Consider the following 72089-nt stretch of genomic DNA (forward strand, 5'->3'; position numbering starts at 1 on the left):
TTTTGTTCTACATTTTTCAGGGACACAATCTCAGCATCTGATCCCCTGCAATAATAAAGTTGATTTCACAAACCTACTTTCTTGAATTAGGTCACCTCTCCACAGATCTGACTTAGTGACACCTGCTTGTTTCCATGGATGTTAAGACACGGCAGCTGTATCACTTTCAAGGACATTCTATAACTATTATGTGTAAACTAGACTTGAGGCTTAAGAGTCAACCATGTTCTTTTAAGTCTGCTGTTATTACCATACTGTTAGGGAAAATACATCAAGCCTACATCATAATCAATTATACCAATTTATCTAAAATGAGCCAAAAACGTATTCCTTTTGGTGCCATCTGGTACACTTAAAATGTATTGGATTCAAGGTAGGTGAATTGTCTTGCCCATGGACATAGCTAAAGCATGTACGACGTCACTAAATAAAGCATTTTATTTAGTCTTATAGTTGCACCTGCTCGACCTCCTTTAGCGTGACATAACATGAAAGTAATCAAAACCCTCTTTAACTGTGATTGGCTTGTGTGGCTGAAAGTCTGTGCCCTGGAAAGATGCACAGAACTAACAATGGATTTCTTTTGTGGTACTACATAATACTGCATAATACACACTCCACCCATGTACCATTTATTTAGAGTAAAAACAGGATACAGGAACATTCAGGACTTATTTCGTTCATGCTGTTTATGCCTTGCTTTGAAATGCACTATATTTATTTGTACTGCCCTCGCCATACGTGCGATATATAACTAGACAGCCAGCTAAACTCCTTCTTGACATCAAGACTCTGAAGACAGTAGCTCTATGTCCACAGGTTTAATGGTTCAAGATATGGTGAAACTGGAACATATACAAATATCAATCAGACACATTCATTTCAAACACATGAAATAAAATAATCATATACACATAAAGATCTTTAACTAACACATCCATACGTACCCACGATGCTAACAAAGGCATAAGATGCATGCAGATGTTGGTGGATAACTTAGATGAACAACAATGTGCTTCAGAGCCTCACTTCCTGACGAAACTTCCTGATAGTGTCACATGACCTAACTACCGCTCACTTTCTTAAAGGGACAGAACACAGTAAGCGCCCAAGACATTAACTTACACAACAACAGCACCCTCTAGTGTACTGAAACAAAACAAAAACAGAACACTCCCCGCCTGGCATGATTAAATGCCACCATAAACCAATAAGCATTAACAGTCCGGCGGGAGCAGGAGAACAACCTCTGTTATTGGTCTGAGGAAGAGTGTAGTCCCTCCTGGTTTGGCAATCTTCACCTCAACTTGACGCACTTTATCATCGTTACTGAGAAAGGTTTGAGTGATTAGTCCGAGAGGCCATTGATTTCTCTTTACTTGACAGTCCTTCATGCGAACAATAGATCCAACTTTGATGTTTGGACGAGTGGACTGCCACTTTCTTCTTGCCTGTAGTGTTGGAAGAAACTGTTTGCGCCATCTATCCCAAAAAATATTGGAAAGATGCTGGACTTGCCTCCATTGACATTTGAATAAGTCTGAAGCATCAAAGTTACCTTGGGGAGCAGGTACACAGTTCACTTTTTGTGTGAGAAGAGCAGCTGGGGTGAGAGTATGAACGAATCCATCGGGTCCGTTGTGACAGGAACAAGCGGTCTGGCATTAATTATAGCTTCAACTTCTGCCATAAAGGTTACTAGAACTTCATGCGTGAGTTTGTCTTTCAGCTGAAGAAACATTGAGTCAAGAATCCTTCTTGCAATACCAATCATACGCTCCCATGATCCTCCAAAATGAGAGGCGTGTGGAGGGTTGAAGGTCCAACAGCATTCTTGGTTTGTCAGGAAAGTCTTTAATGTTGTGCCATCAATGTTTGAGGGAATCCTCAACTCCTTACTTGCACCAACAAAATTAGTGCCGCGGTCTGAACGAATGTGTTTGACAGGGCCACGAACAGCGATAAACCGACGTAGTGCATTGATAAAGGATGACGTATCCAGAGACTCAATAACTTCAATATGAACCGCTCGTACGCTCATGCACGTAAAGATTACAGCCCATCTTTTGCTCTGTGAAAAGCCTCCTCTAGTTCGCCGTGAGGACACGCTCCAGGGGCCGAAGACATCAAGTCCAACATTGGTAAAAGGTGGGTCCATGGAAAGACGATCTGCAGGAAGATTGGCCATTTTCTGGACACCGACAGGAGCTCTGAGATGCCTGCAGGTTGTGCATTGGTGAATGATGCTGCTCACCTTTTTCTTTCCACCTACTATCCAAAATCCAGCAGCGCGTATTGCTCCTTCGGTGATAAGACGGCCTTGATGGTGGACCTGTTCGTGGTACTCTCTGATAAGTAGAACGGCTATGTGATGTTTTCCAGGAATAATAAGTGGATGCTTTTCATTCTGCTCTAAGTGTGAATGGTGTAGACGACCTCCCACTCTTAGCATGCCTTGAGGGTCAATGAAAGGATCCAAACGTTTGAGAGGACTGTTTGCAGGAATTTCCTTGTTTTTGTGAAAGCATTCTATTTCCAAAGCATAGACTTCTTTCTGCACTGTTTGTATGATGACTCTTGAAGCTGCTGCTTTTTCTTCAACAGTGATCATTGCTTTACAGTAATGCCAGCCTCGACAGATGCTTGTCCTTGGCACGGTTGAACTAAAGCAGTTGCAGATGTGAATAAGGCGACTGATTGCACGAATCACAGTCTTCCAAGCTGAAAACTTGGCAAATCTTTGGGAACCAAACAGATTGATAGACGTTGTAGTGCTTAATGTAGACACTTGAGGTCTGATGTCAGGGTCTGAATTGGGCTCAACCAGAGTGTAGGAGTCGTTTCTGTGTTGAGTTTCGGAAAACAACAAAAACCTTGGTCCCGCGAGCCAGTTTGTGTGTTCCAGATGGCTTGCAGAGACAGATCGTGTACCATGGTCTGCAGGATTCTGATCTGTGGGCACATAAAACCATTGGTTCGGATGGGACGACTTGCGAATACGCTGAACACGGTTGCTGACATATACGTAAAAACGTCTAGATTCGTTACAAATGTAACCCAGGACTACTTTGCTGTCTAAGTAGAAGCTCACTGCGTCAAATGTAAGGTTCAGTTCAGCTGAAACTAAGTCTGCCAACTCAACAGCAAGAACTGCTGCACACAGCTCCAGTCGTGGCACAGTATGCTCTGGACGAGGAGATAACTTGGCTTTACCCATTACAAATCCCACATGGTTGTTACCAGCAATATCTGTGACCTTTAGGTATGAAACAGCAGCAATGGCTTTCGTGGAAGCGTCACAGAAGACACAAAGTTCTCGTCTGGCTGCTGCGGATGGTGAAATTTCAGTGTAAGGTCTGGAGATCCTCAGATTGGACAACTCTGTTAAAGACGCTCTCCACGATGCCCAGGCGTCCTTCATCTCTTCAGGCAAAGGAGCGTCCCAGTCCCCGCTATTGATGGTAAGTTCTCTTAGGATGTGTTTGCCTTGGATGGAGACTGGAGATACAAACCCAAGAGGGTCGTAAAGGCTGTTGATGGTGGACAAGACACCTCGTCGAGTGTAAGGTTTTACTTCGTCCAAAACGCTGAAGGAGAATGAGTCTGTTTGGAGGTTCCAGTTAAGTCCAAGACTACGCTGCATTGGAACTATGTCCGCCTCTAGATCAAGATCTTTGAGACCACTTGCGTGGTCTTTCGATGGAAAGGCATCCAGAACTTGTTTGTTGTTCGATGCAATCTTGTGCAACCTCAAGTTTGACTTGGATAGAGTGCCTTGCGTCCTTTTTAGGAGGTCAACTGCAGCCTCAACTGTTGGCATGGACTTCAGTCCGTCATCGACATAGAAATCATGCATCACAAAGTCTTTGACATCGGGGTCGGCCTGGATCTCAATGCTCAGAACAGACTGGTGTAAGCCATAAATAGCTACAGCTGGTGATGGGCTGTTACCAAATACGTGGACACGCATCCGACATTCCACAACATCTTCTGAGGGGTTGTTGTCTTTAAACCACAAGAACCGTAGAAAGTTCCTATCTTCTTCTCTGACAAAGAAACAGTAGAACATTTGTTCTATATCTGCAGTGAAGGCGACTGCTTCTTTGCGAAAACGTATGAGCACACCGAGCAAGGTGTTGTTCATGTCCGGTCCAGACAACAGAACGTCATGGAGTGCAACACCTTCATATTGGGCGCTAGAATCAAACACCACCCTGATCTTTTTAGGTTTTTTTGGGTGGTACACACCAAATGTTGGTAAATACCATGCTTCTTCTTGCTCAGCCAGAGGTGGGGCTAACTCTGCATGACCATTTTTAAACATCTTATCCATGAACTTGAGAAAATGGTCTTTCATATCTGGGTTTCTTTCAAAGTTGCGTTTGAGAGACATCAGGCGCTTTAACGCTTGAGGGCGGTTATTGGGGAGGCGTCGGCGTGGATATTTAAATGGCAGAGGTGCAACCCAACTGTTGTTGGAGTCCTTTTTTAACTCTTGTTCCATTACTTTCATGAATTGTGTATCCTGAATCGATTGAGCCACTTGATTATCATCTTTAGTACGATTGAATACTGTGCATGCGAGATGGTCTGGCTCACAGGCGTTTTCAATCTGAGACTGAGGAGATCCACTTATAATCTGGGCATCACTGTATCTTTCTTTTACTTGAAACACGTTAGGACAGGGTTGAAAGAGAGTGGGTCGACCTTGCACTGTAGTGTTTGTGTAAAAGGTGTTGACTGTGAGTGGTTTGTGAACGTCTCCAAGGCACACTTTGCCAACGATGACCCATCCAAGGTCTAACTTCTGTGCATATGGTGCGTTATTTGGACCATTTACTCGTTTGCGGACTTTATGCACTCTGATTACATCTCGCCCTAGTAAGAGCATGATCTCAGCTTCAGGGTCGATGTCTGGTATTTGAGGAGCCAATGACTTTAAGTGTGGATGGTTAAGAGCTGCGTCTGGAGTTGGAATCTCGTCTCTGTTGTTAGGAATCTCATTACACTCAATAAGACTTGGTAATGAAATGTTGAAAGTTCCGTCAAGAGATTCCACCTCGTATCCATTAGCTCTCCTTCCTTTTGATTCCTTAATTCCAGCACATGTTTTCAACGTATAAGGAGCACTTGAGCTTTGGTCGCCGAAGAGATCAAAGAATCGTGAACGAACCAATGACCGGTTGCTCTGTTCATCTAGGATGACATACATTTTTACCGCTTTTTGCTTTTGGCCAGTTGGATTCACTTTAACAAGACATATTTTGGAGCAAGAGCGGTCTGATTGACCTCTACCACACACATCTGTGCAGTTGTTGGTGACATGTGGCTGAGATTCATTTGTGTATTGCAGATGAGCTTCGGTTTCCTTCTCCTCCCCGCCATGCTCAGGAGGGGGCTCAGTCTTTCCAATGCTAGGTGCAGGTCCAGGATGCATTGCAGTAGTGTGTCTTTCACTGTTGCATTCACTGCATTGAACTTTGGCCTTACAACTTTTTGCTACGTGAAATGATGAACAACATTTAAAGCACACATAATTTTCCTTTAGAAACTGTCTGTGATCTTCAATAGACTTTTCTCTGAATGCACGACACTTGCGCAATGGGTGTGGTTTTCTGTGAATAGGGCATATTTTGTCACAGTCATCAGCTTTTGTTGGAGGTTGGCCAGTGTTTGTGGCTCCCCCTAGAGACACCTCTGTTTTGTGCACGGCAACTTCCCGCCGTCTGTTTGTCCAGATTGTTTTCTCCAATCTGGGGACTGTGTCAGCGTGAGAGATGAAGTTAAAACTTGGATCACTGATAATACTGGCTTCTTGTCTGACAAAGTCCACAAAACAGGAAAACGGAGGATAAGACACTTGATTTTTTCGCTTGTAGGCAGCGCCAACTACTGTCCACTTTTCCTGCAGACGAAAAGGGAGTTTTTGTACAATTGGATTAACTCCTCTTGACGTGTCGAGGAAAGAAAGGCCGGGCAAGTCCCCTTCATCCTTAGCAGACTGCAGCTCCATCAACATATCACTCAGTTTTGTCAGTTTTGAATAATCTTTGTTTGTCATCTTTGGGAAGGTGTCAAGTCTTTTGAACAGAGCTTCTTCTATAACTTCAACTGAACCATAGATCTTCTCAAGTCTTTGCCAAGTCATTTCCAAGCCTGCTTCAGGGCGATTGATATGTAATGCTCTTATCCGTTCAACGTGTTCTGAAGACTCCTTGCCAAGCCACTTCAGCAAAAGATCCATCTCTTCACTTGCCGAGAGGTTCAAACCATTAGTTGCAGTTAGGAATGAACGTTTCCAAGCTCTGTAGTTCTCAGGCTTATCATTGAATTGGAGCAAGCCTGTAGCCACAAGCTCACGACGGGCCAGGAATCTAACAAAGTCATTCACATTTTGGCTATCACCGCTTAGCTTTGGTGAATTAGCATGCACATGTGTAGCAGTGTCGTTTTGAAACCTGACTTCACGTGGCCTGGAGAAATACTCATTATTGTATGAGCGGGATGTATGTGGGGTAATATGGAGTGATGGCAAATCAGTGCTTGTTTGTAGTGGAATAAAAGGTTTGGCCTCAGGTTTTAAAGTTACATCCAATTTGCTGTGGGTGGGGTCTTGTTCCACTTTTACAGGTGTTTCATCATCCCACATTTGTGTTCTAGCCTCCACAGCTTTGGCTTGCTCAACAACATATTTTTCGGTGCGTTCTGCCGCTTCAAGAGAAGGCATTGAGTCCAACTTTAGCTCAAGACTGTGCTTTTCACTTTCCAAATCACATGCGGCTTCAAGCACTTCAGCTTCTGCTATAGCTGCAGCAGTCTCTTTTTCACAGTTGAGCATTTCCATGGATGCTTCCACTTTAGCTTTTTCTAACTTCAGTTTCATTTCTTTTTCAGCATATGCAAAGCGTGCTTTTGCTGCTTCTGCCTTTGCTCTGGCCTTTGCCGCAGCCGATCCATTTGACATACTTGATCTTATTGAAGCACATGATCGTGTTTTGTATGAGGCTGATTTCTCATCCATTGTGTGATGATAATGTTCCTCTTTACTCTGTTGATGTTCCACTTACTGCATGGGACAGTGTTGTCTTCGTTTTCCAGCCTGGACTGCGTTATCCTGCCCGCTTGAGAGCCGTGGTTTCACTGTACTGCCCTCGCCATACGTGCGATATATAACTAGACAGCCAGCTAAACTCCTTCTTGACATCAAGACTCTGAAGACAGTAGCTCTTTGTCCACAGGTTTAATGGTTCAAGATATGGTGAAACTGGAACATATACAAATATCAATCAGACACATTCATTTCAAACACATGAAATAAAATAATCATATACACATAAAGATCTTTAACTAACACATCCATACGTACCCACGATGCTAACAAAGGCATAAGATGCATGCAGATGTTGGTGGATAACTTGGATGAACAACAATGTGCTTCAGAGCCTCACTTCCTGACGAAACTTCCTGATAGTGTCACATGACCTAACTACCGCTCACTTTCTTAAAGGGACAGAACACAGTAAGCGCCCAAGACATTAACTTACACAACAACAGCACCCTCTAGTGTACTGAAACAAAACAAAAACAGAACATTATTAGTAGAATAAATATCTGAGCTCTCAGATTTGATTGGAAATTACTCTTGGATGAGAGTCCAAGAGTAATTTGTCTTTCTACAAATAAATAAAGTGTCCAGATGACTGCAACTGACCCTTTTCCTACAATAGATCACTCCTAGCCTAGATGAATGAGGATTACACCGACTTGAATATTTATTATAGACCTTGGAAAAGCATGCACATTGTCCTGTCATGGCAAGAAAGTCCCTACATGTTCTAGACAGTAAATTGAAGGTGCACTACGGGTCTGTTCACACTTCATGGTCTGGATAACTTGGTACGCTTCAGAAGAAAATCCACATCAGAGCTCATGATGTAATCAGTCTAGTTCATATTTGACTTTTGACCAATGAACGGAACTTACTGAGGCTCAAAACCACCTGTTAACCGCAGTACCACCCGTGCCCTGTAGTGATACGTGGGTTGTCGCAGTTACCTGGGTTAGAGCGGGTCAAGAATGTATCATATTATGTATTTATATCAAATTCTGACCGAGGTATCGTATCGTGAATCTTTGCATCTAGTAGTGTCTAAATTCAGTTCCTCATTAGACTCCATGAATTTGAGTGGGATTGTAATAAAACACGCAGCATTTCCCAGCTTAACATGTAGAGAACCTGTCTGTGCTGGAATTTCTGCCTATTTACCTGTGTCTGTCGTCCTCCACATCTGGCTCTGCTTCAGCGGCACTAAGCGACCGAGCAGGAGGGAGGGAAAGAGAGTGATGGGAAGAGAGGGGAGGGAAAGAGAGGGGAGGGAAAGAGAGTGATGGGAAGAGAGGGAGGGAAAGAGAGTGATGGGAAGAGAGGGGAGGGAAAGAGAGGGAGGGGAAGAGAGGGGAGGGAAAGAGAGTGATGGGAAGAGAGGGAGGGAAAGAGAGTGATGGGAAGAGAGGGGAGGGAAAGAGAGGGAGGGAAAGACGCAAACTCCCAGTTAATTTTAAATGATTATTAGTTGTAGTAGGTTGGTTAATTTGTTCAAATGCCTCATTGCTCAGTTGCAGATTCTACATCTCACCAGTTAAAAGCGTTCAGGTGCTTCTTCAGACTGACTCAAAACTGTAGTCCAAATTAACATTGCATTTCAATGCGCAACCTTTTTAATTGGCTTAGATGCGGAGCGGGTTGAAAGATAGATTCCGGGTTGGGAAAAAAAAACCTGACCTCACTAGCGCGCTGTACATGCTCGGCAGTTTTGTATCAGATAGACAGAAATGATGGCAGATTTTGAAGTTAAAGGTGCCATAACATGCTTTTTTTCACGTTTCGTAGTCTATCCTAAGTGTATAATTGATAATAATAAGGGTTGTGCAACACCCTTAACATAATAGTTAAGAAATATCACCCAGACCTTGGACCCCCTCACCAACCCGGAAATGCAAACGGCTTGGTTTGATATTCGCCCCCCCATTGCGAAGAGCGATCTGGCTCCCCCGCCCAACCCGTGACGTAGTCTCAGAGCGCGTGTGTGCCCCGCCCACCCGTGAGGTAGTCTCAGAGCGCGTGTGTGCCCCGCCCACCCGTGACGTAGTCTCAGAGCGCGTGTGTGCCCCGCCCAACCCGTGACGTAGTGTGTCCCCCACAGCTGTTAGCTCCGCGATGCGCCGCTCCGCGCCAGTGAGTGAGAAACGATAGAACTTCAGATCAACACTACTTTGAGACTAAGTAAATCTGGTGTTTAATCTACAGCGTGCACGGAACAGATATATCTATAAATCTATAATGAAGTTTTGGGCCTCTTTGAGCCGTGTTTCCTTGTAAATCGAAGCAGAAAAACTCCGGGCTTGTAGGGAGACACTCGCAGCGCAGAGCCGGGGGGAAGGGGGCGGGGGGCGGCAGGCGGGAGGGGGAGGCGGGTGGAGAGGGAGGAGGGGGAGGGTGAGGGGGGATGATGACGCGTGCCTGTGGTTATGACGCGGTCCTGTGAACACCCCCGTCAGTTTGGAGATTCGGGGAAAGGAGATAGTCTGTAATATAACTAAACACTGCGGGAATCAATCAAAAAAACTCTCTGGGTACAAATATGAAGCACAAATAGCAATGTAAGAAGGTTAAAAGCTCTGAAAAGTCGATTTTGCATTTTATGGGACCTTTAAATCAGCAACATTGACTGAATACAAAAAGGACACAGGAGATAAAAGTAGTTTGAATTAGCAGATAGCTTTGTTTTACATGTAAATATACTTTTGTAAACCGTCTGCTCTTCTGTTGTCTAATTTCCCCTCACATGCTTGTTGTCTTTAATTTGGTCTGCGGTCGCTTCAGAAGAGCTGTGGGGCTGCACTGAGACCTCGGATTTCAAACGGACCAGAATTTGCCTGTTCACATCTCCACAAACAAACTGTACTGACTCCTCTATCTGATTCAGTTACAGGTGTTTGAATTAGAGAAAATCCTACAGAACAACATACATTTTGAGTGAGTGTGTTCAACTCTCCACAGATTTGACTTGTAAACTGAGCTGGTGGCGTTACCTGCTTATCTCCATGGAGAGTTTAAGTTTAATGCCATAAAGTGGAATATGCTTTAGTTGTCTGTTGATACAATCACTTATTATTCCTACCATCCGCCATACAATATGTAAAATTCCTTGTTAATATTTTGTTTATTGCATCTGTGTTGTGCAATAACAAGGCTGCTGCTGTCAGACTTTATAACAAACACTGCTAGCCCTGAACACGTGCAATACTGACTTAACCATGTGCAATACCGTCATATTCATGTGCAATTACTGCCGTACTCACGTGCAATAATGTCACATTCATGTACATATAACTGATGAAAATAGAGTGTTTATTTTACCATTATTATTAGTATTATCTTGTCTTAAGCTAGCTGTTTTTATTTTATTTTATCTTTATTTTCCCCCTCCATTCCTTATTAAGAAATGAGAGGTTCTGTCTATAGGAGTTTTTGTTTATAAGAGTTTGGTTTATAAGAGTTCTTCTATTATTCCTATAAGTTATCTGTCCTTTTCCTCTGTATCTACCTTTTTCCCCTAATTTCCCCATGTGTGCACAATAAAGGAGTATCTTATCTTATCTTAAACACCTTGCACATGAGCAGTTGTTTGTAATTTGCTTTTAGTGCTGACGCTAAAACGACATGCCATGAGCTCACAGACCGTCATGTGCTGCTGCGATGACGGCCTTTCTGTTCGTATCACACTTAAATGCCACACGTGGCTTTAACCATAAAGGACAGGGACACAGTTCAATCAGATTAGGATCTCTGGAGAATGGAAATGCTGTGTTGAAACTTCAGAAGGACATAACCCTTTTCATTGCCTTTGTTTTTGGTATGTTCAACCTTCAGGGCCATTCTGTATTATAACGTATGTGTTATAACTTACGTAGTTTACAAAATCTAGTGGATTCCATTGGTTACTGTTCAACCTGATGCAGTATTCATTCAGCACGGACATGCACGGTTCAAACCAAATATTGTAAGGATCTACAACTAACATAGAGTCCAGTGATCATAAATGCACACTACCAAGACAATGTTGTGACTACACAGGCTCTTTGCATTTCTCATGAATTTAAATGACTTGTCCTTCTCTTTATGTGAGCTATTGTAAATACATGTGGACAAAATGTAGCCAGAGGGTTGGACTTGGAAAGATGTTACATTGGACTGACAGTTACATGACTAAAAAGTTTAAATACTACTCACAACACTAGCTACATTTAATGCCATTTCAGTAGCATTACTCTAGTATACATAACGTCATTGATTTAACTGGAATAGGAATTATTTTAGACCACAATCCACATGATGATTCCCTGAGCTCTGGACCTTCAGAGGTGATGCAGTGTTGTGGTGTGTCTTGTGTAGAAAGCCGCCAAAATGTAGCACGTTACAGTTGAAAGGCTAGTGATATACTCTATTGCAACAATCAAAAGTCTACTAAGAAATACACTGACCCAAAAAATCGACTAAATTATGAGAGTTTGTATTTAGTTACTTTCCACCCTGACTGACAGTTTGATAATTGTTTTGATACCAGAGAATGAAGGAGTCATTCCTGTCTGTTCCATACTGTATGTAGACTATAATACTTGAACTTGTACTTAACTGAAGATTTGTGCAGATTGTGCATTGGACTGAGCAAATATATGGACTTTTATCATATATTTAAAAAGTTCATATATTTAAAAGTGGTTCTTATCAAGAAGTCTGAAAGATAAGAGCAGATGAAATTCAGATTCCAGACAAATGTGATGTGTGTCATCTGTGGTGCAGTGGGATAAGCAGGTGCTCTCCATCCAGAGGGTCTGCAGTTTGAATCTCACCTGATCATAGACTGTTGGTTTGAGTCAGTCTGCCGTTGGGCTACAATAACTACATCTCTAAAACACAGCTCTTATAGTGAGTGCATGTGCAGCACTGGATATAAGTCCTCCCTTTCTCCAGTTGCTAGTTTGACAGTTTCCAAACACATTTGCCTGAGTTTAGGTTCATGGACAGGGTCTATATCTGCAAAAATATTTTGTCCGAAACAGGTGGAGCGTTTCACAAGTCTGGAACCTGCTTTCAGAAAGTTAAGTTTTCAGAGTGCAAAGATTTCAAAATGCAGTTCAGGCATCTCCAATGTTACGGCAAATCTGCAACTTTTGTTTTGTTTGATGACACATCACAGCACCAGTGGTGTCTGTTCTGCATAAATGGATATGATGTTTACAACAGACTCCTGCTCCTCCACTGCACCACCAGCCACATGTGACGGAGAAAAAAAGAATAGATAACTCCACCACAGAGTTTGCCTTCATTAAGTCCATTTTGACATTATATTCCAGCCACACCTGAAGCCCACGTCTGCTCCTCGTCTCTTCTGTAGAGTTCACACACAAGCTGTACATTTAGAATCTCTGCTAAGTTTTTGTTTGCATCTCGCAACTTTTCCGTCCATGCTCAATGCCATCTCTTCTTCTGTTTTCGGGTGATTCTGTTGCAGTGTCACAGCGCCACCCTCAGGCCTGGTGTATAACGGTGGTTTGAGGCGTTATGAGTGTTGTGTAGATGCACACATTTATTGAACCCTAACCCTGTTTGAATATATAATATAATATATTAGATATTCAAACAGGGTTAGGGTTCAATAAACGTGTTGAACCCTAACCCTGTTTGAATATATAATATAATATATTATATATTCAAACAGGGTTAGGGTTCAATAAATGTGTGCATAAGACAATTATATATTATATAATTGTCTCTGTGTGGATGTAGCCTTAGAATTAGTCACTAAACTTATAAATAGACAATAACCAGCGACTACATTAAACATTTTAGAACAACATTCACAGTTTCAAGATTTTAAATAAAACGCCAATTGCTTTTAATACTCATATCCTATTCTTTTAAACATATTTGGCTGTAAAGGATAGTGTTGTGGATTATGTTTAATAGATAATAGATTGCCAAGACACAAAAGCAAAATGCAATGCGTTTTCCCATTATTGGACCTGTGTGACATACATGCATATTTCTGACACTAATGTATTACAAATAAAGCAACAAGATACTGTCTACTGCATATGTGATGACAGCTATTTATTCTACTGGTTTTGAATGACATATTAAATATTACATTATTCTCTCCGCTGCGATCTAGAATGTTTTCATTGATCAAAATACTCAGAGCCACAAGATCTCACGGAAAAGATGAATTGCAGCACTAGTATTCTTGAATCTTTGTTAAATTGATTTATACCACAAATAGTACAATTTTTGTCCCAAGCAAGCATTATTTTATAGCTTTGCATATAACTTTATGTCCCTTCACGTAGCAGAATAATGACAAGCAGGGCAATTTTCCAGTAAAGTATTGGAAGAATGGACATAATTTTCAACGTAAATAAACCTTCAACAACTTCTTACATATTTTGTTGCAATTCTAATCCAATCCCAACAAGAAAAGGTCCATCTCGGTAACGTCCATCATCGTTCAATGTTCCTGTCGTTGAAACTGGCTCTCACCTGTCGTCTTTTCCTTTAAAGCAGGTCCATGTCTCACACCTGTCGTCTTTACAGCGCTGTCAGTCTTTTCTCTAATATCAATGAAGAAACTTTTCCCATCTTCATTTTCCCTCGCTGTCCTTCTCTCATCATCTTTATTTTCTAACTTTCATCAGTGCATTGTAAACTGTATTTGTAGTTACAGTGAGGAAAATAAGTACTTACCCTACGATTTTGCAAGTTCTCCAACTTTGAACTTTTGGCGGGGTCTGAAATGTTCATCATAGGTGCATTTCCACCGTGAGAGAGAGAATCTAAAACACATTGTATGATTTTTTAAATCATTGATTTGTAAGCTATTGTTACAAATACGTATTTGACCACCTGAGACAGAAGCCTTTGTTTACAATTACAGAGGTTCCTGTATTTCTTGACCAGGTTTGCACACACTGCAGAAGGGATTTTGGCTCACTCCTCCACAGATCTTTTCTAGATCTGTCAGCTTTTGGGGCCATCTCTGAGCAACATGGAGTTTCAGCTCCTGCCAAAGCTTTTCTATTGGATTTATGTCTGGAGACTAGCCAGGCCCCTCCAGAACCTTGATATGCTTCTTATTTATTGGGGAAGACCCAGCCACAACCCATCTTCAGTGCTCTGGCTGAGGGCGGGATACGCAATACATGGCTCTATTCACTCTCTCCATAATAAGATAAGATATTCCTTTATTGTCCAGACATGGGGAAATTTCATAGTGCAGTTGTCCTGTCCCGTGTGCAGAAAAGCACCCCCAAAGCATGTTGTTTCCACCTCTGTGCCGTGGGCACGGACTGACCTGTAGAGAACACTGTGTACACGGACTGACCCATACACGGATCATGGTGGACAAAGAAGAGCACGGTGCTGTAGACATGGCAACTCTGTTAACATGGACTGACCCACACACTGCCCACGACACAGAGAGGACAGATGTGACCATCAGAGCACTTGTCAGTGAGCAGGGTTCTGACTTTTGCTTTTAGGGTTCGAGAGGTGACCAAATAGATCAAGTGGGTCGCCTGGACTTAATGGAGCGTGAGTTCAACTCATTTTTTTAACAAAGAATTACAGCAGTAACTTGCACTATTGAATCTTCAGACCTTACCTATTATATCATCAACTGTTGTTTACTCTTAACCTAATGAATAAGAGGCAGAGTGTTTAAAAAAATAAAACTGGCTAAAAGCGTGGGTAGGTTGGTAGGTTTGGAATCTGTGTGGAGACCAAACTGTACCTTAAGTCCTTGATTTTGTGCTATTCGCTGTTAAAGCACATCCCTCCTGTCATTGTGTGCCCTTGGCACTACGGCCTACTGCTGCTGCCTATAGCATCGACTAGGTCAGGGGTCAGAGGTCAGGGGACAGAGCTCTGATGACCAGGGCAGCACCAGTATTTGGCTGCTCTGAGAGGAGGGACAGGTGGACTCGGGATGAGACAAAGAGCAGAGAGAGAAAACACCGGCAACACATCCTATTGCTGTTGAGTTTACAAAACATGTATTTTATGGGACAGAAAAAATGTGTTGATCAGTAGGATTTTAAAGGGGGCAGATCATACGTTTTGTGATTTTTTTTCCCTGTTGTGTGAAGCACTTTGAATTGCCTTGTGTATGAATTGTGCTAGAAGGTGCTTGAGCACCTGAGCTCTATCTATGCACATCTCTGAGCATGTCCGCTTGATTTGAGGTCAATCCATTCATGTTTCTGCACCATTTAACATTGGCTTGCATTAACAGTAACAGACACATTTATTCGTGAGAGAATTGCACATGAACTGGACTGGAATATTAAGTAATATAACTTGAGGTGGACCATTTGGCTTCACAACAGGAGATCTTCAGAGCGGAGGGATGGACCCTGGGGCTGTCTGACAGACCAAGAACAGTCCACCTGCAACACTTCATTTCTGTTATACATTTACAGACAATTTTTTTGAATTAACTCAGTGGATCAATAGTATATTTTATGCACAAAACTGTTCTAAAACAGAGAAAGTGTGTGAATGTGTTTTACTAAAGATTGCATGCTGTAAATACAGATTAAATTATTATATATTATGATTCATTGCAATAACATTCCTCTATTACAGCAAGCGATTTCAACATTTACATTAACACATACCTTGACTTAACACACACATTTTAGTATGTGATGGGCTCTCAAAGTTAACTCTAAAATGCATTCAATTTAATCCAAACTGAATTCCATAACCATGAATTATTTGCACATTGTTCATTTTTACCAAAAAAGTTACATTTGAAATGTTAGGGCTGTTTTACTTAGTGCTCACATGTGTGTTCAAACCTAAATTATCTGCTGATTCTCTGGTACCTCCTTCACTTCAGGCACATAAACATCAGCCACCGACTGATCTGCACTCGACTGATGGAGTTTATGTGTGAATGTGAATGTGTGAGAGCAGCGCAGCTCATGAGTCGATCCTGAGCTTCTTTCAGGGAAATCACCTGCAAGCGGCAATGAAAGACCTTTATCCCACTAAACATCAGTGAAAAAAAAAAAAATAGTAATTTCAATACCATCTTGTCAAAGCGGATCTATTAGTACTTGGATGGGGGACCATAGTCACAAAGGCGCCGGTCCAGCTGGCAGCCCGGTGTAACGCTCCGCTTTTTTCTCACACTTTTTTCACACTTATTGTGCTTAATCTTTTGTATTTTGTAAATATTTTTTCTACTTTACTTGTACGATAGGGACACGTGCTGGAATCACTTTAATTCAACTTGTTTTTGACTTTGTTCGGCTGGATTATTGAGTGTTTTCGTCGTGTCGTCGTGATGTGCGCTGGCTCAGAGCCCCCCCGGCCCCCCCGCGCCCTCCGGCCACCGCCGACGTACAGTATGCCGCCGGTACACGTTTATATAAAAGAGGAACTTCATGAACGATCGGGACACGCACTGGAATCGCTTTAATTGAACTTGTTTTTGACTTTGTTCGGCTGGATTATTGAGTGTTTTCGTCGTGTCGTCATGATGTGCGCTAGCACCGAGCTAGCCCCCGGCCCCCCCGCGCCCTCCGGCCGCCGCTGACGTACAGTATGCCGCCGGTACACGTTTATACAAAAGAGGAACTTCATGAACGATCGGGACACGCACTGGAACTGCTTTAATTCAACTTGTTTTGACTTTGTTTGGCTGGAATATTGAGTGTTTTCGTCGTGTCATCGCGATGTGCCCTGGCTCCGAGCCCCCCCCCCGGCCCCCCCGCGCCCCCCGGCCGGCGCCGTACTGCGTTTACACAAAGGAGGAACTCATGAAACTGCAGAGAACCGTCGTCTTACCCTGAGATCGTCACGTTATCCCGGCGGACATCCTAAGATTTTTGTAAGAGATCTTCTACTGAAAGTGTTTTTCAAACTTCCTATAAGTGATCTGTTCTTTTCCTCTGTATCTACCTCTGTATCTACCTGCGTTGCATCAATGAAATTAAATTTCCCCATGTGGGATTATTATGCATGTAAATATTCTGACATCTTTTTAATATGAATGTTGGAAATGGCCGCATCAGATGATTATATTTTGGAGCAAGTAAAACCAGCCGACTTGTCCACAGGCATCACTTTCAATACCTGGAGAAGAGGGTGCGACGTTGTCCTGGAGCAGTGTCTCTGACAAACTGTCAAAGTCTATAGCAGTCATCTGTAGCACTGAGGTGTTTTCACGTGAAATAATAACCAGCCAACGCCAATTATCCCAAAATAGCTTCATTTTCATGCCACTATGCACTGCAGGTAGCATGTATAATTCAAGAGGGATGGACCCCATATGGAAAAATAACAGTGCTCTCTGAAAGATCCTGCATTTTGGAGTGAAATCATAGGTACAATCATTATTTAGAGCAGGGGTGTCAAATTAATTTGGGCCGCGGGCCGAATTTCGACGCTCAGGCTGGGTTGCAGGCCGAACATAACGTAAAACATAAAACAATTAAAGATATAATAAATAAAGAGCTTTATATAGCCTACGCTGTTTTGAAGCAATTACTGGATCGATTAAAAAAACATTACAAAACGGTTGTTCTCATAAACTGAAATGTATTTAGAAAAACAAGTGTAATTTCACCAACACTGTGCTTCAGTTTATGTGCATTACAACGTCAGAGTTTATCTACAGAGATAAACATTTAGTCAGAGGCAGAGGCGGAGCCAGACATTCTAATCATCCAGGGCTTAGCCCAAAAAGAAAGGGAGGGGGTTCATTCTGGCCAATATGATGTGGTTTTAGTGCAGTTACATACAGTAACACTCCAAAGGCAAAGACAGACTTTTTTCCTTCTGAGAGAGCTCCTCCCTCCAAAAAACGTTGAACAGAACAGCAGAGGTGACATTTAGTTATTCAAGAAATGGTACATTTTGATGTTCTTTAAAACAATCAGTGACAAAACAAATATGAAAAACATGCCCCTGACAGGGCTCGAACTCACACACCTTCCTCAGTGAGCTGTTTGTCCTGTAGTTTCTCTGCTTTAGCTTTGGAGATGAATAAAACCTGAGCCACTGCTACACCGACAACCACAATGAATTCATGGTTTGAACGATCATGTGCTGTTGTCTATTCTACGTTGGATAAACTTTGTTTTTCAGCACATGTTCTGAATGTCTCTTTTTTCCAGTCGATCTGCTTATTTATGCCCTTCACTTTTTGCAAAACCTCAGTTAAATGATAGAAAAGGCCAAATTGGTCAGATTGCGTGACGTGCTGTAAACACCGCACACTTTCTACGCTCCCGCCCACTTTCTACATGCAGCCAATCATACATCAGTTCAACAAAAATAACCAATGAAACGGGTAAAGAGAATTGAAGCCACTGTTGGATTCGAATCCTGGTCACCTGCGTTCCAACCCAACGCTCTACCTAAGATAAGATAAGATATTCCTTTATTGTCCCACATGGGGAAATTTCATTGGTGCAACGCAGGTAGATACAGAGGTAGATACAGAAGAACAGATCACTTATAGGAAGTCTGAAAAACACTTTCAGTAGAAGATCTCCTATGAATAAATAAAAACTCCCATAGGCAAATAAATAAATAAATAAATACATAAATACCATTGCATGTGATCACGACAGTAATTGCACATGAATATGTGTCACGACAGCACATAGATTGCACATGCATTTCACAGTAATTGCACATGAATTCCAACAGCAATTGCACATATGACAGAATTGCACATCAGTATTAGGTTAGGTCAGTTTTGCGAGTGTTCAGTACTAACAGTTTTTGTTATAAAGTCTGACAGCAGCAGGAAGGAAAGACCTACGGAACCTTTCCTTCACACAGCGAGGGTGGATCAGTCTCTCACTGAAGCTGCTCTCCAGAGCGGAGAGAGTGTCCTGCAGGGGGCGACACTCATGGTCCAGCATAGATGTGAATCTAGCCAGGACCCTCCTGTCCCCCACCTCCTGCACCGAGTCCAGAGCACAGCCCAGGACGGAGCTGGACTTCTTGATGACTCTGTCCAGCCTCTTCCTCTCCCTCTCTGTGATGCTGCTGCTCCAGCAGGCCACACCGTACAGGAGGGCTGATGCCACCACAGAGTCGTAGAAGGTTTCAGGAGTGGCCCTGTCACTCCAAAAGACCTGAGTCTACTCAGGAGGTAGAGCCGACTCTGGCTCTTCCTGTACAGTGCGTCTGTGTTATGAGTCCAGTCCAGTTTGTGGTTCAGATGAACACCCAGGTACTTGTATGAGTCCACTCTCTCAATGTCCCGTCCCTGGATGTTCACTGGCGAGGGGGCAGTGGGGTGGCGTCTGCGGAAATCCACCACCATCTCCTTGGTCTTCCCCGCGTTGATGAGGAGGTGGTTCCGCTGACACCAGTCCACAAAGTCCTGCGCCAGTCCTCTGTACTCCTCGTCATCGTCGTCCCTGATGAGTCCGATGATGGCAGAGTCGTCAGAGAACTTCTGCAGGACACAGCTGTCCGTGTCATGTCTGAAGTCTGCAGTGTAAAGGGTGAAGAGAAAGGGCGCGAGGACAGTGCCCTGGGGCGCCCCCACACTGCAGGTCCGAGTGTCAGACACACAGTTCCGGGCTCTCACAAACTGGGGTCGGTCTGTGAAGTAGTCCAGGATCCACTCTGCCAGGTCATACTCCACACCAGCCGTCTCCAGCTTGTCCCTCAGGAGCAGCGGCTGGATGGTGTTGAAGGCGCTGGAAAGATCGAAGAACAGAATCCTCAAAGAGCTGCCAGGCTTTTCCAGGTGAGAGAGAGAGCGGTGCAGCAGGGAGATGACAGCGTCCTCCACTCCGATGCCAGACCGATATGCAAACTGCAGCGGGTCCATGGCTGAGCTCACGGTGGAGCGGAGGTGGTCCAGGACTTGCCGCTCCAGTGTCTTCATCAGGTGGGACGTGAGAGCCACTGGCCAGAAGCTGTTGAGGTCTTTGGGGCGCGGTGTCTTAGGCACAGGTACCAGACAGGAGGTCTTCCAGACCTGTGGTACCACCCTCAGCTTCAGGCTCATGTTGAAGACATGCTCCATAACTCCACACAGTTCATCTGCGCAGGACTTAAGGAGCCTGGGGCTGATGCCATCAGGTCCTGCTTCCTTCCTCACTTTAATCCTCTTCAGCTCACTCCTCACCTGTGCTGCTGTGACAGTCAGTGGTTGGCAGGGGGACCGTGTGCTGGGGGGATGGGTGAGTCCAGGCGAAGTGGGGAGCTCATTGTCCGGGGCAGATAAGCGAAGAGGAACAGATGCACAGATGCAGGGCATTGTCCAGCTGTGGAAGAGGGAGCATGCAGCTGTGCAGGGGGAGGGGCGGGTGACCGATCAAACCTCAAGAAGTGAGCATTTAAATCACTCACCCACTGTAGATCCCCCTCTGTCTGGGCAGGGGGGATTTTGAAGCCCGAGATGGTTTTCAGGCTCCTCCACACTCCCTGAATGTTCTTTTGCTGCAGCTGCTCCTCCATCCTCCTCTTGTAGCCGGCCTCAGCCTGCCTGATCTTCCTCCTCAGCTCCTTCTGCACAGTCCTCAGCTCCTCCTTGTTCCCTGACCTGAAGGCTCTCTTCTTCTCCTTCAGCAGAGCCTTCAGTTCACGGTTAATCCATGGCTTGTTGTTTGGAAAACACCGCACCATCCGGGAGGGAACAATGTTCTCAAAACAGAAGTTGATGTAGTCCCTGATGCACTCTGTGATGGTGTTGATGTCCTTCCCATGTGGGCCATAGAGCTCAGTCCAGACAGTGGTGCTGAAGCAGTCCCTCAGAGCCTCCTCGCTCTCAGCAGACCACATCCTCACCTCACGGGACACCACAGGCTGCCTGCGCACGATGGGTTCATACACAGGCCTCAGATGTACAAGGTTGTGGTCCGAGCTGCCCAGGGGAGGGAGGGGGGAAGAGGAATAAGCCTCCTTGGTGTTGGCAAAAAACAAGTCCAATGTTCTATTCTCTCTGGTGGGGCAGGTAACATACTGGGTGTATGTTGGTAGAACAGAAGAGGGAGAAGCGTGGTTAAAGTCACCAGAGATGAGGAAGAGAGCCTGTGGATGCTGTGTTTGCAGCCTACAAGTGCAGGAGAGCAGTGCTTCACAAGCATTTTCAGCATTGGCAGACGGGGCCACATAGACTGCGATCAAAATCACATGTGAGAACTCCCGGAGCAGATAATATGGCCTCATGCCAATAGCCAATAGTTCAATATCCTTGTTACATAGCTGCTCCCTCACTGTGCAGTGTTCGGGTTTGGACCAGCTCGTGTTCACATACACCGCCAGACCTCCACCTCTTTTCTTCCCGCATTCTCTCGTTCTGTCCGCCCGCAGCAGATGAAAATTGTCCAAACCTACGAGTCTGGCATTTCTGCTGTTAACCAGGTCTCTGTAAAAATCAAGACGCTGCTGTCCCTATAAATCCTCTGGGACCGCATGAGGCTCGCTATTTCCGTCATTTTATTTTGAAGGGACCTCACGTTACCCATGACTACGGCGGGAACCGACTTCCTGTTTCCTCCTCTCTTCTCTCGGAGTTTACGTCCAGCCCGTCTGCTTCGTTGCGTTTTCCTTAGGATGTCCGCCGGGATAACGTGACGATCTCCGGGTAAGACGACTGTTCTCCGCAGTTTCATGAGTTCCTCCCGGCCGGGGGGCGGGGCCGGAGCCGGGGGACTCAGAGCCAAGACACATCACAACGAAACAACGAAAACACTCAATCCAGCCGAATAAAGTCAAAACAAGTTAATTTAAAGCGATTCCAGTGCGTTTCCCGATCGTTCGTGAAGTTCCTCTTTCATATAAACGTGTATATAAACATGTACCGACGACACACCGTACTTTAGCGGCGGCCGGAGGGCGCGGGGGGGGGGGCTGGTGGGCTCGCTCCGAGCTAGCTCACGTCACAACAACACAACGAAAAACGCTCAAATCCAGCCAAAAAAAGTCAAAAACAGTTGAATAAAAAAACTATTCCAGCACGTGTCCCTATCGTGCAGTAAAATAGAAAAAAATATACTAACTATATTTACAAAATATAGGAGATAAAGCACAATAAGTATGAGAAAGAAGAGAGAGCGTTTACACTGGGCTGCCAGCTGTAGCAGCGCCAAAAAGATCCAGGGCTTTTGGACAGAGATCAGGGGCTCAAGCCCCAAAGCCAGGGCCTGGCTCCGCCCATGGTCAGAGTTATTTGGAACTGAAAAATATTGTATTTGACTTTATAACAAAATAAACTTCTCAAGACCTAAAAAACCTGTAGTTATCTGTAGTCATCTGTAGTCATCTGTAGTTATCTGTAGTCACCTGTAGTCATCTGTATTCATCTGTAGTTATCTGTAGTCACCTGTAGTCATCTGTAGTCACCTGTAGTTATCCGTTGTTATCTGTAGTTATATGTAGTCACCTGTAGTCATCTGTAGTCATCTGTAGTTATCTGTAGTTATCTGTAGTTATCTGTAGTCATCTGTAGTCATCTGTAGTCATCTGTAGTTATCTGTAGTCACCTGTAGTTACCTGTAGTTATCTGTAGTCACCTGTAGTCGTCTGTAGTCACCTGTAGTCACCTGTAGTCATCTGTAGTCATCTGTAGTCATCTGTAGTCACCTGTAGTCACCTGTAGTCATCTGTAGTCATCTGTAGTCACCTGCAGTCATCTGTAGTCACCTGTAGTCATCTGTAGTCATCTGTAGTCATCTGTAGTCACCTGTAGTCATCTGTAGTCACCTGTAGTCATCTGTAGTTATCTGTAGTCATCTGTAGTCATCTGTAGTCATGTGTAGTCATCTGTAGTCATCTGTAGTCATATGTAGTCATATGTAGTCATATGTAGTCATCTGTAGTCACCAGTAGTCACCTGTAGTCATATGTAGTCATCTGTAGTCATCTGTAGTCATCTGTAGTTACCTGTAGTCATCTGTAGTCATCTGTAGTCATCTTTAGTCATCTGTAGTCACCAGTAGTCACCTGTAGTCATATGTAGTTATCTGTAGTCATCTGTAGTCATCTGTAGTCATCTGTAGTCACCAGTAATCACCTGTAGTCATCTGTAGTGTAGAGCTAGACCTGAGCTACACCTGAGCTAAACCTGAGCTACACCAGAACCAAACCAGAGCTACACCAGAGCTAAACCTGAGCTACACCAGAGCTAAACCTGAGCTACACCTGAGCTAAACCTGAGCTACACCAGAGCTAAACCTGAGCTACACCAGAGCTAGACCTGAGCTACACCTGAGCTAAACCTGAGCTACACCAGAGCTAAACCTGAGCTACACCAGAGCTAGACCTGAGCTACACCTGAGCTAAACCTGAGCTACACCTGAGCTACACCAGAGCTAGACCTGAGCTAAACCTGAGCTACACCTGAGCTAGACCTGAGCTACACCTGAGCTAAACCTGAGCTACACCTGAGCTACACCTGAGCTACACCAGAGCTACACCTGAGCTACACCTGAGCTAAACCTGAGCTACACCAGAGCTAGACCTGAGCTAAACCAGAGCTAGACCTGAGCTAGACCTGAGCTACACCTGAGCTACACCAGAGCTAAACCTGAGCTACACCTGAGCTACACCTGAGCTACACCTGAGCTAAACCTGAGCTACACCAGAGCTACACATGAGCTAGACCTGAGCTACACCTGAGCTAAACCTGATCTACACCTGAGCTACACCTGAGCTAAACCTGAGCTACACCAGAGCTACACATGAGCTAGACCTGAGCTACACCTGAGCTAAACCTGAGCTACACCTGAGCTACACCTGAGCTAAACCTGAGCTACACCAGAGCTACACCTGAGCTAAACCTGAGCTACACCTGAGCTACACCTGAGCTAAACCTGAGCTACACCTGAGCTAAACCTGAGCTACATCTGAGCTACACCTGAGCTACACCTGAGCTAAACCTGAGCTAAACCTGAGCTACACCAGAGCTAGATCTGAGCTACACCTGAGCTAAACCTGAGCTACACCTGAGCTAAACCTGAGCTACACCAGAGCTACACCTGAGCTACACCTGAGCTAAACCTGAGCTAAATCTGAGCTACACCTGAGCTAAACCTGAGCTACACCAGAGCTACACCTGAGCTAAACCTGAGCTACACCTGAGCTAAACCTGAGCTACACCTGAGCTAAACCTGAGCTACGCTAGAGCTACACCTGATCTAGACCTGAGCTAAACCTGAGCTAAACCTGAGCTAAACCTGAGCTACACCTGAGCCAAACTTGAGCTACACCTGAGCTTAACCTGAGCTACGCTAGAGCTACACCTGATCTAGACCTGAGCTAAACCTGAGCTAAACCTGAGCTACATCTGAGCTAGACCTGAGCTAAACCTGAGCTACACCTGAGCTAAATCAGGATTAGAAAAGGAGAGCTTAAAAATGTGACTGAAAAATATTCATCGTCAAAATAAATGCTGCGTTTTAAAACAGAATAATGCTTAATAATGCAATAATGTTTTAAAACAGAATAATGATGTTCATATTTTAGGTTTTCTACCAGTACGAGGTCATTGAGGCCACATCCACGTGGAGACAAAACTGTCATATTTTTCACAACAAAACAAACATGGAGGCTTTCCGGGCGGCAGTGAAGCAGAAAGAGATTTTGCTGCAAAAGCCATGTAGAGGAAATCATATTCTGCAGGACGTACAAACGCTGTACGCCGTCGCTGTTACGGTTACTGTCAGAGTTTACCGCATGCGTCGTCAAGGCGGGGCAATGACGCAACCTTCACCAAAAGTTGTGGCTAACGGCGTAACATGGCGTAATATAAACACTGAACTTTTTGAAAAGGTTTTTAAAACCTTTTCAAAAAGTTCAGTGTTTATACTACAAAAAAACGTCTGCTCCATGTGGATAAAACACAAAATATCTTTGCGGATTTGCCAGAGAAAACAAATATCTTTGTTTGATTGCACAATCAAAGGTATATGTTTTTAGGCCTGATCTAAATGAGACTTAAAGACTTAATGCCTACTTAATGAGCCCAGATCCATGAAAACAAATTAGAGAATATGAAGAGGAGGAAGCGACTTGTGAAAGGCCGCTCTGGAGAAGCTTTAGGAGAACATTAGGCCCACCAATGCGCACATTTATAACAGCGCTTCATTAAACATACGTGTTAACTGTCTTTTGTACAGAAAAAGGGGTTGAATGTTGAGATAGTGAATCATTGTAGGTTGTGCAGGTGTCACTTGCAGCTCTCCTGTTCTGTTCACAGAGGGAGAGAGCGCATTACATTATGACATACTTTTGGGAATTCAAACGTTTCAAAAAAATCAAAAGGCAGAAGCATTAATACCCTTCCACTCAGACACACGTGTTTGAGCTCAGTTCAAGCGGGAACAGGACCAAATCAAGTCTAAAAGGATCATGTTTTAGGATCCCGATTATACTGGGACAAAAACACACCCTAAAAACGTGTTGGGTTAGAATGCTACAATGATACACTTACATGAATAGATCATAAAATGAACCACAAAATGGCAGAAATATCACTCCTTATTTGGGAGATTTCAAGTTGCTTCTGTCTCTTTTAAATGTCATTTTTAATCGTTTTAATTATAGACGCTTCACTCAATATTCTATTTTTGCATTTCTCTAAAACAATAACATTATCTCCCACCCCTGGCGTGGGAGTGTCCCTTGAGATTTTCCATTTCATTTTCATGGGGGTCTGAAAACACAGAGTCTCACTGAGAAACAGAGGGACATTATGCATATAATACAATAGATCAACTGTAGCAAAAGCATGTTGCACAAGGACGACAGCACAATGGCTTAAAGCTGTGATTAACACAACATGCCAGTGTGTGTTTTCTTCATGCTCATTAGCACGCATTTAGAACCAGAGAAGGTTTATTGTCAATGAACAAAATTCACAAACATAGGAAGTTGCTTTGGTGATTTGGTGCAACATAGAACAATGAACGATGATAGAACAACCTATATAAAATCAAAAAGGGCATGCATTGAAGAGAAACAATACAACTTTACTATAAGATGAAAATAAAACTAGGCTTTACAGTTAATTTTACACAATGAGGCAGATCTTTTTTTCCTGGTGTCATTATCAATATCATTTTTTTTTTAACATGCTTTCCAATTTGCACACTTGAACAGAACATGCTAAAGTCTGTGTACTTGTAAAACTTCCGTCTGGCTCATCGCATTCTGAATAATACAGTGATTGTTATCATTATCGTGCCCACTGCGCCCAGCATGTCCAACCGCCGTGTGATCCAAACCTTCTCCCAGACAAGACAAGAAAAGCCAACTACAAGAAGCCAAAGCGTTTGACGAGTTCATTTGCAAAAGTGGCGTGGTCGCAGATGATTATCTCTGTAATTGTTTGTAAAAAAAAGTATACTGACAGTGATAGTCAGACGATATTATGTTAATCCAACAGAAATGTGTTTAACTTGTCTCTAAACGAAGAGGTTGAGGTTTAATTATCAGATAAAAACGGAGAAATATCACATTTTGCCCTTATTTGAAAGTTTGCTTCAAACTTTTAACCATTTGTATTTTTAATCAGCTATTTTTGTTGCACGTTTTATTCTAAATGTCACACTCTATATTCACATTTTGCCTTTTTTTTGTGCCTATTTTCATCTCTTTTTTTTTAAAACAATTTCCACAGATAATTTGGCATTTTTCTCAAAAACGGGTGGAATCATATTTGTTTTGAACCAAAGTAGATTTGCCCTTTGAAAACGCAGCTAGACAACAGTAAATTGTCAGCCTTCAACTTTTTTTTTTAACAAATGGCATTTATCTGTTTTTGCAAATTTGACCACAGCATCATTACATGTACTGCAAAATGCAAAATGTGATCATCAGGGCCGTGTCGAGACATTTAGACTTTTTGACCCTTAAAGCTGTTTGTTCTTTTACATATGAATAAATGACATTATGTTGTTTTTCATTTTCTGTTTCACAGTTTTATTTTTGTAAGGGCATTTTTTCTTCATAGTTTTGGCCGGGGTGCGACTTATACTATACTTACTTACTTATATACTTATACTCCGGAGCAACTTATATGTGATATTATTTGTTATTTTCACACTTGCAACTACATTTCATACTCCAGTGTGACTTATATATGTTTTTTTCTTCTCTATTATGCATTTTTTGGCTGGTACGACTTATACTCCAGTGCGACTTATAGGTCGGAAAATACAGTATATTTGGTCATCAGAGAAGTAAAAGTGAAATAATGATAAATAATAATGGGCAGTGTTGTTTTATGTATGTTTTATTACAGCTTTAAAACACAAAAGCAGAATATGACACATACAATAGAACAATATACAGTTAAACCTGCCATTCTTCTCGTTTTTTAATACTGTACAAAGGACAATTTAAGCCCTATTATGTGAGCGTTCAAATCAATATTCTGCCTTATTACATCTGGTTTGTCACAGTCTGTGGACGTTGCACATGCTGAGACAACATGAGCGTTGTTCATGTCCTGAGCACTCCAGGGAGCGCGGAGTACAGCCGTAACAGATTTCATATTGACTTTCACAAATTGGAGTGTGTCTGCTTGGTATGAGCTTGTGCGGCTCTACACCTGCAGCTTGATACTATTAGCCCTTTGAGCAGTGATCCGACGCTCGACATGTGAGGGGCCGGTCCCACCAGGGAATGGGAACATACAATGAAATAACTGGGCCATTACACATGAACGACTCCATGTGCTGATACAACGCTCGGATATACTGTGTCTATTGGCCCGTGGTACATTTAGAGGTGGAAAGTAACCTTATTTACCTTTTACTGTAACGAATATTTGTAACACTAGAGGACGTTTGTGTAGAACTTAATCATGGGCAATACAAGATATTTTTATTTCAATCAAGTGATTCCATGGTGAATGTCACAATCGAATACCAATTCCTTTTGTATTCTAATGTATTGAAACTAAAATGCACTATCTTTTAATATCAGTGTGTATAGACTAGACTAGACTATATAGAAAATAACATGTACGCAGATCTGACATGTTTACGCTGATGAAAGAGGAAGTCGGAAAACCCAAACCTGCCAAGCAAATAAGCATTTTGCTTTTTTGCATCGTCTTATTAAAAGATGCATTGAAACTCCTCCAAACATAATCTTATTTTGGCACCTTGAGGCTCTCATTTACTTATGTTCCACCTGAGCTAAACTGTTCTAAAAATGAAATAAGAGCAGATAAACTAAAATACAATTAGACATTTAAAGTATTGATATTTTGGCCTGAATTTGCCCATCATTAATACTAGTAGCAGCAGTAGTGTTAAGTTCACTGTTTTTCTCTTGGGCAAGACACTTTTTACCCAGATTATTAACCACATTATGGACTTGGATGGAGCAAACATAATTCGGAACATCGTCGCTGGATTAAGAACTCAAATTGAAAAATTAAAACGTGTCCATGGGACGATAAACCGGGACGAGGGAGCCTTTCTACTCCCACACACCTGGAGTATTGATCTGAAAAATACATTTACAGAAGAGCAAATGAACCTCATTGGATGAAGACACTTTACTTATGGATGAATGTGACTTTGTAGTTTCAGCACTAACAGTATTTAAACATACTTGATTTTGATATTCGACTTTAAGTGCACCATTTCCAAACCAGACTCCTGTGTTTGGGCCCAATGCGGCTCGTGTCAAAACCATTAGGACTTTATTTGACAAACACATCTTTGAATCAGACTTTCACATTCAAAGTGTCCCATGATGCCAGCGTTCATCTTAATTCATGTGGTTTGCAATAAAACAAGCTGTTTAACGCCCCAAGGTGTCTGAAAGGTAATTAACTAAAGTGGTTTCATTCATTTGAGCTCTCGTTTGGAATGATGCGCTCCCATCTGCTATGTCTACAAACGATCTGCAGTGTTGCAAAATGTTCCAAATGTATTTTCATATTATATTTGGAGTGTCACAAACCAGTAGAGGCAGATATTGTTTAATGAGCACACATGTTGTAATTGCAGCACTACTGGCGGTGGAGGGTGTTTTTGTGTTGATTGAGTTCACTGAAAATAAAGTGGGTAAAGGATGAGATATAAGATATTTATCACTCCATTCAGTTTGTTCACAGTTAGAATTAGTGATAGTATAAACTAGATGCAAATTATTCTGTGTACTGCATTTTTAGGCCAATTGGAAAAATCAAATAGAAGCTTAACTGAAGGCAAATTGTGAGGAATGCAATTAACTTTGGGAGAGTGTAATAGAAACTGTACTTTAAGGCCGTGTTCGGGCTGTGTGTTTGTTTGTATGCGGTTTTGAAGTATGTGTACATCCTTTTTTCTTCTTCTTTGGATTGTGTAGCGCTCGGTCTGGGGTGTGGATTTATAAAATTGTGTTTGGATGTTGTCTATTTTCATTGCGCCACATTTCAATAAAGGCTCATCTTTTCTCACGTAAATCTTGTCATTTTGAAAAATATCATGTTTTTGACTACTGCAGCTATAAACTCATTATTTTAAACACAGTAGGTCCTCTCCTCCTGCTGGAGAACTGCTGCAGGGTGATGATCTTTCAGCTGCATCACGGTATTTAAAACCAGCTAATGTGGTGAGTGGCTTTTCATTTCTGAAACAACCGAGTGGAAAGACAAATCCCGTGGTCATGGATGTCATTGTGTTTGAGAAGGGTCAAATCTTTAGCATCGAGCAGAGAAAACATCTGAGGAGAAGCAGAAACTAATGTACTACAGATCTGAACCCCAGTGAGCGTGTTTGAGCTGGAGAAGGCTTTGGGCAGTGGTCACTCTCTCACATCATCAATACAAGATCAACTGGTGGAAAATAATGCCCATACTTCCCAACTCTCCCGATTTGGTCGGGAGTCTCCCGATTTGGGGCCTGTCTCCAGATCGGAAGATATTTCAATCGAAAAATAAAAAATCGACCTTTTGTACGCCGTTATCCTTTATTTTGGTAGCAAAGGCGAGCAGGGGGAACATACGGGGGACACGGGCGCCGCCATGTTTGTTGTGATTACGCTGCTGGGCGTTTCCCTCCCAGAATGCAAAGCAGGTCGAATTTATTATTAAATCTACACCATGATGTTGAACGACATGAGCGTTGGCAAAGATACTGGGGCCGACAAGGACGAAGAGACTGTTAAAAATAAATGATTCTACATGGTATGTCTACTACAGAAACATACCCTGAGCTGCGCAAAGTGGGACGGATATGCGTCCTGTAAGCCATGTGGTTCGCATTTCAGTGTTATCGTTCGTTTATTTTCGTTCATTTCTTTTAATGCTGTTAAAATATGAAATCTCCCGCTCAGGGGGGCAATCACCCGCTCTTTTATGCGTTATCTCCCCCCTGGAATGGTAAATAAGTTGGGAAGTATGAATGCCACAGTGGATGGAAATAAATCTTTTAATATTGCAGAAGCTCATTGAAACCATGCCACAGCGAACGTGTGCTATAATCAAAGCTAAAGGCGGTCCTACCAAATACTTATGGCCATTTTGCTCTTTTTTTTGGACAGGCAGTGTACATGAGTCCTCCTCCTTTATCCTCTTTTTCCTTTGGGCTGCTGCTAAATATAATGTGTACTAGTGTTTAAGATAAAAGACAAATATAACATGTATGGGGGATAGGGGGAAATGGGAATTTTTGGAGCAATAGCATCTGGAATGTAGGAGAAAAACTATTAAGCATATATATGTACGAATCACTCTATTTACAGAGCAATTTAGAAAGGGGAAATGATAAGGAGAAACCATTATGACATGTATAAAAGCTTTTAAAAGTCAATTTTGCTCAATGTGTCTCCTTCAAATGTTTGTTTTTGCTTCTCAAGACGAAAGACCAGCGACTGCACTCGTCGTAAAAATCATGTTACGATCATTTTATTAATGGATGGCAGACAACAGATCCCAGTTTGCCTTTTGTCAGTGTTTACTTCTGAAAGAAAGAAACATTTTGGCTGAACATATATTAAGGAAACTTACTTAAGTCTCGAGCAACTGGAACGTATTGGTCATTGTTGCATTTTGAGCTGTGATTATTGGAGTATTTCTTTACGTTTCTGCTTCTTTTTTCGACGTTCTCCCTGGACATATTTCCGTGTCTCCTACAGCAGCAAAAGGTGAAACCAACTCCCGCACTCTTCACCACAACGCCCTGGCAACCCTCGGATGTAAAGATAGCATCGTACGGGAACACGGATTAGTTCAGCCGCTCCTTCAAAGCAAAACGGCCTCGCTCCATCATTACCGTGAGTCCACACGTCTCCGTCCACACGTCTCCTGCTGGCCTGCTACAGCACACGTGTTTAGCACTTCAGATGGACTTGACAAGTGCACTTCTCATTACCCGGAAGAGCAGCAAAGATCAAACGCTTTCCTCCAGCCACAGTTACACACCGACGGAGCTAAACTTACAGTGGGGACTCAATTTAGAGAACTTACAGTGCACAACAATTCACTGAAAGGTGGAACATGTTGTTTTTTCGGTCATTTACAACTAATCATTCTATTTATTTTGATATAACTTTGATTGTATCTGTTTGTATTTACGGTGCATTATTTTCACTCTTTGGAATTTGCTATGATTAATCAAAGGTATGTAATAAAAGAAAATAGTGGAATTGAAAAGTCATTATTCTCAAGGCTATATATTCTAAATAAACGTTTTGATGTCATTGTATCCTACGTTCATGAAAGATTTGTCAAAACATTAGTACTTATACAAACATTACATCACTATTAGATTCCAAAAATGTATTACATTTACTTTACTTATAAAGAGGGACAAAACTCCTCAAGCAGAGAATACAAAACACACATGAAAATACAAAACACAGAATATCTAGCTAAAATATCAATAAAACAAACAATGGGGCATTCAATAAGTTAACATGAACACACACTTAGACATACAATATGGATAAGATAATCTTCATTTGTCCCACAATAGGGAAATTCCAATGTTGCAACACAGAAACAGATTAGGCACAGAAGTATGATCATAAAGAAACAGATAACTTATATTTTAATTAACTGTTATAAAAAACTCTTACTAAAAAAAACCTCTTAAACTCAAAAATAGAAGAGAATCATGCAAAGCAGGAGCACTGGCATTGTGGGTAATCATTAGCAAATGCTTTGAATTCATTAAAAGGCATGAGCTTATATAATAGTCTCTGTGTTGTATTCCACAAACACACACTTTTCCTGACTCAGTGTTGACACATGTTGACGAGTGTGAGATAAAAGTGTTAAAGTAAGTTACACTTCATCGTCATAGTCGACAAATGTAAGTTTTATGTAAGCTTTTGCGTAAACAATGCATGGTAATGTCGGTGTAATCCCTCATTCGTCCAGGCGTGTTCCATAGTAGAAAAAGCTTCAGTTGTAGTCATCTGGACTCAGTTTGAAAAAAAGACGTTTCGACTCTCATCCAAGAGTCATTGTCAATAAAAGAATTTAGATCGAGAACTCCGATATTAATACTGTTCTGTGGTAAGACCCGCCCATTGGGCGGAGCCTTCCTGAAGTAGAAAGAGTTGTTTGTTTCAACAGAAACTCCCCCCTTGTATCTACCGAGCTAGCCTATTCAGAATCTTAATGGCCTATTATAATCCTCTTTGTCTTTGTGAGACCCTGGCTCAACCACCCTGAGTACCTGATTAGCATCTAAATGTCCTGGTCCTGGTCCTCTACCTTTCCAGGGGTTCAGTATACCATTATAGATACCAGGAAGATAGAATCTGAGCCCTCCATTTCTGTTTAAAGAAGGTCTTTCTTTTTTAACAAAAATAGCTTCCTTGACTCCTCTTTCAAACCATCTTTTCTCCCTGCTTAAAACATTCACCTCACCGTCTTCAAACGAGTGATTAGAGGCTTCAAGATGGAGATGCACGGCACTCTGAGGTCCTGAACTTGTATTTCTTCTGTGCTGATAAAGCCTCTTGTGTAGAGGCTGTTTTGTCTCACCTATGTACCGTTCTTTACAGCTTTCTTCACTGCATTGGATCGAATAAACTACATTGCTCTGTTTTTGAGTCAGCAACTTGTCCTTAGGGTGAACCAGTTTTTGTCTTAAAGTGTTTCCTGGTTTAAAATAAACAGGGACTTCGTTTTGTCTAAAAATTCTCTGCAGTTTTTCCGATAGGCCAGACACATAAGGGATAGAAACACCCTTCCTTCTCTGTTCAGTTTCCTTTTGTCCTGCTTCTTGGTTCTCTTCACTCTGTTGAGAGCCCAAGCGGGGTAACCACAGGCTGAGAGGGCATTTCGGACATGTTTTTCCTCTTTCTTCTTGCCCTCTGAGCTGGTGGGCACACCTTGAGCTCTGTGTTGTAAGGTTCTGATCACTCCCAGCTTGTGCTGTAGTGGGTGGTTGGAGCCAAAGAGCAGATACTGGTCCGTGTGTGTAGGTTTCCTATATACTTCTATTTGGAGTTTCCCGTCCTCTCCTCTGATCGTGGAACAATCAAGAAAGGCCAAGCGATTCTCCTTAGCGTCTTCTCTTGTAAACCTGATATGTGGGTCCACAGCATTGATGTGATCAGAGAAGGTTTCCAGCTCTTGTTTCTTGATTGTTACAAACGTGTCATCGACCAGCTCAGAGGGCAAGAAGAAAGAGGAAAAACATGTCCGAAATGCCCTCTCAGCCTGTGGTTACCCCGCTTGGGATCTCAACAGAGTGAAGAGAACCAAGAAGCAGGACAAAAGGGAAACTGAACAGAGAAGGAAGGGTGTTTCTATCCCTTATGTGTCTGGACTGTCGGAAAAACTGCAGAGATTTTTTAGACAACACGAAGTCCCTGTTTATTTTAAACCAGGAAACACTTTAAGACAAAAACTGGTTCACCCTAAGGACAAGTTGCCGACTCAAAAACAGAGCAATGTAGTTTATTCGATCCAATGCAGTGAAGAAAGCTGTAAAGAACGTTACATAGGTGAGACTAAACAGCCTCTACACAAGAGGCTTTATCAGCACAGAAGAAATACAAGTTCAGGACCACAGAGCGCCGTGCATCTCCATCTTGAAGCCTCTAATCACTCGTTTGAAGACGGTGAGGTGAAGGTTTTAAGCAGGGAGAAAAGATGGTTTGAAAGAGGAGTCAAGGAAGCTTTTTTGTTAAAAAAGAAAGACCTTCTTTAAACAGAAATGGAGGGCTCAGATTCAATCTTCCTGGTATCTATAATGGGTTACTGAACCCCTGGAAAGGTAGAGGACCAGGACCAGGACATTTAGATGCTAATCAGGTACTCAGGGTGGTTGAGCCAGGGTCTCACAAAGACAAAGAGGTTTCTAATAGGCCATTAAGATTCTGAATAGGCTAGCTCGGTAGATACAAGGGGGGAGTTTCTGTTGAAACAAACAACTCTTTCTACTTCAGGAAGGCTCCTCCCAATGGGCGGGTCTTACCACAGAACAGTATTAATATCCGAGTTCTCGATCTAAATTCTGTTATTGACAATGACTCTTGGATGAGAGTCGAAACGTCTTTTTTTTCAAACTGAGTCCAGATGACTACAACTGAAGCTTTTTCTACAATGCATGGTAATACTGGTCCAAGTTTTATTTCTAAGTTTTCTAGTTCGACAGTATGACATTACATGACCAAATTACAAGTCAGATCTGTGGAGTGGTGACAGTAAGAATCCAAGCTTTTGAAGGTATGACCAATAAAAACACTTTTAATTGAAATAAATGGTTAATTAAGTTCAACTAGGTAATTGATAACCCCCTCCAGAAAAGTTGCACAGTGTACCAATCAGTTCAGTCCAGTTCTGTACTTCAGTAAATACACAGTTCCCATCACATACAACATAAAACAAATGTGTTCGATCAATATACTAACCTTCTTCGTGTTTTTCCAAATATTGCGTTGTACTTGCACTTCGGATCCAGCTGGAACTCTGTTGTTTTAGATGGAGAACAAATCAAAAAACATGCTATAAAGTAGATGGATCTGTGTGAAATATCCAATGTTTAAGTGAAAACTGCTTTTTAGTCTGTGTAGAACTTATTTTCCCACGAGGTTGTTAATTAATACAACTGGAAGAAGGATTAAATGAAATGGCAGCGCCCAGACGGGCTTCTGGGATAAGCAGCAATTTTTATTGCTAGAACTACAAGTCTTTTAAGCCTTTGTAGCAGCCGCCCTGCCCCTGCTGCTGCTTAGGGTCAGCGCTCCTCTGCCTAACCCCATGCAGACTCACACAACAAACTGTACAGCTGCAGGACTTCAGCAGAGAGGTATGAGCGGGTGCCTTTGCAAACACACGGAAGAGAGAAGACGTTTTAAGAGCTGCGCTAATGTGGTTAACAAGAAGCTCTGTGAGGCACACATTACATCCAAACAACAGCAAAAACTGGACCGATCTCACTGCAGTGTTATAAAGCTTTGACTTTAAGCTCTTATTCTGTCAAACCAATGTCCATGTGTTCTGGTGTATGAAGGAAGGGAATCAGCCCATGGCTTCAATATGGCATGTTCAGAGCCTGTATATCATGTATATTCATTAACATGCACAGTCCAGACCAAATAAACAGATCATCATAATAATATTGTGGTTGTTAGCAGCAACATATTCATGTGTCATCCTGAAAATACATGAATATGAACTAAAGGTCTGTATGTGCACCGATGTGGCCGGAACTGTGACCATAACTTTGACTTTGTGTGAACTCCAGCAATGAGTCTGCGGCTGCACAAACGACATGAACTACTCACAGTGTAAGAGAATGCTTTCGCTTTTACACAAAGTCACAATTAAGTGCCCTGGCTCGGACTTGCACTTCATATTCTCCTCACGCTGTTAAAAAGCTGCATTAGCTTTAAGTGACACATTAGCTGTTCACCGTACGAGGCTGGAGGTCACCCGCTCACCTTCACGGAAATGCCATGCTGATGTGCTGATTCATCTTGGGCTCCTGTGCGTGTGTCAGCGCAAACGTCAACAAATCAGCCAAATGACTGCATTTATATCACCAACAGGAATCAAAGTGAATGAAGTGCCAAATAGCAAGTGTTTCTTATTATATGATGTTAGCTTATGGCTCAAATAGTTCAGATCATATCTCGCAGTTCCTGGTTAGAGCCCCTAACTCCTTTGGGGCTACGTCGTGGGGCCAATCATGTCAAAAAGGAGCTTTAACTGCATTTGAAGAATCTTAACCAGTGGTGGGAACAAAGGACAAGTCCCATCGCTTTTTATTTAAAACCCACTACATGGACTAAAATAAGCTCCTTTACTCCATTACTTCTTGTGAATTTCAACTTTTTTCGACTTTATTTATGAAATCATGACATGATTTAATAAATGCCACAATTGAAACCGCAGCTGTTGAATGGAAAGCTCTGCACTAAACCCCACAGACTGTGTCATCTCTGACTATGAAAAATGTAGACGTGAACCACTTCCAACAACAAGCACACGCACAGTACAAGCGGAGGTGGAGGAGCCAGATTGTGGACGATTTTGCAATGATTAGGATTTGGGAGGAAGCGATCAAGTTTTCAAAGCTCAACAGTTTATATTTATACAGTTTGCATAAATGATTATGCAGTTGCCTTTCTGAGAGAGCTATTCGAGCCGATGATGCACTTCCAGTAGTAAAAGGTTTTCTGATGGAGCCCATGATTGTAACGCAGAGTTCAGTGCCTCCTTCTTGTTCCTGTTTGTTCCCAGGAGCCTGCAGCTTGTTCAGCACCTGCAGATCATCAGCTCGATCAAAACACTCACCTGCTCGACGTGATCTGTTCTGATTCTGCTGCAGCCCTCCAAAGTTGAAGATTATTGAGTCCTCAAAAGTTTGATATGGTTGAACTCTGTGACATTTATGTGTGACTGGTGGGTTTGAGAGGGAATGAGGCCGGCAGATACCATCGCGACGCAAGCTCTATCCAGGGACAATATTGATATTAATGTTCTGCTCGATCAGAGTGGAATGAAATCTCTTATTTTGTCCAAGACCATGGAAAAGTGGCAGAACAGGTAGAGGCAAGATTCCTATTCAGCAGGTTTGACTGTGTCCGTACAGGGATCCTCACAGTCCTAACGGTACAGAAAGGAACGCAATAGAACTTAAAACAAAGCACATGATCTGTGTAATCTTTCCGTCGAATATTTGGGCCCACAACAAACTAAAATTGCATTCTGTCAACTGGACAATGGTTTTTAGAGTGAATACATTTCACGACTCATCCAAGGAGTTTCTTAACTATAAAATGCTGCACTACATTATCAGTTCTGGTGTAACTTAAACTGATGGATTCACAGTTTTATCATAGACTCACCACCTTTAATGGCCAATCTGTGAAGACACTGGACACCCCCCCCCCCCCCCCCCCCAGTCATGGATTAATACAATACATAAACTGGCATTGAAGCCTTCGCCGAGGTGCTGTGGTTTTTAAGTTCCAATGCTAAAACTGCCTTGGAAGACCAGGCTGTAACCATAGGACTCCTGATCGTCTTCAGGAAGCACACTCTCAGATCTAGACCTGTTATTTCATTCAAATTGTCATCTGCAACACAAACATGGAATGATTAGAATGTTACAGCGCATAACTTGTAGAAGAGGTTAGTACAAACACAATGGGGGAAATGAGAGAGGAACAACACAGATCTACAAAACCCTGCATATGTTTTATCCAAAATGGGCTTTCAATAAATCTAAGACCACTGGGCAATGGAGAACAAGAAAGAATGTGCGTCAGGACTTAAATCCCTGACCTGAGCCTTGAAAGGCGTGTGATGTACTACTGCATTAACACAAAACGTTCTGGACAGCACCAAAACAGCAGCACATATGCCAGAATGTGTAATGTTCTACCCCTAAAAATAAAACAAAACACACACAGAAAACAATTGAATAGTTTTTTTGCGCAGCAGAGTGAGCTTCAGTTTCACCCAACACATTTCACTCAAATATTGGGAGACGGTGGAACCTAATTTCCAAAGCCGAGAAGCAATCTGGGTTTTGTTTTCAGATGCTGCGGTCGCCAAGTCTCCAAAGTCTCCAAATCCAGATTACTTGTTCTTCTTATTTATGCACTGGGTAAAGACGTCTGAAATCTTTATGGATTTACTCAAGAGCCCATGTAATTTGATCAGATTATGACTTTGTTTTGTTACGCGTGCTCTGAGCCCAATTTGAGTTTCGACTTTGTACCAACACCAGTGCTTTAAATAGTCATAATTTCATTTCTGCATTGCCTGTAAAGAAAAACACAGAGGAATTAAAATAGTTCCTCTCATTATAGAAGCAAAAAACAATTGTGTCAACTAAAGAACATCATAGATAAGGAATTACTGTAACTTCATAACAAGCGACGTGAAAAAAGAAAGGTTTAAGATTGTTTTTCTTGTTGGTGAAATATCCAGATGCACAGAGTTTATTGCTGGATGGAAAGTAGAGTCAGTGGCCGAACGTTTTCATACATCTCTGGTAAACTATGTGATTAAAGATAGAGTTTACATTAGAAAAGACCAGCGCAAAGGGTGGTGTTGCAAAGTGTGGTGTTCCATGTGGTGTTCAACATAGTACATTGTTATTATTATTAAAATGATTTGCCAAAACCGATCAAATTGTTGAAACATGAATGATGCACTATGTAACTTTCCTGGAGTACGGTCCATCACCTGCTTGTCTCCATGGAGATTTGTTATTTTCTTTCTTGAATGTTCCACAGTAGTTGATCTTACGTGTATATCTCCATGGAAACAGATCGCGGGTAAGATTTGTGGATGGAGTCACTGACAGCAGGAATGCATGTTCATCAAGTTTTTAGGGTTTTTTTGCAATAAAAATACCAGTAATGAAATACGTGCTAGCTAAAATATATACGTTTAGTGCAGTATTGTGTAACATTCCAGGAATATGGAAACAAGGATGTGGCGGATCTGTTGTCAAAGGTACATAGTGCACCTTTAGGATGTGTGTATGCTCATTAAAGGTGCCAAAACAAGTGAAGGCCCTGAACATAGTAAAGTTCAATAATAAAGTTCAGCTCAAGTACATAAAGATTCCACTATACTATCTTCTCTCCCCTGAAAACCTGCTGCTGACACTATCTACTTACCCCCCATAAAAACAGTCCTCCTTTCAACAATGGGCTGTGGACTCGCCTCAGGAGCTGAAAGGCAGATTTGTACGGGACGGGCTCCGAAGGGCTTCAGCGGCTTGCATAATGCGTATGAGTGATGGGACAGCGGCGGAGCATTGATCTGAGGAGCGGGCGCGAACCTATTATACTGCCCCACATCTGTCAAGCGCTACCACTGCCCCACTGCACGCGTTTCCACATTGATTGGAGTGAAAGATGAATGATTTTGACGTAGATTCCCGTTGCTATGGGACTCTAAAACGGGAGGTGAGAAAGGATTTGAATACAATGTAGTAGTAGAGGCAAGACGGGGCAGTGTGAGAGACACCGGCGCTGAATCCTTTATAATAACTTATTTGAAAGCCTATGCCGCGTTGATTATCTTCTATAGAACCATAAAAAGGTGAGAACAATTCGATTTCTACGTAAAAGCATTGTACGTTTTCGTAATTGTCCTTATCCAGAATTTTCAAACGTGAATGAAAACCGACAGCACAAGCATTTTTATTTAACCTTAATTGACGAAAAGAAGCCTCAACCACCATAAATGCTTCATTACTGGAAGACAATTATCCATTTTGACGTGTTCTACAAGACGCTCTGCTATTCCATATATCTAATCATCTTGGAGTAAAATAACACGCTCTTAGCCTTGACACGCGGCATTCACAGCCCTGTCAAACGTATTATTTCTACATTCATGACCTTTTTTCTCATTAGCAGTTCCCGAGCTGCTTGGAACGTGCAGCTTGTAGACGCTTTGTTTCCCGTTGAATAGTGGTAAGTGTAAGGGTCAACGCGGTGCATGGAGTCTGCCCCGCGCGTCCAGACAGATGCTCTGACACACTCCAGCTGACAGATGGGTCACCATTATACGCACATTATCAAACATCTGATATTTACGCGGCTCCGGGACGCCGCGGGACTCCTCTGGCTGTGGGCGCCTCCTGTCCTCACTTGACCTCCAGAACTTGTGTCTTTTGAAGTTTGATTGTACATTTCTTACGTCAAAGGGGGAAAGTTGACGCAAATAGGACTCGAGGGATAGAAAGTTACGAGCAATTTCTTGGTTGTGGCAAATTGTGGCGATAGATCCAGTGACGACTACAATGTAATAGATTATATATACATTATGCACAGGACGCGTCAAAGCTAAAAATAAAATACAAAATATACTATTAGAACATTTGCACTCACCTTCAAGTTATTTGATCAAACCAAAATTGCAGCATCATTTGTCCTCTAGAGTTTGATTATTTAATTGTCTTTTAGGTGTTTTTTTGTGAGAAAATAAACCCATGCTTTATACCAAAATGTAAGCTTAACCTAGTTTCCATCTGTACTACAGTCCCTGGGCAGGTAAAGAAACACAATTAAAATATACATTTGCAATCAAACAATGCGCTTTGGCCCCATCTCCCTATATCACACGCCTACACAACAGTTTACCACATGCAAGTATACTTTTTAACATCCCACATCATTAAATCCCCTGTGTATAAGTCTCTCTATTTCTCTTCATTTTATTCATCTACATCGATCACAAATCCCTTGCTTTTCAACCTCGTTCGCCTCGCAGTCCGTCCTGTCTGCGAGCTGTCAGTCATAACGCTCTGACCTTATATGGACTTCCTTCAGACTCCTCAGAGCTGGGCCTCCTCCTGGCGTCAGATTGAGTCACACGCTGCGATTTGGGATAGAGTCGGAGCGAGGAGGGCGTACGTCTCCTTTGTACATGACTCTTAATGACAGCCACGTTTGACTTACACCCCTCAGTGACCGTAGTGGGCTGGTTGTTTTTGTCTGTATTCTGTGACTTCAGATGGGAAGGGTACGTAACTGGCTCGTTCAATCACATTTGTCCTGTGGAGCCTGGATTCTCCTTCTCACCATCACCTGCCCTTTGCCTTGAGTGGATCTTGAAGACTTGTGCATCAGTTTAAATAAAGCTCATCGGTCCTGGATGTGTAGCTTGACCGTTCACGGGAGTGGAAAACGAAAACCAGAGCTGCAACAATAAATAAAACAATGCAACCCGAATACAAAGTGGCCAGTGGTTCAAATGTGTCGACCGGTCGTCTGGCAGCCACGTGGGCCGCCAGACGTGGGGAATTCAGGAAGGGCGTGCGGCCAAAGGGGCAGATGTGGCAGCACAAACTGACAAACATTTGACTTTATATGAGTCGTTTAACATTACAGTGAGTAGATTCCAGAGCTCCAAACCTCGTCTCAAAGGTGCAACTTTTCAAGAGAGAAATAATGCCGTAAACTCACTTGATCATATTTTAAATCAATTTCGTTGCATCAGAATACGCAGTTTGTGAAAAGTTTGTGACTTCTGTTTGAAGTTATGTCCCTCCAGAGTTGCATTTTACTTTTGCACTTTTCCACTTTCAGTTCTTTGAAACATACAGTGGAGTCGCCGGACACGACACAGTCTTCGAGGGAATGACAACAACAATGTGAGACCAGAACCCTGGATGACATTCTGAGGTAGTTTCTTGTTACAGATTTAGCTTTATCTCATTACATAAACCTGTGTAACATGAGGTGTCTTGACTTTCAGAGGTAAACAATGAAATACCTGTCGTAGTGAAGAGCTGCATCCTCTTTCATTGGATCACTACAGGCCCATGTCAATATAATTTACTGTCAAATGTATTTCAAACGATGGAAGCTTTCAATATGTTGGTGTATGGATTTAAATCCAAACATACTATAAACAACAATAGAAGGTACAATAGACAAGGACCCTTCTGGTAAACAGCTTCAAAATATATTAACAGTGGGATCATAAAAGGATAAGAAACATTTAAATAATTAAAGGAATAAAGGATTTATTTCATTGGATTAAGTTGCATTTGGCAGCTCTGTATTTTCTCTGGAATCAACACAAAGAAGTGTTCACGTTTTTTTTTAAAGTGAAAGGCCTTCCTGATATTTATTGTAGTAAAAAATGTAGGTAAAAATACAAAAACACTGACTATGTTTACATGTGAGTCAGGAAAACCAAACCACGACCTGGCCCGAGTTAGCCAGACTTCCTAAACTCCTTTTAAATGCAGAACCTTTGATTGAGGGAGTCGTGAATCGTGATTAAAACATCTGGAAAGTATTGGACCATGTGTTTGGAAGTGTACCCACTCATTTACATTAGCGATGATGCAAATGGTGGTCCCTCTGAGTGGACTCGACCAGAAATCTGCCGGAGCTTCACTGTGTATTAATGCACAGAGAGTAATTATAGCTACAAAGTGTGAGCGCTAATGCTCATTTCTAAACGCTCTAAGCCCTCCGTTTTCTGCCATTCATCTGTTTGACTTCCATGTAGACGCCGTGAGAGTGATCAGACCCGTTCTCTGGAGAAAAAAGACATTAGCTCATTCATTTTCGACCTATTGTTCCTGTTCGGTGTCGCGTATGAGCCTATTCTAGCGAATTTGAGCCTCCGACAGGGGCCAGCTCGTCGCAGGCTTAACACAGAGACACAGGAAGCTCTCATTCACACTCACGTTCACTAGATTGGGGCAATTAAGAGTTGACTAGTCTTGGGACGATGGAAGGAAGCCGGAGAACCCATAAAGAACCCATAGAGAACCCATAGAGAACCCTCGGCATGCAGACTCCGCTCCGAGAGATCCTGTGATATTAGTCCTGCCCGAGAATCGAACCCACGATCTCCTTTTGTTGCTGTTGTTCCTCCACGTTGCCCACAGTTAGCCGTCATATGCAAACCAGGTATTGAGGTCAGGAAATCTATCAATGCAACCCTCAGTGGAGCAAACACATGCTATAATGGACGATATATATATAAATAAACGACTGCCCCATTTTTTACTACTTACTTTTTAATACTAATGCACATGAGGCGCCTATGGACATGTTTAATGGTCTGGCTGGTGTGGTTAGCCTACTTTACAACTCGTCTTACATGGTGTAAATTGCCTTGCAATAAGACTGATGGGAAGTGGACTCTTTGGCAAAGGGGATTTTCTTCTTCTTTTTCTCTTGGGTTTTGACACATGTGGCAAACTAATACAGTGTACAAGAGAGAGGGAGAATTATTGACGTTCTCATGAAAACGTCTTCCACAATATTTGGCTGCGTAACCCTGAGTGATTGGGGTCTTTGCGCCTGGACCCAATCTGCCATTTTCTTGATGTATTTCTCTGTTTGGATGCATCATTAATCCACAGGTGCCACGGAGCCTTTGTCACTTCATCCAAAGAACATCACAAAATAAACCTGAACTACAAGAAGTGTACAAAATTAACAAACATCAACGTGCACATTCATGTCAGTGATATCGAAACGCCAACCGACTTTTTTTTTTAGTTTGAAATGAGTGTCTTCATTTCAAACTTCAACGAACATTGAAAATACTATTAAAAATACTGCATACTACAGTGTATGTTTTTTATCATGTCCATTTGTCCATAGTCTCCATAATATCTTCTTATTTTATTAATTATTATTCATCCCCTTGTTATATTATTATTATTATTTTTTATATTTTAATAACTTATTTATGATTATGTTCCTATAATGTTGCAGTTATAAAGAAACTAAACTTCCTTAACTTGCATTGGGAACCGTAGCTGTTTTACGAACTAATTCAGGTTGTCTCATCAAATTTTTAATGACAAATGCATTTTTAATTATTTGGGGTTATCTTTATGAGTTGAGTTATAGTGCGGTGTACGTGTTTCCCTCCAGGGCTGAATAAAAATGTCAGAAAGTATGTTTTTACTGTTTACTGACAAGACTTTTGCTTGTAAAATCAATTAAATTAACATATTTTTTCATATCAACCTGAACTATTTCCAATCCATTTCCACGTTTGCATCTGTGAGCTCTATAGGTGCCGGAGAAAAGATGCTGTCAAAGCTCTTTCTCCCTGGGGTAAACGTATATGCAAACATCACTGTAGAAAGTTGCCGTTTGTGAGCGTCTAATAGCATGTTAGCACGTCACCTCCAGCATGACTCACATGATGCACTATGGGACCAAAGGGAAGCTTGTTACGATGCATCACAATAAGCCGACACAGGGAACTCACATGTATTGTTCATCCCATATTTAAAGAAACACGTGTGGGCTCTTGTTCTTGATGTGGACTTTTCCTTTAATCTAAGAGTGACAGTTCAGAGAAGAACAAATAAATAAACAGCACCAACCGCGACACTTTATGACACCTTTTGTTGTTCTACTGCTGCTCTCCTTGTACTTTGCTGTTGCCACAATGCCACAAAGCAATTTCCCCATTCTGGACCAAATAACGGTTCAATCATCTTATCTTAATCAAAGCATACTCAAAATGGTTCAATGGGAATGAGGAATTGGAATGGAATTGGGTATACGGACGTGAACAATCTCTTAAAAAGAAGAGACAACTGCACAGGGCGAGGTCAGAGGGCGAACGACATGAGTGACGCGCTGCAATCAACTGACAGTTGACACTAATGGCCAATTAAAATCAACATTTGAAGTGGCAGGGCCTGCAGGCTCCGCTCCCACATGTACATGGCCTAATGCTTTGTCCACATGATGGTGGGTGTTTATTCTAATACAGATGGATGAAAAGAGAAAAGATCTGAGTGAAACTACAAAACAACATTTTGTCAAAACCTTTTGCAACAAAGTGACTAGGATTTCGCTTCTACCTGAGGCTGTTTTGTGAGATTTCACATTTAACTCTTTTAGAAATGTAACTTCTGTTGTGTTGAACGTTTGCCGTTTCTTTAACATTTGAAACTTGCATCTGGTTCATCCAATGTCATTTCTATGTCAAAACATCAAATAAATATGCCTTGAACAATTGTTTGAGGTAAATCAAGGCAAGACAAGTTTATTTGTAAAGCACAATTCGTACACACGGCAATTCAGAGAGCTTCACACTGCAGGAAAAAAAATGATTCAAATCACAAAGACGTGACAGAAATGACAAAACAGTTTAAAAAATAAAAGAGAAAAGTGCAAAGAGAATCCTTTCAGTCACATGCACAGCTAAAGAAAACGTTTTTTTTTATCTTAGATTTGGACATTGTTAGAGTAGAACCTGTCTCACGTCTTCAGGAAGACTGTTCCAGCATAAAACTGAAACGCAAATTCCCCATGTTTAGTCCTGACTCTGGCACCAGCAGGAGGCCGGTCCATGTTTAGTCCTGACTCTGGCACCAGCAGGAGGCAGGTCCAGGTTTAGTCCTGACTCTGGCACCAGCAGGAGGCCGGTCCATGTTTAGTCCTGACTCTGGCACCAGCAGGAGGCCGGCCCATGTTTAGTCCTGACTCTGGCACCAGCAGGAGGCCGGTCCATGTTTAGTCCTGACTCTGGCACCAGTAGGAGGCCGGTCCATGTTTAGTCATGACACTGGCACCAGCAGGAGGCCGGTCCATGTATAGTCCTGACTCTGGCACCAGCAGGAGGCCGGTCCATGTTCAGTCCTGACTCTAGCACCAGCAGGAGGCCGGTCCATGTTTACTCCTGACTCTGGCACCAGCAGGAGGCCGGTCCATGTTTAGTCCTGACTCTGGCACCAGCAGGAGGCAGGTCCAGGTTTAGTCCTGACTCTGGCACCAGCAGGAGGCCGGTCCATGTTTAGTCCTGACTCTGGCACCAGCAGGAGGCCGGCCCATGTTTAGTCCTGACTCTGGCACCAGCAGGAGGCCGGTCCATGTTTAGTCCTGACACTGGCACCAGCAGGAGGCCGGTCCATGTTTAGTCCTGACTCTGGCACCAGCAGGAGGCCGGTCCATGTTCAGTCCTGACTCTGGCACCAGCAGGAGGCCGGTCCATGTTTACTCCTGACTCTGGCACCAGCAGGAGGCCGGTCCATGTTTAGTCCTGACTCTGGCACCAGCAGGAGGCCGGTCCATGTTTAGTCCTGACTCTGGCACCAGCAGGAGGCCGGTCCATGTTTAGTCCTGACTCTGGCACCAGCAGGAGGCCGGTCCATGTTTAGTCCTGACTCTGGCACCAGCAGGAGGCCGGTCCATGTTTAGTCCTGACTCTGGCACCAGCAGGAGGCAGGTCCAGGTTTAGTCCTGACTCTGGCACCAGCAGGAGGCCGGTCCATGTTTAGTCCTGACTCTGGCACCAGCAGGAGGCCGGCCCATGTTTAGTCCTGACTCTGGCACCAGCAGGAGGCCGGTCCATGTTTAGTCCTGACTCTGGCACCAGTAGGAGGCCGGTCCATGTTTAGTCATGACACTGGCACCAGCAGGAGGCCGGTCCATGTATAGTCCTGACTCTGGCACCAGCAGGAGGCCGGTCCATGTTCAGTCCTGACTCTAGCACCAGCAGGAGGCCGGTCCATGTTTACTCCTGACTCTGGCACCAGCAGGAGGCCGGTCCATGTTTAGTCCTGACTCAGGCACCAGCAGGAGGCAGGTCCAGGTTTAGTCCTGACTCTGGCACCAGCAGGAGGCCGGTCCATGTTTAGTCCTGACTCTGGCACCAGCAGGAGGCCGGCCCATGTTTAGTCCTGACTCTGGCACCAGCAGGAGGCCGGTCCATGTTTAGTCCTGACTCTGGCACCAGCAGGAGGCCGGTCCATGTTCAGTCCTGACTCTGGCACCAGCAGGAGGCCGGTCCATGTTTACTCCTGACTCTGGCACCAGCAGGAGGCCGGTCCATGTTTAGTCCTGACTCTGGCACCAGCAGGAGGCCGGTCAATGTTTAGTCCTGACTCTGGCACCAGCAGGAGGCCGGTCCATGTTTAGTCCTGACTCTAGCACCAGCAGGAGGCCGGTCCATGTTTAGTCCTGACTCTAGCACCAGCAGGAGGCCGGTCCATGTTTAGTCCTGACTCTGGCACCAGCAGGAGGCCGGTCCATGTTTAGTCCTGACTCTAGCACCAGCAGGAGGCCGGTCCATGTTTAGTCCTGACTCTGGCACCAGCAGGAGGCCGGTCCATGTTTAGTCCTGACTCTGGCACCAGCAGGAGGCCGGTCCATGTTTAGTCCTGACTCTGGCACCAGCAGGAGGCTGGTCCATGTTTAGTCCTGACTCTGGCACCAGCAGGAGGCTGGTCCATGTTTAGTCCTGACTCTAGCACCAGCAGGAGGCCGGTCCATGTTTAGTCCTGACTCTAGCACCAGCAGGAGGCCGGTCCATGTTTAGTCCTGACTCTGGCACCAGCAGGAGGCCGGTCCATGTTTAGTCCTGACTCTGGCACCAGCAGGAGGCCGGTCCATGTTTAGTCCTGACTCTGGCACCAGCAGGAGGCCGGTCCATGTTTAGTCCTGACTCTGGCACCAGCAGGAGGCCGGTCCATGTTTAGTCCTGACTCTGGCACCAGCAGGAGGCCGGTCCATGTTTAGTCCTGACTCTAGCACCAGCAGGAGGCCGGTCCATGTTTAGTCCTGACTCTAGCACCAGCAGGAGGCCGGTCCATGTTTAGTCCTGACTCTAGCACCAGCAGGAGGCCGGTCCATGTTTAGTCCTGACTCTGGCACCAGCAGGAGGCCGGTCCATGTTTAGTCCTGACTCTAGCACCAGCAGGAGGCCGGTCCATGTTTAGTCCTGACTCTGGCACCAGCAGGAGGCCGGTCCATGTTTAGTCCTGACTCTGGCACCAGCAGGAGGCCGGTCCATGTTTAGTCCTGACTCTGGCACCAGCAGGAGGCTGGTCCATGTTTAGTCCTGACTCTGGCACCAGCAGGAGGCTGGTCCATGTTTAGTCCTGACTCTAGCACCAGCAGGAGGCCGGTCCATGTTTAGTCCTGACTCTAGCACCAGCAGGAGGCCGGTCCATATTTAGTCCTGACTCTGGCACCAGCAGGAGGCCGGTCCATGTTTAGTCCTGACTCTGGAACCAGCAGGAGGCCGGCCCATGTTTAGTCCTGACTCTGGCACCAGCAGGAGGCCGGTCCATGTTTAGTCCTGACTCTGGCACCAGTAGGAGGCCGGTCCATGTTTAGTCCTGACACTAGCACCAGCAGGAGGCCGGTCCATGTTTAGTCCTGACTCTGGCACCAGCAGGAGGCCGGTCCATGTTCAGTCCTGACTCTGGCACCAGCAGGAGGCCGGTCCATGTTTAGTCCTGACTCTGGCACCAGCAGGAGGCCGGTCCATGTTTAGTCCTGACTCTGGCACCAGCAGGAGGCCGGTCCATGTTTAGTCCTGACTCTAGCACCAGCAGGAGGCCGGTCCATGTTTAGTCCTGACTCTGGCACCAGCAGGAGGCCGGTCCATGTTTAGTCCTGACTCTGGCACCAGCAGGAGGCCGGTCCATGTTTAGTCCTGACTCTAGCACCAGCAGGAGGCCGGTCCATGTTTAGTCCTGACTCTGGCACCAGCAGGAGGCCGGTCCATGTTTAGTCCTGACTCTGGCACCAGCAGGAGGCCGGTCCATGTTTAGTCCTGACTCTGGCACCAGCAGGAGGCCGGTCCATGTTTAGTCCTGACTCTGGCACCAGCAGGAGGCCGGTCCATGTTTAGTCCTGACTCTAGCACCAGCAGGAGGCCGGTCCATGTTTAGTCCTGACTCTAGCACCAGCAGGAGGCCGGTCCATGTTTAGTCCTGACTCTGGCACCAGCAGGAGGCCGGTCCATGTTTAGTCCTGACTCTAGCACCAGCAGGAGGCCGGTCCATGTTTAGTCCTGACTCTGGCACCAGCAGGAGGCCGGTCCATGTTTAGTCCTGACTCTGGCAGCAGCAGGAGGCCGGTCCATGTTTAGTCCTGACTCTGGCACCAGCAGGAGGCTGGTCCATGTTTAGTCCTGACTCTGGCACCAGCAGGAGGCTGGTCCATGTTTAGTCCTGACTCTAGCACCAGCAGGAGGCCGGTCCATGTTTAGTCCTGACTCTAGCACCAGCAGGAGGCCGGTCCATGTTTAGTCCTGACTCTGGCACCAGCAGGAGGCCGGTCCATGTTTAGTCCTGACTCTGGCACCAGCAGGAGGCCGGTCCATGTTTAGTCCTGACTCTGGCACCAGCAGGAGGCCGGTCCATGTTTAGTCCTGACTCTGGCACCAGCAGGAGGCCGGTCCATGTTTAGTCCTGACTCTGGCACCAGCAGGAGGCCGGTCCATGTTTAGTCCTGACACTGGCACCAGCAGGAGGCCGGTCCATGTTTAGTCCTGACTCTGGCACCAGCAGGAGGCCGGTCCATGTTCAGTCCTGACTCTGGCACCAGCAGGAGGCCGGTCCATGTTTACTCCTGACTCTGGCACCAGCAGGAGGCCGGTCCATGTTTAGTCCTGACTCTGGCACCAGCAGGAGGCCGGTCCATGTTTAGTCCTGACTCTGGCACCAGCAGGAGGCCGGTCCATGTTTAGTCCTGACTCTAGCACCAGCAGGAGGCCGGTCCATGTTTAGTCCTGACTCTAGCACCAGCAGGAGGCCGGTCCATGTTTAGTCCTGACTCTGGCACCAGCAGGACGCCGGTCCATGTTTAGTCCTGACTCTAGCACCAGCAGGAGGCCGGTCCATGTTTAGTCCTGACTCTGGCACCAGCAGGAGGCCGGTCCATGTTTAGTCCTGACTCTGGCACCAGCAGGAGGCCGGTCCATGTTTAGTCCTGACTCTGGCACCAGCAGGAGGCTGGTCCATGTTTAGTCCTGACTCTGGCACCAGCAGGAGGCTGGTCCATGTTTAGTCCTGACTCTAGCACCAGCAGGAGGCCGGTCCATGTTTAGTCCTGACTCTAGCACCAGCAGGAGGCCGGTCCATGTTTAGTCCTGACTCTGGCACCAGCAGGAGGCCGGTCCATGTTTAGTCCTGACTCTGGCACCAGCAGGAGGCCGGTCCATGTTTAGTCCTGACTCTGGCACCAGCAGGAGGCCGGTCCATGTTTAGTCCTGACTCTGGCACCAGCAGGAGGCCGGTCCATGTTTAGTCCTGACTCTGGCACCAGCAGGAGGCCGGTCCATGTTTAGTCCTGACTCTGGCACCAGCAGGAGGCTGGTCCATGTTTAGTCCTGACTCTGGCACCAGCAGGAGGCTGGTCCATGTTTAGTCCTGACTCTAGCACCAGCAGGAGGCCGGTCCATGTTTAGTCCTGACTCTAGCACCAGCAGGAGGCCGGTCCATATTTAGTCCTGACTCTGGCACCAGCAGGAGGCCGGTCCATGTTTAGTCCTGACTCTGGAACCAGCAGGAGGCCGGTCCATGTTTAGTCCTGACTCTGGCACCAGCAGGAGGCCGGCCCATGTTTAGTCCTGACTCTGGCACCAGCAGGAGGCCGGTCCATGTTTAGTCCTGACTCTGGCACCAGTAGGAGGCCGGTCCATGTTTAGTCCTGACACTAGCACCAGCAGGAGGCCGGTCCATGTTTAGTCCTGACTCTGGCACCAGCAGGAGGCCGGTCCATGTTCAGTCCTGACTCTGGCACCAGCAGGAGGCCGGTCCATGTTTAGTCCTGACTCTGGCACCAGCAGGAGGCCGGTCCATGTTTAGTCCTGACTCTGGCACCAGCAGGAGGCCGGTCCATGTTCAGTCCTGACTCTGGCACCAGCAGGAGGCCGGTCCATGTTTAGTCCTGACTCTGGCACCAGCAGGAGGCCGGTCCATGTTTAGTCCTGACTCTGGCACCAGCAGGAGGCCGGTCCATGTTTAGTCCTGACTCTGGCACCAGCAGGAGGCCGGTCCATGTTTAGTCCTGACTCTGTCACAGATGGACTGAATTTCAATACTAAGGAAAATACTGAATTACTAGATTTTGATACGCTGATGTCATATAATGACATTTTCAACACAAAACAATCATTTCTTACATTGCATGTGGTCTTATTGTAGATCAAGACTGTTCTAAAAGGGCATTCTTTCCCTATTCACATGATTTAGTTCAGTATTGAGGCTTGTTGTGTGCCTATAGCTTTAGTATTGATCAGTATCTGGGAACACATTTTTGGACAAACCTAAGTCTCAACAGGAATATTGGGGGTCAAATCTGTGGCTAAACACATTTTTTCTGGCTCAAAGGGCAAACAAATATGAGCTATCCAAAAACAAAAAACTGGTACTGTGATTTCAAAATATCTCCTGTTGTCATGAAAAGACATTTGTATGATGAATCCAATTATAACTGATTTGAAAACAGTCCGAATAGATCAGACCATTGTATTAGCACATTTCCGGCTGCTTTCGTCTCATTCAAAGCTGTTTTTTTTTTAGCACACAGGGTTACAAATGACTCGCAGCGGAGACAGTCGCTGACGTGGGGTGATTGACAGCTGTGATGATGTAACGTGGTCAGAGGACACAGGAAGGACGAGAGCTGCTGCTTCCACGTCTCACACTCTCTTGTAAATGTCACTTTTCTCTCCAATTTAGACATGACGAGGGCTAGAGTGACTTGCTAAATTCAATTTTTGAATCTATATGTTCAATGTCAAATGTATTTCTTGAAGGTGTGTATCTATTTTGCATTAATTCAGGTTTTTTTTACGCTAACACTTCTCATGTCGATGTGGAATGTTTTTAAATCTATTTTTTTTTATCTTAAAGGACCAATATGCATTATTTGTTGTATAGTTATTGGCCTTTAAACATGCTTTTGAGTACCTTTACCTTTGCATAGCATGTTTTAGAACTAACTAAAATATCAAAGATTTTCCGAAAAACAATATAATTTTGCAGACGCCAGGTTCATCTCTTAAACTGTAGAGGGAATAACATAATTTAAAGATCAACACTGTTTGCTACTGCAGCTACTTCCTGGTTGCACAGAATGAGTCTGGCAATGATTGGTGGACTTAGAAACAGCAAAGAAGATTCTCAGAGCCACGTCACAGATCAAGATTGTTATTGAAGTGATTCTGATGGAGGGTTTTTGACGCTCGGAGGGGAGCGGACTTACTTTCTAACCAGGATTCATCAAACAACCATGAATGACGCTAAATGCTACTCCAGGTATGTTTTTTGATGAGGGAACAATATTAGAACATGGTTAAAAACAGAATATGTGTAATATATAAGTAAGTAAGTATATGTGTCCTTTGGGGGAACCACCTGCTCCCTTCTTCTCGCTTACGTGCCTCTCTTGTCCACACCTCTTTTTTACTTCTCATTCCTTCTATCTTTCAGGGTGGGCAGTCACAACGCCCGAGTGCCGCTCATCTCGCCAGAAGCACCAAACCGGCCTTGCTATTACTCATTGAATATCCCTCAGTGTTCATATATAATAAAATCATGTTTACACCATTTTCTGAGTTGTGGTCCTTGCTACTGAAATGAGGGCATGTAAATAAAGGGTATTCGATGCATTTTGGTGGATTGTAGATAATGGAGTAAAACAGTCCACTCATGTTTTTGTTTTTTTACATTATTTGAACCTCAACCCCAACATTTATTGCCACGTTTTAGCACATTTCAAATAGATTGCCATAATATCGTCTGAAAAACATCATCGGCATCATCCCCAATCATATAGAGTTATTCATTTTTGTCAATATCACTCACCGCAATGGTCATTTTTATATTTGCAATAATAAAGCATTTGACTGTGTCTTTCTAGAAAATTCACAGCGGCAACTGCCTCTTCTTATCTGTGTTTTTCAAATATAGCCAGTCATCCATGTCCAAATATGAACATTTTCATGGACTATTTTTTGCCTTTTGGTCAAATACGTCACAAGGAAAGAAAAAAAAAAGTCTAAAAATAGGAGCATCACTTTGCATGAGCTTCAACCTCACGACCTCACGACCTCAAAGTAATGTGTACATTATGGAAGAGGCTGTGATGGAACGGAGTGCTCGGTTTTTGCAAAGAGATGAACATATAGCTGAGATGTTATTTCCAGGGTAAAAATATTCTATTTTAAATGTAATGTAATGTTAGAAAAAAGGAGCAGGTATTTTGCACAGACGGCGTTTACACTTTTAGTCCTGAGATCTGGTCCTGCTTTAGTCCTGATTTAGTTTAGTGCAGGTTTAGTCTTTAGTCTTGTTTAATCCCAGTTCAGGAATTTTATTTTATTTTATTGCTATGGAATAAAACTGAAAGCACTGCTCTTCTGAGAAACATATTTTTAACTCTTCTATTTTACAACTGAGATTGCATTTTCATTCAAAAATCAAACGCTTACAGGAAGATCACGCCCGAGTCCCCAAATACCCAAATCATTTTCCAATTTCGTTTGGGTTCCAATCAAAAATAGGATGTTTTTCTCAAATCCCCATGACTCGGGGCATCCAGACACCTCATTGCACCTCACATACACTAATAGATTTCAACTCCAAATCACACCTTAATTATTATCACGAAACACACAACTCTCAGACCGTTTTCCCTTGATAAAATGAAAATGATCTCCATAAATTGTTATTGACAAGTAAATACAATCTAAAATGGTTTGCTATTCTTTCTTAGTAAGTATGACGGCTTCTGCACATTTGACTGATTACTGCAGGGTTGCAACCATCTTGATATAAAGCTTGCTGATTTGTTTATATCTAATGCCTTTAAAGAAGTGCATCTGTTTCCCATAATACGTATTTTACTAGCAAGGACCACGCCACAACAATGGAATATGAGAGAATGTTTATTGATAATATTGATGAAAGGTTGGCGATAGATCAATAGTTTGCTAGGTAGAGGCTCAGAACCTCCAAAGATGATTCAAAATGAGCAAGGATGATCTGGATCTCAACGTAAGATATTAACTGAGTGGCACAAAGAAGAGATGCTGAATAGTCAAGGACTCTCTGAAAAGTAACTGGATGGAATCTAGAAGCCGTAGAAGATCAAGATCAACTCCACAGTTGAATGAAAGCGTTTAGGCAAGGACTTTGTAAAAGATGGAGAGCAGGTAAGTGCGATAGAGTGGACAGTGCGATAATATACAGTCTCAAGTCAAATAGGCGCCGTAAAAGACAATGCGTCCTCGGTACAAATCTGTTGACAAGGTGGGCAGCCAAAGAAAGTGCATGGATTTGAATGAGGTGCGAGAGTGATGGGGATGAGGTTTGGACGAGCATTCGTGAAAACAGTGTGGATTACATGATAGAGTCGCCTTGTTCCAGAGTAGAGAGAGAGAGAGAGAGGGTAGACAGAAGCGAGCTGCCGTCCCTTGAAATCCTTTGACCCAGTGAAGGAATCATGTCTGTGAGGAGTTTGATGAATCTGCTACTTCTGTGCGTTGACTTGAGAAGTGCACTAATGTTACTGACCAGAAGCAGATTCTTGGTCTAAAGGAAGCATCTTGGAAGCATTCTTGAGATTGTCGAGTTATAGTGATGTGCCCTGATAAAAGATGAGACATAAGTCTCCGCCTCGAAACGATGACGGAAGGGTTAGACAGAGGTAGAATACTGGCTGTGTGTCCCAGTGAGAGAGAGTGTCCCGGTGAGAGAGAGTGTCCCGGTGAAAGAGAGTGTCCCGGTGAAAGAGAGAGTGTCCCGGTGAAAGAGAGTGTCCCGGTGAAAGAGAGTGTCCCGGTGAAAGAGAGTGTCCCGGTGAAAGAGAGTGTCCCGGTGAAAGAGAGAGTGTCCCGGTGAAAGAGAGTGTCCCGGTGAAAGAGAATGTCCCGGTGAGAGAGAGTGTCCCGGTGAAAGAGAGAGTGTCCCGGTGAAAGAGAGAGTGTCCCGGTGAGAGAGAGTGTCCCAGTGAGAGAGAGTGTCCCGGTGAGAGAGAGTGTCCCGGTGAGAGAGAGTGTCCAGGTGAAAGAGAGAGTGTCCCGGTGAAAGAGAGAGTGTCCCGGTGAGAGAGAGTGTCCCAGTGAGAGAGAGTGTCCCGGTGAGAGATAGAGAGTGTCCCGGTGAGAGAGAGTGTCCCGGTGAGAGGGTCGAGGGAGAGACTGAAGAGAAGAAGAGGGGATTATCTTCTCTGGTGAAACAATCTAATTCACAAAAGTAACATCCAAGAGTCATTACAGTCAAGCTGTCCAAAAATAGTGTCTTAATCTAATTGTCTTTTCTGTTGACAGTGATCAAACGGTAGGAGCCTTTTGTGAGACATGCAGGTGTGAGACATGAGACAGAGCAGTGTGTGAGACATGCAGGTGTGAGACAGAGCAGTGTGTGAGACAGAACAGTGTGTGAGACATGCAGGTGTGAGACAGAGCAGTGTGTGAGACATGCAGGTGTGAGACATGCAGGTGTGAGACAGAGCTGTGTGTGAGACATGCAGGTGTGAGACAGAGCAGTGTGTGAGACATGCAGGTGTGAGACAGAGCAGTGTGTGAGACATACAGGTGTGAGACAGAGCAGTGTGTGAGACATGCAGGTGTGAGACAGAGCAGTGTGTGAGACATGCAGGTGTGAGACGGAGCAGTGTGTGAGACATGCAGGTGTGAGACGGAGCAGTGTGTGAGACATGCAGGTGTGAGACAGAGCAGTGTGTGAGAGAGAGCAGTGTGTGAGACATACAGGTGTGAGACAGAGCAGTGTGTGAGACATGCAGGTGTGAGACAGAGCAGTGTGTGAGAGAGAGCAGTGTGTGAGACATGCAGGTGTGAGACAGAGCAGTGTGTGAGACATGCAGGTGTAAGACAGAGCAGTGTGTGAGACAGAGCAGTGTGTGAGACATGCAGGTGTGAGACAGAGCAGTGTGTGAGACATGCAGGTGTGAGACAGAGCAGTGTGTGAGACAGAGCAGTGTGTGAGACATGCAGGTGTGAGACAGAGCAGTGTGTGAGACAGAGCAGTGTGTGAGACATGCAGGTGTGAGACAGAGCAGTGTGTGAGACATGCAGGTGTGAGACAGAGCAGTGTGTGAGACAGAGCAGTGTGTGAGACATGCAGGTGTGAGACAGAGCAGTGTGTGAGACATGCAGGTGTGAGACAGAGCAATGTGTGAGACATGCAGGTGTGAGACATGCAGGTGTGAGACATGCAGGTGTGAGACATGCAGGTGTGAGACAGATCAGTGTGTGAATCATGCAGGTGTGAGACAGAGCAGTGTGTGAGACAGAGCAGTGTGTGAGACGTGCAGTGTGTGAGACAGAGCAGTGTGTGAGACAGCGCAGTGTGTGAGACAGAGAAGTGTGCGAGACAGAGCAGTGTGTGAGACAGCGCAGTGTGTGAGACAGAGCAGTGTGTGAGACAGAGCAGTGTGTGAGACATGCAGGTGTGAGACAGAGCAGTGTGTGAGACATGCAGGTGTGAGACAGAGCAGTGTGTGAGACATGCAGGTGTGAGACATGCAGGTGTGAGACAGAGCAGTGTGTGAGACATGCAGGTGTGAGACAGAGCAGTGTGTGAGACAGAGCAGTGTGTGAGACATGCAGGTGTGAGACAGAGCTGTGTGTGAGACAGAGAAGTGTGCGAGACAGAGCAGTGTGTGAGACAGCGCAGTGTGTGAGACAGAGCAGTGTGTGAGACAGAGCAGTGTGTGAGACATGCAGGTGTGAGACAGAGCAGTGTGTGAGACATGCAGGTGTGAGACAGAGCAGTGTGTGAGACATGCAGGTGTGAGACATGCAGGTGTGAGACAGAGCAGTGTGTGAGACATGCAAGTGTGAGACATGCAGGTGTGAGACAGAAAGAGAAGGATGACAGTCTCATTTAAATCCTCATCTTTTCATGTGTTTTTTCGTTGGAATTAAAATGCCAATTCAGTACATTTTCGCCCTCGATAACTCATACATACAGCGTCTGCACTGTTAGTCCTGATGCAGATCGGGTTTGGTCCTGTTCTAGTCATGTGAGAGAAATCAGATTACACACTCATAACGTCGCCTCCTCTTTACAGCAGCTCGGGTCTTGAGGAAGTGCCACGGTGTCATCGGGGACGGTGCACACGCCTGACCTCATCTCCGTCGCCGGGACCGCCCTGTTACGACGCGCCGCTCGTGTTGTTTCCGTCAGCTCGCATAAAGGTCAGTGCTCGGCTGGGTTCCGGCTGCAGTGACCCGGGCAGAGAGCTCTGTTTCACTGGCACACGGAGGACGGAGAGAGAGCAGCAGTTTGCAGTAGATCATGGAGAAGTGTGTAACATACTTTATCTACAGTAGCCGTCACTATTAGACATGTTTTGGACAACTTCCACTAACATTCATTCATTCATATTTGGGATACGATGGATCTTGACGTTTTACCTTCAAACACGTCTACATTTTGAGCTACTACGGCTTAGCGACTTTATTCCTGACCATAATCTACCACACAAATATTTATTGACACAGAAGTCACAGAAACTTGTTTTTTTTAGGTTCAACATAAAGAAACACAAAACAGAAGCAAGACACAGAGAGAAAACATAAAACAGGCAAATAGTCTTAAATATAGTAAGTCTGAAGTTATATGTATTATATGTATTATATGTTCTCTGTTAAAATGTAATTTTAGTTACCTTCCGGACTATAAGTTGCACCTTTTTTCATAGTTTTGACCGGGGTGCGACTTATACTTATATTTATACTTATATACTTATACTCCGGAGCGATATTATTTGTTATTTTCACTCGTGCAACCGCATTTCATTCTCCTGTGCGACTTATATATGTTTTTTTCTTCTCTATTATGCATTTTTTGGCTGGTGCGACTTATAGTCCGGAAAATACGGTATATGTTCGGTTTATGTTTGATTGTTGGTTCGAGGTACTTACAAATACCTGTGCAGTTGTATGGATATGTTAGAGTTAATGTATTTTTATTTTATTTTTTCAAGACAATGCAATAAAGTGAACTAAATGAGCATAAGAATGACTCCTGGACAGCAGCAGACACAAATAGAGCTGAGGACTGGCCCCTCCAGCTCCAGCTCAGCAGTGCAGGGCCAATCTGTTCTCATCTAGTGCTGAGCTGGTGAAAAGTGGGCTGCGGTGATGAAATCATGACTGTCACCAGCATCAAACTCGAATAAAGCAGGCGTGATTGAAATGTCACTGACGCATCGCATCTCTGTGGTTTGTGTGCAACATTTTAATCATTCCCCAGTTTTCATCACGCGGTCCAGACCTTCAGGGACAGAACCAGCAAAGCAAGGCTAGTGCTGTTAACAGTTGATTTAATTTGGCTTTTAAAAACTATAACTAATCGGTAATAACGCTTTATAAGACGTAAAAAGTGTTTATTAGACATTCCAGGCAGTGTTCCCAATTATTATTAATATATAATTAACTGTATATTATTTGATTATTAGAGCCATAGATTTTTAAAAACTTACTATTGGCCTTAAATATGCTCTTGAGTACCTCTGCTTACTTTAATTGAAACAAAAGGCATAGTAGTAAATGTATTGTACTAAATATAAGTTTTACCTAGTGCTCACATCCTCCTAATTTTACTACCTCAGTATATTTTACTGCCTTAATTAGGGCATACTTTTTTTTTAATCTAATCTAAACTGCTGTCCATTGGATAGTCTGAATAGCGCTAGCTATGTATGTATTTGTTTGTCAAACAAGCAATACCCACCACAGATTAGGGTTCCCCAGAGTGGTTTGCAATCAGGTCTATAATATTAGTATAGAAGGTGATACATTCTATACTAATATGTATTATATAAATGTAAAACCCTTTGCATTAATAGTTCCTTTAACCAGTACATATCTTTACATTCAAAAGCTGTTCATTTTGAATCAATATTGCAAACTTTCCCTTCTGCTGTGCATTATGAATGATGAATATTAATGTAGGTTGAATCTCTCAGGACCTGCCAGTACTGAAGACGTTCTCTCTCTGTCCGTTCCTAATATGGTCATGTTGTGGTCAAGAAACAGGTGGGGCAGAAAAAGTATTACTTCATCTGAAACAGATGCACACCGGAGTTTCCTACACCTGACCTTGAGTTCATGAGAGGAGCAGACTTAAGAATATATATATATATATATATATATATATATATATATATATATATATATATATTCGCAGTGTGCGTGTGAAGCCAGCATTACAATATTACATGTTTATTAATGACCACACCACCGGGCAGCACGCAAGCCTTTTATTCAACACAAAAACTGTGGAACTGTCTCCTATACTATATGCATACTTTTCATTGTGTTAATTTTGGATGCATACAGAATAAAAATTAGCTGCATCTCATTGTTGGTTTTGTCTTTTTATCAATATTTGAATCAACAAAACGACCTCTGAGTTAAGTTGGAGCCCTTTCCCCGAGGTTCAGATAGACACAGGTCCAGTTGGATGTTGTTGGTGTTTGGGTGACTTCCTCAGACCCCATATTTTCTCTCTTTATCTTGACAGTGACTGATGGACGGCTCCGCCTCTGGCCCACAGCCAAGACACTTCTGCCAAAAAACTGCAAACTGCTCCAGCTCGGACAAAGCCAGCCATTTCACCAAACGCTAGAGGAGGTGCATTGATTAAAATCGTCTCAAACATGTCACACTGATTGAGAAGCATTTTGGTAGAAGAACTTTCATTTAGAAATGGCCTGCGAATGCTATTTTAGGAAGATAATCTGGATGAAATGATATGACGTTACCGGGGCGGCCTCACAAAAAGCTTTAAAGTAAATGCATTTGCAGTATTTATGCCTATCACAGTTTAAAGGTGCACTATGTGGGAGGTCCAGCAACTGCTTGTCAACTGCTAATTGTGTATATGTATATTTTAAATCTAACTCCGTAAAGCAGGTGGCACCAAGTTAGGTCAGATCTGTGGAGAGTAGGGCTGCAACCGACGAGCATTTTTATCATCAATTAGTTGTGTGTTTGTGTAAGAGAGGGAGACTGTGGGAGGGGCTTCTGTCTGTCGCTGCTGCCGTGGTGACCAGGGAGACCAACAAATACACAAACATGAGAGTCAAAAGGAGAGACATTGCATTAAGAAATGAATCATGAAATGCACAAAAACAAAAGGTTTGATAGTGTATTTCTTCCAACCGCCCATTTAAGTATATTACTCATGATTCTGACATTATAGACACATTTACAGCGGTTGCACTGTAATTTATGGAAATATTATGTTTCATGTTACTATCACAGGTGTTTTCTTTTTTGTTCTTTCTTTCAAACACAAAAACGGAACCTTTTTTTTTTTTTTTAACAAGACCCATGTTTCAAGATACATATTGAATTGTGACAAAACATTGCATCTCTAATAGACGTCCTGTGTGGAACGTTCCTGGCAAAGTACTCGAGCAGGTGGTGGACCCCCTTCAATAAAAATACTGCCCTTTTTATTAACTTGAGAATGAATTGTGTTCCCGCTCGATCGCATGCGAGCTGGTGTAATGGGACTAATCTCACAGATGTGTGTTTTGTAATGAAGATAAAGCACTTCAATACTCGTAGCTGTGCAGCTTTCGAGACTTATTAGAGATTCAGAGAGCTCGAGTGTCACCACGGAGATAACTTATTTGAGCTGTGAACAGCACATCAATGAGATCCTCTAACATAAATGAGGATAATGAGATAAATTAACCTTGTCTTTGGAGGCAAATGAGCTTTGCTGTTTAGATAATTAACTCCCTGGATAATGCTTTACACCAGGGTTTGTGTTCCTCTAATGCGCTAAAACTGTAGCACGTTTGGACCAGTTTCGGATGTGTTTGTGGTCAACTGGAGAAACACAATAAAGTAGGTTTTACAGTGATCAGAAACGGTTGTATGACAGTATTCATATGATGCCGTAATACCACGACATAGATGCTAATTGCTACATAGATACAAATTGTTTCCTACAGATGCTGGTGTTGTTTTTTTGAATAGACTGTGATATCTTGTATGTGGCCTAGTGGGCCTTTAGATTTACAATGCGTCATTCTTTTTTCAAACACAACACCGTTTCTATTCGGGCTGTTTGTCGTTGCGATGTGGTCAGTCGTCTGGTCTCGTCGTGGAGCAAAAACAAAAGACGTTAATCGGCTTTTCAAACCGGCTTCAACCTTTACCTGCCGGGTGATTTTGGAGACAGGGGCTAAACAGGGTCTGGAGGCGACTTTTGGGGACTCTTCGTCTCTATGGCAACAGCAGGTGCATTTGGACCAGACCTGATCTCATCATCAGTCTCCGACAAATCAGGTCTCCACTTCAGAGGCTCCTGACAGCGACGGCACACGCTTTAATCCAATTACGTCGCACCGCTGAGGGTAATGTGATTTCTCTGTTTTGAATTAAACAATAAAGCATGTTGCTGTGTGTGTGTGTGTGTGTGTGTGTGTGTGTGTAGGTGTGTGTGAGAGTGGATTGGTATTTGACCGTGAGGAATGCACAAAAAAAATGACGTTTGGTGTCAAAGAGCTGGGACAAATGTTTCAAAAATAATAATACTTTTAGCATTTTGTTGTGGTGCAGACTGATTTGCAGACATTTGAATGAAGGACATAGAAATGTACTCCGTGCTAAGTGACTTAACGGCTGCTCCTCTTACCGACAAAGCCCTTTCCGGTCCGGTTTGTTGTCCAGCTGTTGCGCTGTTATCGCTACTCAGGCTCAACCATGTCTGACTTTTCCAGATGCCTCCAAGACCTTCTGAAAATGTCCATATCATTGTGTTCTTCTGTATCTACCTCTGTATCTACCTGCGTTGCACCAATGAAATTTCCCCATGTGGGACAATAAAGGAATATCTTATCTTATCTTATCTTATCTTATCTTATTCACTCTGTCCTGCAGTTTAAACGTCCGCAAATTGTATTTCTAACTGAGCGACGGTTTGACTTCTCGAGAGCGCCTGGTAACAAGTCTCCAGATGAGTGGAGCAGCCGAGTGCTGAACCGGAATTGGACTTTGACTTTTCCAGTCGCAGCAGCCGTTATTCTGATATTTGAAGATATCCTTTCTATGCAATTACAAAAATTAGTTAATAATAATTACAAATACTTCAACTTAAAGGTACTTTGAGGCGCGCCAAGTAACTTTTCAGGTTGAGGCTCCACCACCAGCTGTTCTCCATGGAGATGTCATTGCTTTCCCTAGAAAAGATACGGTTAGCAGTACATTTGTGGTTATGGCATGACTGAAAACTGCTAATTATAGAAAATATAATATTGACAATATTTTTTGTCACTCACAAATGAAATATTTCCATTATCATTCTGCTAATCTACACATCTAAATGAGTATTTTTTATTAGTTTTGCCCACTTTTAGTTTTCCATTTTCATTGGCCTATTATAAATGATTCATTATTTCAATACAATGTAGTCTTATTTATTACAATGTAGTCTTATTTATTGGCCCAACATTGACCTGTAGACCTCTCATTAAAGACATTTGATTTGTCTGTGACTAAAGCCACAGTGACATGATGGGCTTTTATTTGTGTGCAGTGTTTTTATGGGAACACTGCCCTGCAGCCTCGTCCTCTCTGAGAGGAGGAGGCAGAGAGAGAGATGAAGAGCACAGTACAGACGTTATTGCTGTCTTTCATTTTTAATTGTCACCTCTTGATTAAGTATTTTTGTAATTGCCGGTTGTAATAATCACAATCAAAATTAGATTCATTGCAGAGCCCTCATTCATTGTTGTCCTCGGAGGTCGTATCTAGCGTGTTTTGACATGTAAATTCACTCTGGAAACACCCTCACATCCCGGGATCTCTTTTGCCCAGGAGTCCTGGCCCAAGAGGGGAGGAGCCTATTGTATGTTTTTAGTAGTACATGTTATTTTACTTTTGTTTCTTTCTGTCCACCTTCTGCACAGCCGCTGGTCCTCTGATGTTATAAATGCATTGTTATGCTAATGTTGCTAACGTACACAGCGCTAATGTCAACAAAAGTAGAAATACACAATCAAACAAACACCTTCTTGGTTTTATTTGAATTGTTACAATCCATAAACTGTCATGTTTTGCACATATTTTTCCAACTAGACAACTGGAACACAGAAGGTCCAAGGTCAAGCAATAACATATCAAAAGACAAGCAGTTGGTATGCCCTCTACTATAAAAGTTAAATAGTGCACATTTAATCAACTTAATTCAGATCCAGCCACAGGGATCAAGCCAGAATAATCCAGAATAGTCCAGAATAATCCAGAATAGTCCAGAATAGTCCAGAATAGTCCAGAATGTGATGTATTTGGACTTCTATCCTGCAGAAAATCCCAAATTCTGCCAAATCTACATAAATACAGTATCTTGAAAATGAATACATTATAGATTGAACATTAATACATCACACATTGCTTATTTGAGTGGTACAACTGCAACACTGATTGAGACATATTTAAATAGTTATTTCTAAAGGCTTCTGTATCTTCTCTCTTCAATGGCACCAGCACAAATGAGGACTGCCTCTTCAACAATCTCCACAATCCACATGTATCCATGGATTTCTCGATTCCTTCAACAAAAGTGTGTCTTATATGTATGTTATTAGCGAGCGGACTGACCAATGCCCCAGGAGAGATCACCAATGAGAGGATGTGTCCTTCATGTCTTCGGCCACTCGTTTCCCAGGAGACCAGCAATCTGCATTTTACATTTGCTGTTCTTGATGTTGAACAGTTGTTTGCGTAACTTTGCTAACTCACACTTTTTATGTCTATGAATCAGAAACGTTTACCCTGTCACCGAATCATTTAGTATTTTAATCTGCTACAAGAACATCACAAACGATTTTTTTTTTTTGTAGATTTGGAAATTACAATGAAATCATTTTTGAAAACTTAATTTGTTCTGTCGTCGTGTAGTGATATCGTGGACATTACCTCAATAATCGTCTAAATTTAAGGGAAAACAAGTGCCATTTAAGTCAGTGATCTGCCGATGTCAGTGAGGAAGAATTGTCGTGATTTTAAAGTCTTTATCGCCGGCGGAAACGCATCAATAATCTATTCGCCAACACCCATCTGAAAATGAGTATCAACGTCTTTGTGTGAAAATCGATCGGACACATTTGAAAGCCTCGGATCCTCGGAGACGACTTCCTGACGCTGTTTTTCCCAGACTTTTCCCCGCTGTGGCTCTGCTCATCCTGCTGTGAAATGATCTGTTGATATTCAATGGTCACATTTATTTCAGTTCTGACCTTTGCAAAGGTGAGAGCGGCTTTATTGTACCGGCTCCTCTCCTGCTGCTCCCGGGATGTGCCACCGTGTTAATCATTTAATGCAGGTTAAGTTTGTAGCTTTGTGCAGTTACGGTTAAAGCTTAGTCTAACTCAGGGTCTTTGTTTGATTTAAAGCTAATTAGTTCTGTACGCTCGGTTTGATCCTGTTTTTGTCCCTAAGTCCCTTAAGATGTGGTGCGTGAGCGATTGTCGCTCACGATGGACTGGTCTCAATCCTGGTTCTGTTGGACCTCAGCGCAGCGTTTGACACCATTGACCACAACATTCTACTGCAGAGGTTAGAATGTGATGTAGGTGTTGGAGGAACAGCCCTCAGCTGGTTTAAATCCTATTTATCTGATAGGTACCAATTTGTTAATGTAAACCAGAGCTCCTCACCATGCTCTAAAGTAATTTACGGTGTGCCACAGGGTTCGGTACTCGGTCCAATTCTGTTTACTCTTTATATGCTGCCATTAGGCAACATTATCAGGTCACATGGCATTAACTTCCACTGCTATGCAGACGACACTCAGCTGTATTTATCAATGAAACCTGATCAGAGCGATCAAGTAGACAGACTTAGTACTTGTGTGAAGGAGAAAAAAACCTGGATGACACTTAACTACCTGCTTCTTAACCCTGAAAAAACCGAGGTCATTGTGCTTGGCCCTAAGCATCTACGAGACGCTCTATCTGAGCAGATAGTCACACTGGACAATGTCAGTGTAGCCTCCAGTTCTACTGTAAGAAACCTTGGAGTCTTATTTGACCGGGAGCTCTCATTTAAAGCTCATATAAATCAAGCTTGTAAAACAGCCTATTTCCATTTGCGCAACAAGAGCCAAAATCAGAAGAATCCTGCCTAAAAGTGATGCCGAAAAACTTATCCATGCATTTGTAACGACTAGATTAGACTACTGTAACTCCTGCTTGCAGCGTGTCCTAAAAGCTCCATAAAAAGCTTTCAACTGGTTCAAAATGCAGCAGCAAGATTACTAACAGGAACAAAAAGAAGAGAGCACATTACGCCGGTGCTGAAGTCTCTTCACTGGCTCCCTGTCGAGTTTAGAATCAAATTTAAAATTCTACTCTTGACCTACAAAGCCATAAATGACATGGCCCCATCCTACCTCAAAGATGCTATAGAACCATATCATCCAAACAGAGCTCTTCGCTCTCAGAATGCCGGCCTTCTGGTGGTGCCAAGAGTCTCTAAAAGTACTGTAGGAGGTAGAGCGTTTAGCTACCAAGCTCCTGTGTTATGGAATCAGCTCCCGACCCATGTTAAATATGCTGACACAGTCTCTTCATTTAAGTCCAGGCTTAAAACGTTCCTCTTCGAAATCGCTTATGGTCAGACTAGTTAGGAACAGAAATATAAACCCACAGCTTTAGCTACGCTGCCCTAGGAGTAACTGTGCTGGGGGAAGTATGACAGCTTGAGCACTATCCTCTTCTTCTGACTACTTATGCTATCAAACAATATTTATTTTTTAATTCCACTTGTAAACTGTTCACCGCCTTCTTTTTCTTTCTCTCACTCCTGAGGACCTGTGGACCCAGATGCCCCTCCCCTGGTGAAGTGGTCCCTGCCCTGTGTGGACGGTCCCTCATCTGCCTGAAGAGTGGGTCCAGCTCGAATCAGACGGTCCCTCATCTGCCTGAAGAGTGGGTCCAGCTCGACTCTTTTTCCCAAAGAGGTTTTTTTTGTAGTTTTTCCTGGCCGAGAAGGAGAGCCTAAGGACAGAGGACCCTGGGACATCGTCCCTCGCCACCACAGACATTGTCTGACTCCCTCGCCATCACAGACATTGTCTGACTTCATCGCCACCACAGACATTGTTGATTCATTTCTCCCTGTGGCCCTCAGAGGCAACTGTTGTTGTGATTTTGGGCCTTACAAGAATAAATTGATTTGATTTGATTTGTGAAGGCGCCAAAGGTTTCATTAATTTTTGTTTTTTAGTTGAAAACCTTTGCCTCCAATCCATACATGCTGAAGTAAGAAGCGAGATCACCTGAAGAGAGAGGAGAGAACTGATATTATTCTGCAGTTACGTTTCAAAACTTTTAATATGCAATAGAGCTGGATGACTGACAGATTGCATTGATTAGTCCTGATGCTACGAAGTGCGAAGAGGGTTTTTTAAGGAAGAAGGAATAGGCTAGATTCAAAACACATTTTCTATTGCTATTGAATAAATAACTATACAGACGACATGAGGAAAGTTAAGCTTGGTCATACAATGTTCAAATAACATCAGTTTTAAAATTATATGTTGTAAGTTTTTGGGTGGAAGGTTGGCCTGCTTGTCTCTTGCCTGGAACATTACACGGAATTACATTTTTACTCTATCGCAAAGCTCGCAGTAAAATGCACATATTTCAAGTATTAAGTATGGCAGAGCCCTCACTAGATAACCTATGTTCACCTTTCACTGAAATAAAAGAAAAAATCAAAGTTTAAACTAAAATTATGCATGTTTTTGTTTGATATATGTACATTGTGATCACTGTTCCCTCTGAGCTGCGCCTGCGCAGCTGCGCACTGCCCGTACACAGTGCACTGCTCGTACATAGTGCGCGCACGAGAAAATCTATGGAGCGCAGAGAATGAAATTCACCACAAACGGTCCCCGGGGCAATCAAGCAGGAAGTGCAAGTGTTTGACACACTATAGAAGACTCTTATGGACAGTAGAAGCACTGTCCAGGAGACACGTCGTGTTTTCTATATTTCTAGTTTTTTATTACAATCAGAATCTTATTCACAGAGAAATTAGTCTTATTAGTCCTGCAACTTTGACTTATTAGTCAAAAGACAACTGTGGTGTGTCACTATTGTGTAAATGAAACTTTCGTGGCCCGATCTGACTCACAATGCAAAAGACACATGTGCATCATTATCTGGACCATATTTCTGTGTAAATATCGCATGTCACAACGTGACACGCTCAGGAGCAGATGATCCAGATGTGAAGACACAGGTAAATCAGCTCACACAGAGTCATCAAGGACAGAGGGGACAGAGGGGACTGAAGGGACAGAGGGGACAGCTGTGATTTGTTCTAAAGCGGGTCTAAAGCAGGACGGGGTGCGCCACAGACAGCGGGTGCTCCGCGTGCGCCACGAGACCCCCCGGTTCAAAAGACGCGGACACAACTTAACACTGCACTGTAGACGTCATCATATTGTGCGGCGATAAAACTTACTTTTGACAGGGACAATTTACTGAAAATGTCACTGAAGAAGCGGCCCCTCGACGGGGCTGCTCAGATGTGTCAGAGGATCGGACGGTTCGGTGTGACGAGGGCTCACTTTTCAGCTGACGAGGCGTAACTTCCCGTGCTTCCTTTTTGGTATCCAGTGTCCTTGCCTTTGAAAGAGTATTATCACCTCCCACCACGCTCTGCTCCTCTCATCGCACCGTTTCACTCCACGGACACGCTTGTAGACCGTCAGCAGTGTTGTCCAACGGGATTCATGTGCTTTACGGCCTCAGAGCGGACTGCTTCCTTACATCAAATCCATCACAAAAGCCGCTTGCACACTAACACTGACTATTCACCTTGTTGTAAACCATAATGGGGATTAACCCTCTTAATCTTCCACACAATAGTGAAGTATTTGTATCCTTTAATGCAATAGTTGACAGGTTGTAACAGTGGAGACCTCCTCTGAAGCAGCCTGTAGCTATAGCAGTCTTGTGTGCAAGACAAATCTGCCCCTTATGACCCCTTATGACCTCTTATGCTGTGTATAATGCTGTGTATTGGCCTGTGTGTAAACTTGATGGTGTATTGCCCGTGTAAACCCTGTGTCGTGCAGGAGGAGGAGATTGTAAAAAGTAGAGGTTTTGAGATGTTGTTCTTCCATTGGAAAAACATCCCGTTACAAGGATTTAATGGCCCTGGGAGTCACTCCAGCAGAGGATAATAGACTCTAACAACCCAATACTTATCTGCAGTAAACAACCTGAGGTGTTAGTTTTAGCCCCATTAGCTCCCATGAGTTTGGAAAAAGCTCAAAACCACGACATGTTTTTATCTTGAAACATTAGCCTGTGCTTGTAAATATATTTATTTTTAATAATATGATTTACACACATTTAAAATTCTACTCCTGACTTACAAAGCCATAAATGACATCCTACCTCAAAGATGCTATAGAACCATATTATCCAAACAGAGCTCTTCGCTCTCAAATTTCTGGCCTTCTGGTGGTCCCAAGAGTCTCAAGCACAGTAGGAGGTAGAGCTCCCAAGCTCCCAAGCGCCTGTGTTATAGAATCAGCTCCTGCCCACGTTAAAGAGGCCGACCCAGTCTCTTCATTCTTGGCTCAAATGACTTATGGTCAGGCCAGTTAGGAACAGGAATATAAACCTACAGTTTCAGCTACGCTGCCCAGGAGCAACTGGTTCTCCTCCTGAAGAACTTGTTCTCCTCCTGAAGAACTGATTCTCCTCCTGAAGAACTGGTCCTCCTGAAGAACTTGTTCTCCTCCTGAAGAACTGGTTCTCCTCCTGAAGAACTTGTTCTCCTCCTGAAGAACTGGTTCTCCTCCTGAAGAACTGGTTCTCCTCCTGAAGAACTCGTCCTCCTGAAGAACTGTTTCTCCTCCTGAAGAACTGGTCCTCCTGAAGAACTGGTTCTCCTCCTGAAGAACTGGTTCTCCTCCTGAAGAACTGGTTCTCCTCCTGAAGAACTGTTTCTCCTCCTGAAGAACTGGTTCTCCTCCTGAGTGGCTCCAGCTCCACTGTCTCTCTCGTGTCCGTCTGAAGGAGTCAGATCCCCCTTCACTGTGGAACTCCTCCAGGTTCATACTTTTTCCCAAAGAGGTTTGGTAGTTTTTCCTGGCCGAGAATTAGGGTCGTTGTTGTGATTTTGAGCGTTAGAAAAATGAATTGAATTGAATATATATACAATTTTTTTTTTTTTTTTTTATATGGACATAGCATTGGATGAACCAGATGCAATGTTTTAAGTGTTATAGCAGAATATGCTAATTTTCAACACCTGTCCACAGGGCAATTTAGAGTTGCCAATTTTTACCTAACACATGCATGTCTTATATATATATATACACACACACAAACCTTCTATTGTTTTGGCAATTTGGAATAGCTTGCATTTTTTACATCAATCATACCCTCAATTTAACAAGGTAGATTAGGGTTTAAGTGAACTGAGCTCAGTTGGGCTGAAACCATTGTGTGCAGTGTTTTTAGATCAATCAAAATCTCACTAGAATGTCTTGAAAAGCAAAAGTAATCATTGTATCTTTTCTGGGTCAAACCAATAATTACAACTATGCACAATAAACAACAAGATTTCCACCAGGCTCCGTCTCCATCCTGTTTAAAAACAGAGCTGCTCCTGTGGCAAAGCTGAAATCGAGTCAATTACTGAGATGTAGTGTGTCTAAATTTGGAAAGAAGGGCTCTCCTCGCTCCACCTCGGGGGAAAGCAGGATAAATGTGATCTGGAGGCTCCCTTGGGTGCCCAAACATCTGCCAGGCAAAACAAGGGGCGCGTGCGACGGGACGGGGCAAGAGGACGAGGCAGGACAGGGGGCATGACAGGGTGCAGGACAGGGGGCAGGACAGGGGGTGGGAGGGGTGGGAGGTGCAGCTCTAGAATACAGTAGAGGTGCCCAGAGGAGCTAAATGTGTTCTCAGTCATCACTAATGTTTGGGCACATCCACTGAGGAGACGAGGGAGCAAGCACGCAACGTCATCACACTCATACGCCAGTGTGCACAGAGACCGGGGGGAGGCAGGTTAAGTGTCTTGCTCAAGGACACAACAGTATTCAGTGGGAGGGTTATATACCAACCGCTCGAAACACTCGGCGAGTTAAGAGGAGAGCTCCACGCCGGGTCAAATGGGGCGAAAACCAGCTTTTTGTGGATGTGTTGTCGAGGTGAGAATTCAGCAGATCCATGTGAAAAAAGCCTATAAATAAAACATGTGAAAAAGGTTGGAGAGGTGGTCTTATAAAGAGAAAACTGGCAGAAAACTGAGCAAATGAAGCTGCTGCTGGTATAATGTTGTGGCAAGATTCTTCTCTCTCCTTTCTGATTGGATGGAAGCAGACACTAAGTTTATTATAGTTTGATTATTGTCCGAGCAAATATTGTATTTTGGGTACTGTTTTTGATATAATGTTCACAACTGACATAGTATTGAAGTACTATTTCCTATTGTCATGTTACTGTCTTTGTGTTGTAATGCAATGTAACTTCAAAATTGCCTTCATTATAACCCAATAGTACCATAATCAAAATATAAATATGTTTTCTAGCTCCCTGGTAGGGCTCGTAGGCTGATTGGAGAGCCACAGCTGAACCCAGAATCCCTCCTCACTAGACAGCTACAGAGGCTAGTCGGGTCCATCTTAGAAGACGGATCCCATCCACTAAATGGTGAATTTCAGCCTCTCCCATCAGGACGCAGGTACATAATGCCTCTGTGAGAGGGATACAGGGGCAGTTTTGTCCCCTCAGCTATTAAAATACTAAATAGCCAGACTGCACAACCTTCTTAACCTATTTATTTATTTATTCTGGACTAGTTTTTTGTATCTATGATGGCTTTTACTCTGTATTTTATCCGCTGTATTCTGACACTAATAACTGTTTGTATACTTGTTATCCATGTCTCTATGTCTGGAGCACTAGTCGTCTCCGTTATGTCACTGTCCGTCTATGTGTGTGTGAGCTGCCCACTCTTTTTACTCTTTTTACTCTTTTTACCTGCAACCAAATCTACCCTCGGGTACAAATAAAGTTACCTTACCTTACCTTACCTTACCCTATAAAGCTAGCTTGCTGCTGCTAATTGGGGTTCCATGATAAATGAGGAAAATAAAATGTTTATGGTGTGATCGTGTTGCTGTTTTGAAGCGTAGAGTTAAACGTGTGACTTACGTTTGCATTTAGCATATTATGTTCACTGAAACCAAACATTTCAACATTGAACCAAGAATTAACTGCATTTTGGTGATTGCAGGTGATGCAGGTGATTTTAAATATCTGCGGCAAAAGAATGTAATTATAATTATGTATTGTTTTGTTCTCTGTGACCAGCCGCCATGTTGTATTTGTATTCTTGTCACCAGCACAACAGGAATCTCTCCCTAAACGTTACCAAAGTAAAATAACCAAACTGCAGTTTATTGAGTGTCTGCGTGATGACGTCACGCAGACACTCAATAAATGTAATAAATAAACTCTATATGTTCTTGTATTATTGAGTATTCGCCATGATTTTCCATTGTTTCAACTCCTTAACGCTTCAACCGATTTCAACAAGTTATACCTCATTACGATCGCTTTCACAGTAGTACGTGTGCTATTACTTTTGACATTTGAACAACTTGTACTTTTTGCAGAATTTTCAAATGTATTAGTACTTTTTCCCCAGTGAAATAAATGAGGCATTATGAGTGTCTGCGTAATTCTTTAGGCTTTATTCTTTAGACTTCTGTGGGAGAGAGTGAGAGAGTGAGAGAGTGAGAGAGTGAGAGAGAGAGTGAGAGAGAGAGAGAGAGAGAGAGAGAGACTCTAGCTATGGCTTCGGCTTCAGCCATTGCAAATGATCTAGTTCCTTTTATTACTTCCCTCAGAAACAACAATTGGCCCCTAATCATATTTTCTACAAGAATATAACGGTAATTTGGGATTTAGATTATTCTGTGTATTTGATATTTGAACCACAGTTCCACAATATTCCTGTCGGCGTAATCCCTCGTTTGTTCAGGAGCCCTCCTCTGTAGAGAAGGATTCAGGGGCCCTCAGGGGGGAGTTTCTAGATAATCGTGTTAATCTATTAAAACAGTGTCCAGATAATATTGTATTGTATAATATGGAGTCCCACAGTCCCAGGGGAGCAGTGGCGGTACAGCAGTGGAAAATGCTGCTTCCACCTAAAATACTGCAGAGGCTAATGTTTTATTTTGTGTTTTGCCTACACAAGAAACAGGGACATGATTAAAAGCTGCCGCAGACGCCTCTCCTTGTCCTCGTTTCTCTGCTCCACTGCTAAACATGGCCATTATTTGTGGGCCTATTTAGA

Source organism: Eucyclogobius newberryi, unplaced genomic scaffold (genome assembly GCF_026437365.1).
Source record: "Eucyclogobius newberryi isolate DKJ021-1_F unplaced genomic scaffold, fEucNew1.0.hap1 SCAF_15, whole genome shotgun sequence".
Taxonomy (NCBI): Eukaryota; Metazoa; Chordata; class Actinopteri; order Gobiiformes; family Gobiidae; genus Eucyclogobius; species Eucyclogobius newberryi.